We start from the raw sequence: 72,089 nt of genomic DNA on the forward strand, positions 1-72,089 counted from the left end.
CACAGTTCCCTGGGGCTAGCAATTAAGGAGGGTGATTTGACTAAAGTGCGGGCTGCCAGGAAAATGTATAAGAAAGCCCAGGAGATTGCAAAGAAATATTAGGATGAGAGCTGATGGCAGGATCTCAAATCTGCCTGTGAAAGTAAAAATCCAAAACAATTCTGGGACGAAGTCAGGTGGTGTAGAGATGGTTGACCGGTAGAGCCGATAAACCATGTAGGCCAAGATCAATGGGTAACACACTTTCAATCCCAATTTGCCTGCAGTATAGATGAGAAGGATGCATTTGAGTGTGTATACACTTACTATGAAGGTCCGGCTTTCAGTGAAGAGGATGTAAACATTACTTTGGGCTCCCTCGTGGCAGGTAAAGCACCAGGCCCGATGGGATTCCCGCTGATATATTCCTTTAAAAAAAATCTAAAGGGAGCCAATATATCCTGAATTACCAGACTCATGGAAAGGTGGGAGATAATTCCTATATTTAAAAAGGGGGAAAAGTCACTGCCTGGGAATTACAGACCGATAAGCCTACTTGATGCATCACAAAGGATTATGGGACGCCTTGTGTTAAATAAAATCCAAGATTGAACTGTTGAGCAGGATGTACTATCACTTTTCCAGGCAGGTTTCTGCTCACGGACTAGCACTATTGACCAAACCTTTTGCTTCACATTGCTCTACTGGAAAACGGTGGTCTTAGAAGAAGGCAGTTTGTATGCTGCCTTTGTGGATTTAAAGTCCGCTTTTCACCTCGTTTCCCGTAGTAGACTGTGAAGAGTAATGCAAGATCTGGAGATGCTTAAAGAACTATTAACTCTCCTAGCTAGATTCCACGACGGAAACCACACAAAAATTACGCAAAAATAAGGTGGGGTACTCAGGGTCAGGTTACTTCTCCTTTCAAAGTGGAAAAAGGTGTGAGACAGGGTTGTGTGATGGCACCAACGCTGTTTTCTATTTTTATAAATGGTATTGTAAAATTTTTGGAAACAAATCCAACTGATGCTCCCACATTGGCGGGTGTAAAACTCCCAATCCTCATGTTGACAGACGATACGCTGCTAATCACTAAAACACTGAGTGGTTTACAGCGAGCCCTATCACTCTTCACTGAATTTTGTCATCTGCGGGGTTTTGAGATAAACGTGACCAAAACAATGTTTATGACATTTAATCCCCACCGATCCTACAGAGGAGTGATGGTGCTGAATAATCGACCCCTAAAGCAGGTAAAAGATTTCACGTATCTTGGGGTCATTATGCAGGGTGACCTGAGGTGGGGTAATCAATTGGATATGGCCACATTTAACTAACTCAAAACTAACTATATCTGAAGATAGCTTTTTCCATAAAATCACCAATCTACCACAAAGCAAACTGGTTCGGCCATTATTACATGATTTAGGCAGGAAGGCTTTGGCGGATAGTGCCAGACTTCGTCCTTTGTTCTTTTGGCGGAGAATCTGGTCAACACCCGAGCTGACACCTTACGCGGAGGGTTTAACCACATGGATGCTGCAGATATTCCTCTGCTGTGCTGGACAGCAATAAAACGAGTGTGGTCATGATGAGCTCAGCTCATCATGAGCACACGAGAGGTGTACCTCATGACGAGCTGAGCTCGTCATGAGCATCGAAGGGGTTAAAAGATCTAATAAGGTCAGATCATCTCAAGAAAATGAAATGGCTGCAGGAAGTTAGATCTATCCTAGCAACTATAGGCATGGTCGCCCTATGGGAAAACCCTGAAAACACTCCGTTCCCCTCTAAGGCACAGCTGAAGGAAAGATACTGGAGATGGGTGACTGATAACACCTTTAGAAATAGTGATCCTTCGACACTAACAGGTCAATTTTTAGATGTAAAACCAGTACAAAAGCTGGAACGAGATTGGGCCTCCATAACAAAGCCTCATGATAGAAAGCTCTATTTCCAACTCAGAGTGGGATTGAAAGTGTGCTACCCAAATCATTCAGAGTCTTTGGCCCACTTGTTATTTGTGTGTCCCGCTTATAAAGTTCCAAGGCATACTTGGTAGGTCTCAATTTGCAGAGCCCTAGGTACACAAAAACATGAGGTAGCTCTCAGACTAACTCTCACTGAAACATGGTTACCCCTGGCCATATCATTATCTAAATGTTTAGGTTGGGCATGGGTGATTAGATCTAAATCTATTGTTGCATTATAATGAACATGTATTATATGCCTAAATTGTTTTCTTTTCTAATTGCTTAAATGAAACAGGGGTCCATCTTTCTTATTCCCTTTAACGTTATAGGTTGTAAGCCCAAAGCAAGAGTGAGTTGCTCACAGAATTCTGTGCTTTTTCCTTGCAAAAATACTCCCTTGTATATATGCATATGCATATAACACTGAGAGGAGTTTACAAATTGTATTGCTGTTTTTATACTTTTATGGACTTTTAACTTTATGGTAAGGTTCTTTTTGTAAAAAAGTTTTAATATCTTGGTCATTTATTTTGTATTGTATTCAGCTTTTATGACTATTTGATGAATACATCTATTATGACTGACTGATAATCATAAGTTTTATTCGTATTCATTTCAAATAATCAATCTTTTAATTGATAAAGGAAAAATGATTAATTAATTGAAATGAAAGGCATTAAGCATATTCCATAAAGGAAAAGATCCCTATTCTGAGAATGGGGTGAAAGGTGTCAGTAGGAACCCATAAGGAGTTCAAATTCAAAAGAGAGTGAGATTCAGCATAAAGATCAAAATATATCCAGAAGTCAATAATTGATCAAAGCAGAAATTCCCATAAAGAGAAGTTTGTGAAACTCAGTAGAGTGTCAAATCAATAAGGGATAAGGCAGAGGGAAAGTGCAGTAGCAACCTCTAACAATGGTGAGAGTAAACATTTCTTAGTGATTGGGAAATTGGCCTAAGAGAATGCTCATGAGGCGCATAGTGTTAACCTACTCTAGAAACACGTACTATTATAATTCGTCGAAACATGATGTTGCAGTTAATGTTGCATCTTCTCCTTCTCTCACCCAATCATCATTCAGGACACTTCCCGGAAACAGGATAACTATGCTTCTTCCCACATGAATATAATGGTCTACAGACAGTAATCTTCGAGTGTGCAACTATGTTGTATTAGTCTAAACTACACATGAGGCTTTTCATTCTGAACATCCTTTCCCACGAAAGAAACCATATATCTGAAGCAAATGGTATTTTAGCTAGCAATTGGCTATGTAGAAATCTAAACATCTGCAGTAACAATTTGCACGACTTAAAAGAGTCTATATATGCAATCATTCTTCATTATTCTGCTAAACCATAAATTCTAAACATAGATTTCAAAACTTCATTGTATAAGTAGAAACAGTTGCAGGGTTAGATAAAACATTTATTGAAAACATTATCATAGAAAGGTCAATAATTGATGCAATACGAAAACTAGCCATTTCCTTGGAGGAACATGGCGGCAGGTTGACGCCTGTTGCGAGAGCTCCAGTCTGAGACGGATTTCCCCGCAGTGCAGGCAGAACTGATAGCTACTGAACAGTGAGCTGGAGCATAAGTCAGTGCTACTTTTTGCGGTCTGGAGCTAATTTTGTTTATTGTGTTATTTTCCCCTTATTTTCCACATGAAAAATGTGCCGAGGGTTATGGGTTCGATCTGTATGTGACTAGCGGTAGGACCCTGCGGGAGCCGGAGCCGCTAGCGGGCGAAAGCAACGTGTCAGATGGGAGGGGCGTTCTTCGAGATCTCCGAAGACGGCGAGGCAGGAGAGACGAGCGACGATACCGGAGGAGCGTGGGAGAGCTGTGGGGGAGCCCGGGCGAGTATCTGGCGGAGGTCGAGGCAGCTACTGGCAAGGGTCAACCTTTGCTCACCTCTTAGCCTCACCTACAATAACGCCGCACGGTCAGTTAAGGGTGTGTGGGGATGTAAGCACTGAGTTGTGGGAAGCGCTCTGAGCCTGGTGGGAGCAAAGTACTTTCGGAGGGTGTCTGGTGTAGTAAAGCCTAAAACGGAAGACATTGCCCCTATTTTTCTTAATCTGGTGCTGTATGAGGGGATGGACTCAGGCGCTAAAGGTGTTACATCTATTCCAATACAATCGAACCCTCCTTGCCCTCAAGCTGAAGGGGAAACAATCTCCATACTTGCAACTTCTGGGGGAGAATCTGTGGGGGGTAGAGATTAGGCTCTATTACCTGCACCTTCTGTACCCTATGCATTGCCAGCAGCTCAGGTGATACCTGTCAGGAATAGATATCAACTCAGGTCTAAATTAGAGTTACAAAAGACCCGGATAGGCCATCTGAGCACTCCTGGATTGGAGGTAACACCACTTACCCCAAAAGAGAGGAGGAAAGAAAAAAAAGACAAGACCGGGAGAGCAGGGGAGCCCAAGAAGCGGAAGCTGCCTAGTGTCTGTTCTTCCCAGCCAAAGCCCACAGCATCTTTAAGATCATATTTGAAAATTATGGAGCAGGTTGTAGACCCCAAGGGGGGGAAATCTCCCACACTATCCCCTACCCCAACCTAGATCTCACTGTCAGCACCCCAGGCACTCAACCAGTAGCACAATCTACTGTGTCCCAATCGGTGAATTTAGACAACAGATATACGGTGTTAGCAGACACAGAGGACATAGAGGATCAGATGTTATCCGAAGAAGGACAACTCACCCCAAACCCTCTCAAGTAGCTCAAGCTGTGCCATCTCCAGTATCCACTTTAGGGGTTACGGCAACCGTTGGAATAGGAGGCAAGATAGTACCGGTAATGCCAGATGGCGGTCTTTTACAAGTAGAGTCTCTCCTTTTTAAACTGAGAGGAGATTTACTGTGCAAATTTGATATTTCAGAGGCAATCCAAAGAAGTATTCAAGAGCAATGCTCTATTTTGGAGGCCAAGCTTGATGACGTTTGTAAACGGACTGGCATTTTGGAGGAAGAAGTCACCTTGCTTACAGGGGTCTCAGAAAGGCACGAAAGAGATATTGAGACCCTCAGAACTCAGAATAGGGCCCTCCAGATGGATGTAGAGAGACTTGAAATCCACTCTAGGAGAAATAATTTGAAATTCCTAAAGGTCCCGGAGGGGGCAGAGAATGGGGATGTTAAGGGACTCATATGTAAGCTTCTCAGAAAGGGAGTCCTTAAAGATCGCCCAGATATAGACTTAGAGGCATAGATCCAGAGAGCACATAGAGATCCCTTCAGGCGCCATGCTGGAAGGAAAACCCCCAGGAAGATTCTGGTAAACTTCCACACATACTCCATAAAAGAGTTGATTTTGAGTAGGGCTTTGTCTGATACAACACTTCGGATAGATTCTGCTAATTATCTTATTCGCTCAGATGTGGAGAAGGTAACTGCACAGCGACAATGGGAATTGGGGAATAGGATTCCAGCCCTGAGGAGTATGGGTGCACAGGTGCAGATGAAATTTCCAGCCTCCCTTAAAGTGGTATGGAGGAATAAAACCCATCATTTTTCATCACCTCAAGAAGTGGACACTTTCCTGACCTTAATGCGAGAGAGCCCTCATTAGAGCTTGGTTAGTTCTCTCACACTTGCCACTTTGATAACATGATTTCATGATATTACAAAGCATGTATATAAGCATATAAATAAGTGTGGTTTTGACACATTAAACGTAGGAAATAATATAAGGATATGTGTTAGCACTTTAGAGATAGGGGGAACCTGTGTCAGTAAATTAAAGGGAAATAAACAAAAACACATATATATATATATAAGAAATTGGAAAAAAATCAATAAAGATAAATAACAAAAATATATATATATATATATATATATATATATACACACACAAAAAAAATGGAAAAAAATCTTTGCATAATAAGGTTTAATAAGGTTTATGTATAAATATCAGAGATCACTTTTCGGTGCCTACTTGCTGTTTATTTAAGGGGAATACCCGATCCGACGTCAGAGAGCTCTCAACTGGCGATAAGATCGCCAAAACAGGTATGGGGGGGGTTCCTCATGGGAGGTGGGTAGTTAGTTGGGTGGCAGGGGTAAAAAAGGGAGAAAACAATCCTCATATACTTAAAGAGATATATTATATTTTAGTTGGGAGCTGGATAGCGAGCTTTGCGGTTGAAGGACGGTCTACATGGTCAATATGGCACATAAAATAAAATGTATCAGCTGGAATGTGAATGGTTTAAGGGATAGGAGGAAGGTACATAGGGTAAACGATTATTTATACAATGCAGGAGCACAGGTTTCCCTGCTTGAAGAGACACACTTAGAGAAGGAAGAATGCAAGTCCGCATTTAAAAAATGTGAGTGGATACAGGATATTCTCTGATCAGAGCAAAGTGGCAGTACAAGAGGTGTAGCTATACTAATCAGAGTCAATGCCGGGATTAGGCTAGTGAAATCTGAGACAGATTGTTCTGGGAGGTGGTTGGTGGCTTCCCTAATGACTGGGCAGACTCCCTTCACATATGCAGTATACTATGGGCCCAATCAAGATATGGGCCCAATCAAGACCCTCCAGGGTCCCGCACGAAACTCAAAACTAGCCTTGTGGAGACTGTCGGACCAGAGTAAGATTTATTCCACCCCAAAAATCCAGATCGGAGCTCAAGAATATTATGAAGAATTTTAATCTTATAGATATTTGGAGAGTTAAAAATATAGGGAAGAGGGACTATTCGTTTTATAGTAGAAGACACGGTCACCACTCTAGAATAGACTTCTTCTTATTGGACAAAGCACTCTTCTCAGTAGTAGATTCCATATCCTATATTCCAGCTATTTTATCCGATCATTCAGTAGTTGAGATGGTAATCCAGCTCAAACAAAAGGAACAGCAGAGGAGGTGGACTTTAGACAGAACATTGTTACTACAAGAGGCGGTTAGGCTGGATCTAATAACACAGTCGGAGGAGTTTTTCAGGCTTGACAATGAGGCAACAAATAAACAGATGGTATGGGAAACATTAAAGTCCTTTATTAGAGGTTCATTGAGCACCCTGACTATTAGGAGGAACAAATTGACGAAGGAGAAGAGGGAAGAACGCCTCTCGATACTTAAATTAAAAGAACAGGAGCTTCAGAGAGCATCAATTGACCAGTCAGAAACTAGACATAGTTTACAAAAAGAATTAGACACCCTACGAGCAGAATATCAAGCAGATCTTGATAAAGTTTTGAAAGACAAATGGGAGGCTAGTAAGCTCCAGCATTTCTCATATGGGGAGAAATGCGGCCCCTACTGGCGTGGAAGGCTCGAGCCAATAAATCTAGAAATCAGATCAATAGTCTATCTCGAGCCAGTACAGGGTAAATAACATATGATGACGAGCTCATTAGAGAAGAGGCTAAAACTTATATGCAAAATCTATATAGAGCTAACTCATCCCAGAGTAGACAGCAGGTGGAAAGTTGGTTAGGCAAGATACAGGTCCCTGATCTGTCAGAGGAGGATAGATCCTTCCTCAGTTCTGAGATAAGGGAAGGAGAGGTAAGGGCTCAAATCTTGAAGATGGTTAAAGGGAAAGCAGCAAGCCCCGATGGGCTCCCTGTGGAACTATATAGGACAGTCTTAGATCAAATAGTTCTGGACCTAACGTTATTGTTTAATGGAATTTTACTACGAGGGGAGCAGGCACCAAATAAATTCTGGGCTGAGCCACGTTCACTTTATTATTGAAGCCAAATAAAGACCCAGCAAAGATAGAGTCTTATAGACCGATTTCGTTATTAAATGTAGATTATAAAATCTTTGCGGGAATATTAGCGATGAGACTAGCTAAGGCAGTCAGATCAATTGTTCATTGCGATCAGAGGGGTTTTATCCCGGACAGGCAACTTAATGAACTAACTTTTCAAGTTATTGGTGCAATAGACGTAGCTACAGAAAAAAACTTGCCCCTGACTCTTGTAGCGGTCGATGCCGCTAAGGCATTTGACCAGGTAGACTGGGTATATTTATGGACGGCCTTGGCCAATTTCGGCCTCCCGAAAAATTTTATAACAGCTATTAAATCCCTATATTGTGCACTGTGTGTTAAAATCTTAGTAAATGAATTTCTTACATATCAGATACCTATCGCCCGTGGAACTAGGCAGGGCTGCCCACTATTGCTTTTTTTGTTTAATTTATATATCGAACCTTTTGTACGCCTGCTCAGATCAGATCCTTTAATTAAACCATTCAAGATTGCTGATTTAGAATTAAAAATTGTGTTCTAGGCGGATGATTTGCTGATGTACACCTCAAATCCCAAAGAAGCTCTTCCTAGATTAATATATTTAGCAGAGAGCTTTGGAGAGATATCTGGGTATACAATTAATAAAGATAAAACAGAGATTATGGAGTGGAATCAGGAGATTGGGACGGCGGGAAATAAAACAAGAATGAGATATCTGGGAATTCATTTGGTTAAAAAAATCGAAGATATTACAAAAGTCAATCTGGATAGAGTTATGAAAGATATCAGTGCCCTACTTCTTCGGTGGTCATCTCTCCCTTTAAATATCTTCGGGAGAGTGAACTTAATTAAAATGATTATCCTTCCAAAAGTCACGTTTTTATTTAATTCTATACCCTTATCTTTTCCTCTATCGACAATTAAAAACTTACAAGGGAAACTGGGCTCTTTCATCTGGAACTCAAAAGCTCCACGAATTGCCTGGAAAAAGCTTAGGAGAAATTTAAGAACAGGAGGGCTGGCTTTCCCAGACCTATTCGTTTACTGCCATGCTTTCCATTTTAAACATTTTAGGTTATTGGCTGGTAAAACTGACCAAACATCTTTGGGGGTATTATTTTCAGCATTATTGCAGGACATTCCACAGGGACAAGATTTTTTTCTCTTTAAGTTTGGGGACCCGAATTTCTTTTTAAAAGTAAGGCTCAAGATTTTGGGGACAGCTTTAAGAAATTGGGCATTTGCTAGGAAAAAGCTTAACATCCCATATTATGCAGTGCAGGCCCCGATATGGGATTCTCCAGGGACTCCAGCGTGTCTGGACGACCAATTGTCCCGACCATTGAAGTTAGCAGGGTTGGAACGCTGGGGGGGACCTACAAGAAGACGCACAACTTTTAAGCTGGGAAGTGCTCTCTAACTTGACTGGGGGAACACTTACCAGGTTCAAATATTACCAATTATCTGGATGGTGGTCAACTAGATCTCGGGACAATAAAAATCTGAGCATTAAATTCGATGCAGGGACCAGGAGCAGACGGTGGAAGGGCCAAATCGCATATTGGTATTCAGCTTTTCTCGAGGGTGAGGACCTGACGGAATCTGAGCTAAGAAAACTTTGGAATAATGTTGTAATCTCTGATAGTGGAACTATCAGGGACTTGTGGTTTGATTCTTTTACCATTCTACAATCAGTAGTCAAACGTGCGACACTAAAAAGAAACCACCTGTATACTATGTACAGGGCTTATATAACCCCAAAGAAATTAGCGAAATTTACCAACCTGGAATACTATTGTCCGAGATGTAGCTTCCCCGATGCAGATGATGTCCACATGTTCGTTGATTGCCCTGAAATAAAGGACTACTGGAGAAAGATTAGCGACTTCTTGGAAGGGGTCCTTTCAGTGCCCTTGGTAATAACCTCAAATACTATACTTTCGGAGCTATGTATGGACTATAACGTAAATGATCCTCTTACTAAATTTGTCTTCTATGTCATGCTCCTTGCAAGGCATGAAATCTGTAGAGCTTGGAAGGATCCAATCCCCCCCACTTTTCCGAATTGCTTACGGCATATTATTTTTACCAGTAAATCCGACATGGCATGTGATCCCACAAGTTTGGTTAAAGTATGGGCTGCCCTAGTGGCATGGCAAGATGGATGATTGGTTTTCCAATGATTTATCTGGGGCCTTGCTGGTTTCTCTTGACTCCAAAGTAGCACGGGGTGCCAACTAGAGTGTGAAATGGAGTATTGCTGAGAAAGTAATGGCTACTTGAGGGACCAGGCTCACCACCTCGCTATTGGCCGAACAAAAAACCAGGGTTGGATCAGGAAGACCAAATCGCGTTAAGGTTGCCAGTTTCCCATCAGACTTCCAATAATGGTATATGAGGATTACCAAAAAAAAAAAGGTAAAAAAAAAAGAAAGGTCAATAATTAAAGATTTAATGTACCTTCCTACACATTTTGTCAAACTACTTGCTAAGCAATTATGCTTTAAACAGTTTTTGAGGCCTAGTTTGAATAATTATAGCTATGTGCTACAATTTTGCACATTTTTAAACGCGTTTGACTTATTTAAGTCTGTACATTAATATGGCACATATATTTCAATTATATTGTTTTGCGTTTTGCTAAAATTCCCCTATCAATATAAACAACCTAAGGTCCAAACAAGAGTGCATATTAACCGTAACAGACACTAAAAGTAACAGTTGTAAATGTGAAGTCTAACAATTAAATAAAAAATATATATATATATATTTTTGCTATAGTTAATTCTCCTGAAAGCTTATTTGAAGAAGACACCACTTTCTTTCCACGTGAATTATTTGTGCTAGGCAAGGAGCACTGAGCAGACCAGACTGCGAGTTCCTATGGTGGACATAGAAAAAAAGGCAAACTTTATCTTAACCCTTTAAGTGAAATCCAGATCAAAATGCCACAAAGCAGGGGCTAATCACACGTAATGGCTGTGTCAGGTTTCACAGCCTCGGGTCAGTTGTTGGTGAAGAGCTGTTGTCACAGTGAGAAAGCTACAGACAGGAGACGACTTCTTTGACAACTGATGCTACATGCAATGTTGTTTTTTAAATGCTGGTATTGAACTGGTCATATTACTTAATTCATAGTTTTAAGAGACCAATTTTCCTCCCTCATAGACAGAGGTTTAAAAATATGTCTGGCAAGAGTGCCAGGGAATCATATAATTTGGGAAAACCCGTAGCCCCTGCAGGACTGTTGTATCGTCAGATCCTGGAATGGGTCTGGCTACAGGTAGCATTTCACTACCTACGCTCACACTGCTTTTATTTGATGTGCTGAAATAGATTTGGAGTGCACACCAGAAAAGAGCAGAAAACAATGACTGAATCAAGAAGGGAGAGGGCATGTTATTTTAGTGAAAAAGGGGGATTGTTCTTCAGAGATTCAGATCCAGATTTGTCATGCACCGTCAATAGAGACTTTCAGCTCCTGGACTGAAACCTGATCTAATTTTATCAACTGAAACTTGCAGATCCTGGACTGAAACTTGGTATCATCTTATCAGTTGAAACTTTCAGCTCCTGGCCTGAAACTTGGTCTCAGCTAATCAACTGTGGTTTTCATTTTATGAAGGGCAATTTAAAGTTTTCAAGTAGGTGAGACCCATATTGATTGGCATGGCTTGAAACCGAGCAAAACACACTAATGTAGCAACACCAAATCAGGAGAGAAATGACTGTGCATCGCACATCGTATTGTTTTATACATAAAAACATTTTTCACTTTATAGGCATATGACTAACACATTGAAGCTAACACATACCAGCATAGGTGCTGCTCATTGTTAATAGTAAGTTAGAACAAGCAATATGATACCAAAGGTTAAGAACAGGGTACAACCACTTCAATGATTTCTACTGAGCACTTCTGATGGATTAGGAAGTGCTCAGAACATATTTTGTGATGGTCTTTTCTAGGAACAGAGCTTCTTGATATTTGCAAAATACAAACTTAGCATTTGGATATTAGTGTAATAAAAATAGAAACCAGAGCGAACTGCCCTTGTATTCTTGGCAATGATTTTGCCAGCTCTGAGGCCATGGGTTATAAAGGCAGTGCCTGGGTTTACTAAGGGCAAGCCAGGGGTCACAGCTTTGAGTAATGGCGACCCCTAAATGACACTCATGATTTTGTTTTTTTTTAAAACAGATTTTATTCGGTTTTAGAAAAGGCTTTTGACCACATGGCCACAAAGTACATACAGGATGTTGAAATGAATACACCCAAAATAAAAAGCAACAACATAATGTGCACAGTGACACCCACTCACCCCACCCTAATACCATATGACATCATACATGTCTAGCAACATAGTAACCATTAGTTCTACACAACATTCCCTTGTTTTGTGGCACCGTATCTCTGAATTTCCTCTTCGAGGAAGGAATCAGCAGAGCGTACAGGATCTAAAACAATTCCCTTGTAATTGGCTCACTTCTGCCAGAATTTGAATTTAGGGTGTGTTGGCGGGCACTCCCTCGCCTGACACACTGAGATTTTCAGTCTCATACAGCGGTCCATCTCCTTTTTCCACATCGCAAGATTTGGAGGCACATTAGCTTTCCATGACCTGGCTATATCGCTTTTCGGCAGGGCAATACCCAGGAACAAAAGCAGTCATTAGTATCTAGTCCCTCCTATGTCATCTGTGCTATGGAAAATAATACATTTTGGGTCTAGTGGAATTTCCCAAGAGAGGACCCCCCCAGGCACAATGTCACCCTTGCAAAAAACCATCCAGCGCCACACAGCTCTACATGGTATGCATAAAAGTACCCTCATCTGCCCTGCAGGGGAGGAACATCGGGGAATCGATGAGCCCCATGTGCCATAAACGGTGTCTCATGTACTATACTATGTGGAGGTATTTTAATTAGATCACCCGGAGGCAGAATGAAATCGCTGATTTACGAGGTATTCCCAAGTCCTCGATCCAGTCATCGTCATCAAGTGTATCGAGATGGGCCTCCCAAGTCGCTCTGAGCGCAGGAAATGTGTTTGAACTATTCGTGAGTAAGGACTGACAAATCTTCGCTATTTTGTGATTCCCAGATCCCCTATGAGGAGCTTACCTTCCAGTGGATAAAACTCCGGAAGAGCCAAGAGGTCCTTAATGTATGGAGTAAGAGCGTGACGGAGCTGCAAATAGTGATGGAATTGGCTAGAATGCATTTGGTAATCGGTCTGCAACTTCTGAAATGATTTCAGGACTGTGCCATTCATCACATCGCTGAAGGTGGAGATTTTGATATTATCCCACATCCGAAAGCCCTCGAGCAGAATGACCTGTTTGAACATACCACCCTGCCACAAAGGTGTCTCCTTAGTCAGTTTCCCCCACCATCCCATCCGTCGCAGGGAGTGCCTCAAGATAAACAGGCCCACCTGTGTCGCCAGTGGAAGAGACCCAACCCCTTTCCCCCATGTAAGTAATCTAACAGGGAGGTGTCACCAATCACGCATTTCTCAACTGCATATGTTGGATCACACTGCCGACCGTACCACCAATCGTTGATGATTAGGAGATGAGACGTGGAATAATATGAAAGTACATTGGCAGTAGCAATGCCCCTGCAATATGTGGATTGGAAGCATGTTTTAAGGGCGATACGGGCAGCCCCCAATGCCCACAGTGAATCCTCAGAGAATGGTGTTTATCTGTGGAAACCATGACTGGGATAGCATTTGGGTAATTCTTCAGTCGGTACAACAAGTGGGGCAGGTAGACCAGCTTGAAGATTGCCACTTACCCGTCATTGACAGCAGCAGGAGTGGCCAAACCACACCTCTTCCTTTACTCGTGCTAGTGCAGACGCCAGATTGTGAGACCACGACAATGCAGCTTCAGGGAGATATACAAAGCCAAATATTTGAAGCAACTATCGACCAACGTCAGCCCTGATGCCCAATCTGCCTTCCTTATGGCCACCCACCGGAAACCGTACCGTCGCCGAAAGATCAGTATATAGTAGCCGGATATAGGAAAGAAATCTGGGGCCCAGATTTAGTCTCTGAAGAAGGACAAACAAATAATCCCAACTGACAGAATCAAATGCTTTATCTATGTCGGATCACTGAAATAATATCGAGGGACAAAATATCGACTTGCCAAAATATCGTGGACAAAATATCGACAGTCAAAATATCGAGTTTGTATCTACAAACAGGTAAGTACAAAAATATCGAGTACAAAATATCGTTAACAATAATATAGATGTAAAAAATATCGACTTTATTAAAAACAGTGTTAAATTAAATTAATATTAAATTTTAATTACTAAAATATACTTAAAAATACTTAAATTAAATTATAATAATTAAATAATAAATGAAAATAATAAAAATAATTTTTTACAATCTTATTTGTTGACCCTGAACCCTAAAAATACCCCTTTACCCAAAAACCCAAAACTGACCCTGAACCCTAAAAATACCACTTTACCCAAAAACTGAAAACTGACCCTGAACCCTAAAAATGCCCCTTTACCCAAAAACTGAAAACTGACCCTGAACCCTAAAAATACCCCTTTACCCAAGAACTGAAAACTGACCCTGAACCCTAAAAATACCCCTTTACCCATGAACTGAAAACTGACCCTGAACCCTAAAAATACCCCTTTACCCAAGAACTGAAAACTGACCCTGAACCCTAAAAATAACCCTTTACCCATGAACTGAAAACTGACCCTGAACCCTAAAAATACCCCTTTACCCATGAACTGAAAACTGACCCTGAACCCTAAAAATACCCCTTTACCCTAAAACTGAAAACTGACCCTGAACCCTAAAAATGCCCCTTTACCCAAAAACTGAAAACTGACCCTGAACCCTAAAAATGCTCCTTTACCCAAAATTTATCAATATTATTTAATTACCAATTAATTATTAATTAACAATAACAATAAAGTAAATATATTAGCACATTAGCTGTAATTATTTTAATAATTAATATTATTTTTCCCAATTAATTACTTAAAAATAACACAAAATTATATATATTAAAAATTTACTCTAATTAATGTAATTAACTAATTACAATTAATTAATTACCAATTAATTACTAATACAAAATATGTTCAAAATTATATTAATTAATTAACTAATTAATATTAATTAATTATCAATTAATTATTAATTAAAAATATTAACAAACATATATTAATTAATTAATTATTATTAAATTACTTCCCACCCTATTCCCCTAAAAACCCACAACCCGCTACAGAATTACATTACGCAAATATTATAAAAACAAAATTCATTTAATAAAATATTTTATAACATTAATACACACTTTTCACACATATTATTACATAAAAATACACTATAAAATATTATATATTATTAAAAATTCGATATTTTTGCTATCTATATTTTATACAGTCGATATTACTTCACTTACCTGAAAAACGATATTTTTGTAGTCGATATTATGTCCAGTCGATATTTTGTCCAGTCTATATTTAAAACTCGATATTATGTCCAGTCGATATTTTGAAGTCGATATTTTGTCTGTATACCATCTATGTCCACCAGAAGCATGGCCGCGGGCCTTCCCAGGTGCTTCGCAAGAGCCAAGGCTTTGTAGACTTGTCTAATGTTATGGCATGTGTCTCGATGCGGCATGAAACCCACCTGGTCAGGCTGGACAAGATATGGCATAAATTTCACATGGCTATTGGCCAAGGTCTTGGCGAGGTGTTTCCTCTCAATGTTCAGGCGGGAAATAGGGCCACATGATGATTTTTCCCATTGGGTGACCGGGCTTATGGAGAACCACGAGCTAAGCGTGATGCCAGTCCAGCGGGAGTGGCATAACGGATCACGCCTAAGAGGTGTTTCCCCAGGTTAGGCATGTATGCCTTTAAGAATTCACACGAGAACCGATGTAGGCCAGGAGCCTTCCTGGTCTGCATCCCACCAGGGAGAGTTCCTCCTCCATAATTACTTCCTTCAATCGAGCCCAAGCAGAATCCGGGAGGGTCCGAGGAGGCAAATCATCTACAAACTCTGCAATTTGGTTAAAGTCTCCTTCTGGGCATAAAAGTCCCTAACGTATGCATCAAAGCTCTGAGCCACCTTGCAGGGTCTAACATCAAATGCCCCTGCACTTCCAGAACCATCAGCATAGAGACATTATGGCGGGCGGTTTGACACAACCGATGGAGCATCTTGTTCAATTTGTCACCCCATTGGTATATCCAACTCTGCGCTGCTTGCCAAGTCCTGTTCACGACGTTTACACCCCCCAGCGCAATAACTGATGTCTATCCTCCATACCATGGGTTAACGGCCTCCCAAAAGACCACCACAGAAGTATCTGTATCTATGTTACTGGCATGGTATTTCTCAATGGACCAAGACATATGTGCTCTGTAACAAGGGGTCTGTAACTACCACAGTGAGAGCCATCAGCAAAACGCATTCCACTACATAATGCAAAGCTGCCCCATGGGGTCAGCAGATCCTATGCCTCTAATAAAGGTCTATGTGGAATGATGCTGTGCCACGGCCTATGGTTCCGGGAATGGATGTATAGTGGCAACATGCATAACAACATTAAAACTGCTCAGGAAGTAGTGCTTATTACGGAAAAGAAACTTGAAGCTAAAGAGGTAGATGAAAGTGAACCTGTGCAAATGTGGAGAGTCAATGGGACACTTACTGAAGAAACGAGGTAGAGGCGTCAAAATCAAAAACTTTTCCTCTATTGAGGGATGGCAGAACAATTTTTAAGAGAGTGTGCTAACAAACCTAAAGGGACTCCCATGGCAGTTTCCGCCAATACTGGCAGCCTGCTTGTCAGATCATGTTGGATTTGAAGAAATGGAGGCTGCACTATCCGAAGGACTACACCTGTTTATTCTCAGCTCCAGATAAAAGCAGTGACTCCAAGGGTCCTGTGGCTGATCCCCCTTGGAACCAGCTCCAGCAACACCAGGGCTGAAGAAGCCCAAACGGTCAAGTTGGTAGACCCTGGAGAACTTTTGCCGCTACCAGTATTGGATGCACAAACCGACAGATCTGAAATAGCCAAAAATTGCACACTTGTATGCCGGACCCGGTAGTGCTATCATAATCTGGATTCAACGTACTCAAGGAACACTAGCCCCACCTAATGAGTTTGCTCCAGCTGCGGTGCAAGGAGACCAGTAGCCCAGCATTTGCTGGCCCGCGACTGCAATCTAAAAGACTTTGAGGGACCCTTATTTTCTGTGGCCAAAATCACCCCTCTTCACCCATGTGCTGAGGACCACCACAAAGACACCCCCATCGATTGCACCTCAACTACAGCATCCTTGGCCTGTATCCTCAGCATCAGGACCACTCTATTATAGTCTAAGGAGGTCATCCTGTAAAGTACGGAACTTGCGTTAAAAATGCTCTGGTGGCCAGGTCTCTCTCCAAAGTATCCTCTCTGGCACCCTAGACCTACATCCAGTCAGATTTGGTCGTCCAAGCCAGGCCAGAGTTGCCGAACTAACTCTTTCAAACTTTTCAAAAATTTACAAACTTTTTGTTGAACAATGCATGTTTGCTGTTGCATTTTAAGGTATGTATATCTTCAAAAGTCTGTATCTTCAGAACCCTCTGGTGGATTTTGATCATCATGGTCTCTAATAATTCATAAAAATATGCTCTATTTTGATAAATTATTGTCGTGTCTCTTTCTTGTTGTGTGACTATATTACATTGTTTGGTGCTGTCAACTGCTTTTACACTAAGTTCCTTTGTCAAGCCTTGCTGCTTAAAGCCACGGTTACCTAGGGTTGAGCAAAGGTGATACAAATGAGCCTGACTGGACCCAAGTCACTTTTTTGCAAGTGTATTACACGATAAGGCCCCATATATACACCCAAATCCTCACACCTTTCTGTTAATTCTATCTTTACTGAATTAAGTTAACCATTTGCTGTAAATTGGATTTAAGGGGCACTTATCATCTTGTGCACATCCAGGGGGTGAAGAGTGGAAGACCTCTTTTAGAACTAAGTTTGGCCTTTGAGTACCTTGTTACTCCCTTCAAATTGTGCAATGCGCAAGCTGTCTTTCAATGCTTCATAAATAAAGTATTGCATGAGTTCATTGATATTAGTGCAGTGGTCTATTTCGATGAAATATTCATTTACTCAAACTCTATCAGGTAAACATAGGCCATGTAAGATCTTTGTTTCAGTAATTATGAGATAGCCATCTTTGAGAAATATATATATATATCATGTAGTAGTGTAAAGTTTTTGGGATTTAGCATTACCCTTGAAGGTATTCAAATGGAAAGAGAGAAGGTAGAAGCCATTGAGAGATGGAAATCGCCTCAATTTGTGAAAGAGGTGCAGTGATTCTTAGGGTTTGTTAAATTTTATCAACAGTTGTCTGGTATATTGTTTCTTCCATCACGCTTTTGTTGAAGAAAGCGGTAAAATGTAAGCGTGGGCGTAATACTTTTCGTTTGCGGAATTTGTGGATTTTTGGCAAATTTGCGGTCCGCGAATCGCGCGAATTTGCTCAAAAATCCGCAAATTCGAAAGCTGCGGATTTTTTGGCTTGGTTGCGCTTGAAAAATACAATATCGCGCGCGCTGCGTTAACTTACTATGACTCTGTGTTCGCCGAGTTGTTTCTCTCTCGGTTTGGGTGTGCTGCGCCATTTTGGATCGCGCAAGAGTTTTTCGACCGCGATTACATCATCGCGGCCCGCCATCTTGCACAGCGAGAGTTTGGCAACGCAAGTACGTCATAAGGGCCCGCGATCACGCATCGCAGGAGTAAACAATGCCGAACACGTAATTTCCCGAAATTGCAAAAATTGCAATTCTGCGCAAGAAATCCACCGCAGCCAGCATAAAACTTCTGAAAATAATGATTTTGATCTGAATAACTCCTCAGATTGACATGTGGCTGCACTTTTTGGTGCAAGGAGTCCATTTTGGGGGGGGGGAGGGAGGAAGTGCCCCAGAGTCTCCAACTTCCTGTTCCTGTCCAGCAGACTCCCCCCAGTGCTTTGTCCATGTCCTGGTCACTTTTGATTTGGATCTGGAGCTGGAAGGATTACTTTTTGTGGCTGCTGCTGGATATTTGTATTTGAGGACTTTTTGGATTTTGGAGTTTGGATCACTTTTGGACTTGAGATTTTACAAGTAAGTTGGTGTTGTTTGTTTGGGGCATTGCAGTTGCTGCAACTACAGTTTTAAAACTTTTTTCACAACTTTAAAAAATATATATTGTGGGAAGCCACAGTATCCAGTAGGCCCAGGGTTAGTCATGGGTGCATGATACAACTGTTTCTGTGATTTTTTTTAACTTAATTCTCATTTATGTCATGGAATTTTAGCTCACTGTTATATGTTGATTTCATTTTTTAAATTTTGGGGTACCTGTAAAGCCTCACTAGCCAGTAGGACCAGGGGTAGTGAGTGGTGCATGGACCAAGTCTTTCTGTGGGGTGTCTATAATTGACATCATTGAGGGCATGGATGGCATTGGATTGTGGTGATTTTTATGTGTTTTTTGACTTTTTGGGGTGTTGTTGGGGCCTGGCCATGTGGGTGGGGGCCATTTTGAGGCCTGGTCCAGGCAGGACCTGGCCATGTGGTGGGGGTCAAGGCTCAAGAGGCCATTTTGGAGCCAGGCAGTGTGCTCAGGTCTGCACCCAGTTTGCCTTGCTTTCATCCATTATGCCCAGGGGTACTCAGTGGTGCATGGACCAAGTCTTTCTGTGGGGTGTCTTGAATTTAAACATCATTGAGGGCATGGATGGCATTGGATTGTGGTGATTTTTGTGTGTTTTTCAACTTTTTGGGGTGTTGTTGGGGCATGGCCATGTAGGTGGGGGCCATTTTGAGGCCTGGTATAGGCAGGGCCTGGCCATGTGGTGGGGGTCAAGGGGCCATTTTGAAGCCAGGCAGTGTGCTCAGGCCTGCACCCAGTTTGCCTTGCTTTCAACTATTATGCCCAGGGGTACTCAGTGGTGCATGGACCTAGTCTTTCGGTGGGGTGTCTTGGATTTAAACATCATTGAGGGCATGGATGGCATTGGATTGTGGTGATTTTTGTGTGTTTTTCAACTTTTTGGGGTGTTGTTGGGGCATGGCCATGTAGGTGGGGGCCATTTTGAGACCTGGTCCAGGCAGGGCCTGTCCATGTGGTTGGGGGACAAGGGGCCATTTTGAAGCCAGGCAGTGTGCTTTGAGCCATAGGCCTGCACCCAGCCTGCCCTGCTTTCACCCATTATGCCCAGGGGTAGTGAGTGGTACATGGACCAATGCTTTGTGTGGGGCCTCTTGAATTTAAACATAATTGAGGGCATGGATGGCATTGGATTGTGTTGATTTTTGTGTGTTTTTCGACTTCTTGGGGTGTTGTTGGGGCATGGCCATGTAGGTGGGGGCCATTTTGAGGCCTGGTATAGGCAGGGCCTGGCCATGTGGTGGGGGTCAGGGGGCCATTTTGAAGCCAGGCAGTGTGCTCAGGCCTGCACCCAGTTTGCCTTGCTTTCAACTATTATGCCCAGGGGTACTCAGTGGTGCATGGACCTAGTCTTTCGGTGGGGTGTCTTGGATTTAAACATCATTGAGGGCATGGATGGCATTGGATTGTGGTGATTTTTGTGTGTTTTTCGAATTTTTGGCTGCTGTTGGGGCCTGGCCATGTGGGTGGGGGCCATTTTGAGGCCTTGTCCAGGCAGGGCCTGGCCATGTGGTGGGGGTCAAGGGGCCATTTTGAAGCCAGGCAGTGTGCTCAGGGCTGCACCCAGTTTGCCTTGATTTCAACCATTATGCCCAGGGGTACTCAGTGGTGCATGGACCTAGTCTTTCTGTGGGGTGTCTTGAATTTAAACATCATTGAGGGCATGGATGGCATTAGATTGTGGTGATTTCTGTGTGTTTTTCGACTTTGTGGGGTGTTGTTGGGACCTGGCCATGTGGGTGGGGGCCATTTTGAGACCTGGTCCAGGCAGGGCCTGTCCATGTGGTTGGGGGACAAGGGGCCATTTTGAAGCCAGGCAGTGTGCTTTGAGCCATAGGCCTGCACCCAGCCTGCCCTGCTTTCACCCATTATGCCCAGGGGTAGTGAGTGGTACATGGACCAATGCTTTGTGTGGGGCCTCTTGAATTTAAACATAATTGAGGGCATGGATGGCATTGGATTGTGTTGATTTTTGTGTGTTTTTCGACTTCTTGGGGTGTTGTTGGGGCCTGGCCATGTGGGTGGGGGCCATTTTGAGGCCTGGCCCAGGCAGGGCCTGGCCATGTGGCTGGGGGACAAGGGGCCATTTTGAAGCCAGGTAGTGTGCTTTGAGCCATAGGCCTGCACCCAGCCTTTCCTGCTTTCACCCATTATGCCCAGGGGTATTTAGTGGTGCGTCGACCTATGCTTTATGTGGGGCCTCTTGAATTTAAACATCATTGAGGGCATGGATGGCATTGGATTGTGTTGATTTTTGTGTGTTTTCCGACTTCTTGGGGTGTTGTTGTTGGGTCCTGGCCATGTGGGTGGGGGACATTTTGAGGCCTGGTCCAGTCAGGGCCTGGCCATGTGGCTGGGGGACAAGGGGCCATTTTGAAGCCAGGCAGTGTGCTTTGAGCCATATGCCTCCACCCAGCCTGCCCTGCTTTCACCCATTATGCCCAGGGGTAGTGAGTGGTGCATGGACCAATGCTTTGTGTGGGGCCTCTTGAATTTAAGCATCATTGAGGGCATGGATGGCATTGGATTGTGTTGATTTCTGTGTGTTTTTCGACTTTTTGGGTTGTTTAACTGATGTTCCTCTGGCTTCCTTTGCTTTTAGGTGCACAAGGGAACCAACAGTGCCAGGAAGAAGTCCTGCAGCGGTGTGGGCAGCACAAGATCACGTCACGTCACGTGTGGCCACAGGCAACTCGTGCAACTGTGGCCTGCTGTTCTGACATCTGTAGAAGATGCGCCCAAAAAAAGGTGGCCGTAGCTCCTCTACAAAGAAAGTTGCCACTGCCAGTAAGAAGGAGCAGAAGAAGCAAGTGGTGCCACTTACCAAGGAGACTGGTGTGCCCACAGACACTTTTTTCAGGAAAAAAACAACGCCTGCAGCAGCGTGGTCCGCCGGGGACCAAGCTGGGAGCAGCACCTCCGCTTCATTGGATCAGTGCCACCAGACCAAGATAGGTCCAAGTCCATGAGTGCTGCAGAGGCAGCCACTTTGGTTGTTCAATCACCATCGACCAGTGATGTTGGCTCATCGCAAGAAAGTAGCACCCAATCAACGCAGGATGTAACTCAGCTGACGAGTGTTCAACAACCACAGGTGCAACAACAACCACATGTGCAACTAGTACAAGCGCAAGTACATGCGCAAGGAGAGAGGTGCAAGTACATGCGCAAGGAGAGGCACAAGGAGAGGCGCAAGGAGAGGCGCAAGGAGAGGCGCAAGGAGAGGGGCAAGGAGAGGGGCAAGTAGAGGCACAAGTAGAGGCGCAAGGAGAGGGGCAAGTAGAGGCGCAAGGAGAGGCGCAAGGAGAGGCGCAACTAGAGGAGCATGGAGCGGCACAACTGCCCACAATGCTTGTTCCTCCAGAAGTAGGGGCACATCAGGAAATTGAGATTCAAGCGGAGGTATCATCCGAGGAAGCCACTCCTCCTGAGGATGATCCATTGTCTTCCAGATCCCCAGCAAGAAAAAGGTCAAGGAGGTCCACTACAAGTTCTTCTTCAAGCCCCCTTCCTTCTGATGACCTTGATCTTGACTGTAACCCAGCAATGCAGTCTGAGAGGGAGGCAATCCACGAGCCGACAAAGGTAGTTAAGCCTAAAAGGAAGGTTCCCGCAAGGCTTTCACTTATGGCTGATGATGAGGATGAGCAAGAAGTGGTGTATGCTGCTGATGAACAGTCTGACGACGACCCAGTCATCACAGACGTCACTCCAGCCCTAGCGGGCATGCAGCAGACAGACATTTTACCCTATCCCGAATTGCTGCTGAGCGGGATGTGGGTGGCGTGGCGCTGGTACCACCACCAACGCATTTAACTACTACACCAACACGACCTACTGCTTCCATATTTCCTCTTCAGAAGGGCCAGCAGGGACCTCCATCCAGCTCGACCTCCATTACCTTAAGTAGTGGTGCTGTAAGTGCACAACAGAGTCGAATTCAGCCACGCCTATCCTCCACTTCATCTGGCATTGAAACTGAAAGTAGCTCCTCCACCACCAGCAGACATTTCCAGTCCCCAGTTTGGGACTTCTTTAGTGTTAGCCAAAAGGCAGAAAACATGGTCGTTTGTTCGATTTGTAGAACTGTAGTTAGTCGGGGTAAGCTTGGTACCAACTATGGTACCAGAGGCCAGAGAGGTCATCTCCAAAAACACCACACTCTCCTTTGGGAGGCGCACCTAAGGAAGATCTAGGAGCCAAAAGTACAACAAATTCAAATGCATCCATTCATATTGCATCTGATGATGACGAGGGGCTGATCATGCAGGGGGGAAGTGAAGAAGCGACAGACATTTTTTCTGGTACACCCAGTACCCCTGGCAGCAGCACTGTAGTGGTAGCGCCCACACCCTCTACCACTGCAATATGTATGAGGCACACTAAGAGTCTGGGAGAGACATCAATATGAAAAAGTACAACAATGAGCCTAACTGGTTTGAAGAAGTCTGCATCATCATCATCAAGTAAAACGGTCCAGACCACCATTAGCAGAATGTTTTGGTCGGATGCGCCATTTGAACGCAGCCACCCAACGGTACGTCTGTATAACGCAAAGCTGGCTACAATGCTAGCGCTAGACCTTCTCCTTTTTTCTTTTGTGGAAGTGGTGGGTTTTCTAGAATTTGTGGCAACAGTCTGCCCTAAATGGAAGGTTCCTAGCCGGTCCTATTTTGCCAGGGTTGCTGTTCCAGCACTACATCAAGATGTGCTGGAGGTGATTGGTGCAGCTATTCAGAAGAGTGCTGTTCACACTATCCACCTGACAACAGACATGTGGACCAGTTGCAAGCCCTTGATTACATGTGCATCACTGCACACTGGGTCTCCTTTGCAGGGGTTAAAGACAAGTTAAAAGTATGTGTTGACACAGACACAGTTTCTCAAGCTACTCGGAAACATGCAACAATAGCCATGTTTGCCATGGAGAAAACTCATACTGCACCTAACCTTTTGGAGGAGTTTGATAGGAATGTCAATGAATGGCTGCCTCCTAGAAATCGCATAATTGGTTATGTTTCCACGGATAATGGCAGTAATATAGTTAAGGCCATGCAAGATGGTAACTACTTCAGAGTGCCGTGTTTGGCGCACAGTATTAACATCATGGTGCAAGATTTCTTGAAAAATAAAACACAGTCAGCAAGTTACTGACCACCTGCCGAAGAATCTGCACACATTTCCGCCATTCTTTTAAGGCCCGGAAGCAGCTGAGGAGCATTCAACATGAACGTAGACTGCCAGTCAAAGGACTCATCTAGGAGGTGGCAGCACGTTGGAACTCAACCTTTTACATGCTTGAGCATCTGTCTGAGCAGTGGGGGGTAATAAATGAGTATGTCTATAAACTGGGTTCTACTATGAAAGACATGAGGCTAGAGTTTGAGGAATGGAAGCTAGTTGCAAGCCTGACAGACATGCTTTGTCCTTTTGAGGTCTTCATGCGTGAAGTCAGCAGGGAGGACTGTTCTTTGGGCAAAGCTATCTCATTGTTGCACATGCTAGAGCACCAATGGAAGGCGGTGTCTTCAACGTTCCGAGATGATGCTGAAAAGCAAGACGCATATCAGTTGGCGGAGAGGTTATTAAGCTGCCTAGTTGCCAATGAAAGGCTTCAAAACATACATATAGAACAACATTACATTTGTGCAACTATTCTGGATCCATGGTACAAAAAGGCAGTGGCCAGCAAAGCATTCATTCCTTTTGATGAAGCAGATGCTTCAGCTACTCGGTTCGAAAAAGAGCGGCAGAAAATTGAAGGAGACGGCAGAAGTACAACTGAATTAGCAGGCCATCCGGCATCAAGTTCCACTTCTGAATCTGTGGCCGAAGGGAGTCACTTTCCCTCACAGCCGTTAGAGACACCAGCAACCGTATCATCATCCTCAGCTGCACCAGGCCCAGCCATAATATTGTCGCAAGCGGATTGGCTAACTCATCAAGGGTTTGCTCGTTCCAGTGATGCAAAGGCCACAGATGGTACGCAAAGTGGAGCAACCCTGGAGAACCTTCAGTCGATGGTGCAGTCCTATCTGGATGACCCAACAGAAGTCTTTGTTATTCAGAACCCATTGCTGTATTGGTATCCGAAAAGGCCTCATTGGCGACTGATCATTAACCTGGCTCCAAATTATTTGTCTTGCCCACTCGCAAGCGTGTCTTCTGAACTTGTTTTCAGTGCTGCTGGTGCCATTGTAACTTCAAAAAGGATCCGCCTCTCACCCAAAAATGTGGAGAGGTTAACACTGATCAAGATGAATTAGGACTTCATACCACGAGATAACAAAATACTTGAATGCATGCAGGAAGAAGAGGACACTGACTTAGGTGACGGAAGTTCTTCTCTGTTAGCTTACCTACTCCCTTCTCAATTCATAGAGTTTGAGGACGAGCTCTACTTCCCTGACACCGAGGCCTGAAAATGGCTTCCTTTTTTTTCGTCCTTATTCACTTTTATTCCTGTGTGTCTTTCTTTGTTTTGCAACTTTTACCACAACAAAACTCTAATCACCTAATCACAACAAGTCCATCAGCAGCACTGTCTTCATCTTCTTTCCTTATTGATTTGAAGGTGCCGCAGTCTGCATTCCTGAGGTTCACAAGTTCACAACTCAATCATGCTCCTCTATCCTCCTCCTCCAGATTCCCCCTATCCATTTCCCTCAAGGCAGATAGCTGGATTACGCAGAATAAAGAAACTTTGTCTTCGTTCTCGTAGACGAGTCCCCTCAAGTGGGACTGGAATTACTGACTACATGCTTTCTGATTGCTGACAGTTACTTCTGAAATTGATTGACAGGAGAGGCTGCCCTGTGGTCCCGCACTTTCAGAAGAAGATGCGGACAAAAAGTGGAACAGGTAATGAATAATGAGAAGAAGATGGCATGCTGTGGACATCAACGGCTGTCTAGCTCTGATGAAAGCAATTGCTGTTTGTTTGTTGAGCATGAAATGAATCCTATGTCTTCTGTTATTATTTCATCTTTTACACACTAAATGTAACTCATGTCTACTCTGCTTTTTTTTAGCATGTTTAATTCAAATTGTACTTCAACTGCAGGGGCCACTACGTTGCATTTTCCAATATGCAAAATGTCCTTGGACTTACTGTGGCTTGCTGCATACAATTAGATATGCTTTGTCTGTCTGTGTCAAAGAGCCTAGGTATACTACAACAGGTTGCTTCACTCAGTGGTGCCTGCCTTGACCGTCTGCATGGCCCTGCCGCAGAGCGCGTTTAGAGTGATTTTCAGGTAGGCCTCTGTAGATTTTATAAGTGTGGCATTTTCCATTTTTGCTTTTGGCCTGTTTGGGGGTGTTCTACTTTTTTGGGGATGGGTTGAGGAGTCTGGGGGTACTGCTGGGAAGGTCTAATATTGGATGCAAGTGGTTTGGAGAAAATCCATGGTTAAAAAGTTTTTCTTTTTTAGCTCACTTGCGTGTTTTTGGGGGGCTGTTTGGGGGGGTTCTAGGTTTTTGGGGGTGGGTTGGGGGGCTGGGAGCACTGCTGGGAAGGTCTTATTTTGATTGCAAGTGGTTTGAAGAAAATCCATGGTGGAAAAGGGGGGTTAGGGCCTAGCTGCAGAGCGCGTTTGGAACGATTTTCAGGTAGGCCTCTAGATTTTCTGTGTGGCATTTTCCATTTTTGCTTTTGGCCTGTTTGGGGGTGTTCTACTTTTTTGGGGATGGGTTGAGGAGTCTGGGGGCACTGCTGGGAAGGTCTAATATTGGATGCAAGTGGTTTGGAGAAAATCCATGGTTAAAAAGTTTTTCTTTTTTAGCTCACTTGCGTGTTTTTGGGGGGCTGTTTGGGGGTTCTAGGTTTTTGGGGGTGGGGTGGGGGGCTGGGAGCACTGCTGGGAAGGTCTTATTTTGATTGCAAGTGGTTTGAAGAAAATCCATGGTGGAAAAGGGGGGTTAGGGCCGAGCTGCAGAGCGCGTTTGGAACGATTTTCAGGTAGGCCTCTAGATTTTCTGTGTGGCATTTTACATTTTTGCTTTTGGCCTGTTTAGGGATTTTTTTATTTTTTTGGGGGTGGGTTGAGGGGTCTGGGGGCACTGCTGGTAAGGTCTAATATCGCATTCAAGTGGTTTGGAGAAAATCCATGGTGAAAAAAGTTTTTCTTTTTTAGCTCACTTGCGTGTTTTTGGGGGGCTGTTTGGGGGGGTTCTAGGTTTTTGGGGGTGGGGTGGGGGGCTGGGAGCACTGCTGGTAAGGTCTAATTTTGATTGCAAATGGTTTGAAGAAAATCCATGGTGGAAAAAGGGGGTTAGGTCCTAGCTGCAGAGCGCGTTTGGAGTGATTTTCAGGTAGGCCTCTGTAGATTTTCTAAGTGTGGCATTTTCCATTTTTGCTTTTGGCCTGTTTGGGGGTGTTCTACTTTTTTGGGGATGGGTTGAGGAGTCTGGGGGCACTGCTGGGAAGCTCTAATATTGGATGCAAGTGGTTTGGAGAAAATCCATGGTTAAAATGTTTTTCTTTTTTAGCTCACTTGCGTGTTTTTGGGGGGCTGTTTGGGGGGGTTCTAGGTTTTTGGGGGTGGGGTGGGGGGCTGGGAGCACTGCTGGGAAGGTCTTATTTTGATTGCAAGTGGTTTGAAGAAAATCCATGGTGGAAAAGGGGGGTTAGGGCCTAGCTGCAGAGCGCGTTTGGAACGATTTTCAGGTAGGCCTCTAGATTTTCTGTGTGGCATTTTACATTTTTGCTTTTGGCCTGTTTAGGGATGTTTTACTTTTTTGGGGGTGGGTTGAGGGGTCTGGGGGCACTGCTGGGAAGGTCTAATATCGGATGCAAGTGGTTTGGAGAAAATCCATGGTGAAAAAAGTTTTTCTTTTTTAGCTCACTTGCGTGTTTTTGGGGGGCTGTTTGGGGGGGTTCTATGTTTTTGGGGGTGGGGTGGGGGGCTGGGAGCACTGCTGGGAAGGTCTTATTTTGATTGCAAGTGGTTTGAAGAAAATCCATGGTGGAAAAGGGGGGTTAGGGCATAGCTGCAGAGTGCGTTTGGAACGCTTTTCAGGTAGGCCTCTAGATTTTCTGTGTGGCATTTTACATTTTTGCTTTTGGCCTGTTTAGGGATGTTTTACTTTTTTGGGGGTGGGTTGAGGGGCCTGGGGGCACTGCTGGGAAGGTCTAATATCGGATGCAAGTGGTTTGGAGAAAATCCATGGTGAAAAAAGTTTTTCTTTTTTAGCTCACTTGCGTGTTTTTGGGGGGTTGTTTGGGGGGGTTCTAGGTTTGTGGGGGTGGGGTGGGGGGCTGGGAGCACTGCTGGGAAGGTCTAATTTTGATTGCAAGTGGTTTGAAGAAAATCCATGGTGGAAAAGGGGGATTAGGGCCTAGCTGCAGAGCGCGTTTGGAGCGATTTTCAGGTAGGCCTCTGTAGATTTTCTAAGTGTGGCATTTTCCATTTTTTGCTTTTGGCTTGTTTGGGGGTGTTCTACTTTTTTGGGGGTGGGTTGAGGGGTCTGGGGCACTGCTGGGAAGGTCTAATATTGGATGCTAGTGGTTTGGAGAAAATCCATGGTGAAAAAGTTTTTCTTTTTTAGCTCACTTGCGTGTTTTTGGGGGGCTGTTTGAGGGGGTTCTAGGTTTTTGGGGGTGGGCTGGGGGCTGGGAGCACTGCTGGGAAGGTCTCATTTGATTGCAAGTGGTTTGAAGAAAATCCATAGTGGAAAAGGGGGGTTAGGGCCTAGCTGCAGAGCGCATTTGGAGCGGTTTAAAGGTAGGCCTCCCTGAGGATAGCACTCCTGCGTGTTTTGGGGGGGCTGTTTGGAGGTGTTCTCCATTTCTGGGGGTGGGTTGAGGGGTCTGGGAGCACTGCTGGGAAGGTCTAATTTTGATTGCAAGTGGTTTGAAGAAAATCCATGGTGGAAAAGGGGGGTAAGGGCCTAGCTGCAGAGTGCGTTTGGAGCAATTTTCAGGTAGCCCTCTGTAGATTTTCTAAGTGTGGCATTTTCCATTTTTGCTTTTGGCCTGTTTGGGGGTGTTCTACTTTTTGGGGGTTGGTTGAGAGGTCTGGGGGCACTACTGGGAAGGTCTAATTTTGTTCTAAAATCGCAGTTTACACTTTATACCTAGCTTGAGGGGAAAGATCTGTAAATTTCGCCCATACTTATTTATCCTTGAAAAGGAGACTCAGAGTACGCACTTTCGAAATGATGCTTGTATGTATTGTAATACTGTCAACTCTGAAACTGAAAGTGTTATTTTGCACTACACAGCGTACCTTATATTGTTTTCTCCGTGGTGTTTTAATATCACTTCCTGTTTTTCCATCAACAATTACAGGCCGGCTTTTAAGGATGAACTCAGGATTACCATTAGCGAGCCGCAATTCAGCATCCGCCAGGCAGGCAGTGTACAAGGTGTCTTCTGGTCCCCAACATTGATCGACAGAGCGTCAGATGGAATGGAGGAGTACCGCAAAAAAGAGGAATGGCTGGATGCAAGAAACTTCCCAAATTCAACAGGACAACTACAACAACATACAGTTAAAGTATCCATCTTCATTTCTACTTATCTTTTAAGTAATGTTATTGCTTTGAACTTCTATGAGTGTTACTCTGTGCATTTGTTTGCTCTCTGCTTCAATTCATCCCCCCAGCCATTGTATACTTTTTTCTTTGCTATTTTTTAAACTAATTTAATGTACTAAGTGGTTCTTCTCTCTGAGGGCAGATAGGCAAGTGAAATTGCGTAATTACTGCAGCCCTGTACTGTTACATTGTTTCTTCATAGTTAGTACATTGTAGAAAGTACTACTTATTTTTCAGTATCCTATCCATTTAGCAAACAACTTCATGCATGCAGTTGTGCATGCACTTCCTTTATGTCCCTTAAAAGATTTAAAAATAGCTTTGTATCCAAAGATTTGTTTATCTCATTTGTTGTTTGTCCTTGCTGTTTTTTTTCCACAAAACTTTCCCAACAAACCCCATTCCCATCCAGGTTTCAAACCCTAACCCTCTTCCCCCGGGCTGTGTGGTTTTCATTGAGGTGTGAGTAAATTACAACAATAATTCCACACACTTGCTGGGGAGGATAAGGTGCAAGCAACCTCCTCAAATCAATTTTAAGGCAGCTAGATGAATCCTAGGATATTGTAATTCTGGTTAAAAAAAACAACAATGAGTATTTTTAAATAAATTCTGAATTTCATGCCCACCATCGATTGGATCCATCATCAACATCATCCCCCTACATGTCAAGAAGACTTGTTGTTACGCTGCTGTGTCACTGTTCTTGTTGTAGCCATAATCATCCATGCAAATATTTTTTCCCCATACTCATCTTCAGCATTGCTTAGGCTACTGTTCCTTCTAATACTCCTCTCAGACCATTCAATGTCTCATTTTTTTACTTTGTTTTTCATATGCTGCTACTGCTAGTGTGGTACCACTCTTACTAACACCACAACAACGGAATTTCGGTCCGGGGTGGCGTAATCGCCATTTGCCATGCAGCCAGCGCTGTGCCTAGCTCTATTCTCAAACATGAATCACAGGTAAGATAAGCATTTTGGGGAGGTAGAATAATGGGCTAGGACTCAGAGGAGAGACTGACAGTAGTACTAGTAAAGTACTAGTAGGCCAATTGAATTCACTAACTCTGTTAGTGGCACTTTTGAACATTTTTTGACGTTTTAGATAATTCATGCTGTTAAGTTTGAGGAAACCAAACGTGCCTTGACCCCCGCCCACCACCCCACAAAATAACATCAACGCATACACTAGGTTGAAGTATGTAAAATAAATAATTATATATTTACCCTAACAAAAATAAACTAGTCCCACCCCTTCCTAACCCAAACAATTGTCCTTTTCAAATAGTCCTCTGAAAAGTCCCAAATAATCCCCAACTCCCGATTCCCACCCCCCCCCCAACAGTCTTTAAAAAAGGGGCAAGGGACACAGTCACTTCCGGCGGTGTCGGGAGAGGCGGTCCCGACGCTCCTTGCGGAGGTCCCGGAGCTGTTCTCAACAATGTCCACCTTGCGCTCCAGGTAGTCCACTCTTAGGCATAGGCGGCGCATGCGTGCCATCCAGGCTCTGGGGGGGCCAGCTGCTGGTGTTCTTGCAGCTGAGCGGCGGCGGGAGGCTGTCTGAGCACGGCGCCATGCTGGAGGCTGCTGGCTGGTGGACACGGGGCAGTGCTGGGGGAGGTTGTTGATGTTGACGCCCCTTCCTCCAATTCCCGAGCACTACATTTTAACCAATCACGGAGAAGACAGTCACCCTTGACTTAGCAATAGCATTAGCGGTGGTAGTTCTCGAGTAAGCAATGGCCCATTCTATTTGACTTCAAATCAGCTGGGAAACTTTTATCGTGAAGCCAAGTAATATCAGATGAACTTGAGGGATGTGATGAACGAAAAGGGAATGATACGTGTTTTTGAATGCAGGCAGAGGTGGCTGATAGGAAGGAATCAGATGCATGGCTGCTTGAAGCAAGGATGGTTGGAGGGGAAAGAAAAAATGACTGCCTGTGTGGGTGAATCAGAAAATTCATGTGTGGTGTGCACTGCAATATATCATTTGGGTGAAACTCAAATGCAAGTCAAGACGGTGGTTGACCAAACAAAATGAAAAGGATGTTTTTTGGTTGTTGAGAAAAAGTAAAGTTGTTACAGTTGAGACATTAAGAAGAATGATAGACGTTTACTTTGGAAGCCTGGATGGTATCTTCTTCCTCATACATAGCAGAGGTGTATGTAGAGCAGACGCTCAGTGCATGAAGAGTGTTACTTGGTTCGAACAGCATGTCCGTGTCAGAGTAGCAAAGCAGAGGAAATCCAAATACTACAAGTTGTGATTGTTCAGAAACTCTCCCTTGCCTAAAGTAACAGTACAGTAGTTTACTTTGCAAGCACAGCATATATTGTGTATGTATTGTATAGTTGACAATTATATCAAGTCAAGTCCCTTCCTCCGGCAATTATGGTTACCACACTCACTCCCTATGTTCATAATTTTCTATCTGCTGTGTTAATCATGGGTGGACTATCGCTGTTGTTCACTCAATCTATCACAACAAAGCACCTAAAGTCATCCGTCATATAAGCAAAGAGATCATGTGATCGGCTGGATACATGATCAGAACTGAATAATCTTCATTTTCCTTTTGTAGTACTGAAGGCCCAGGGCGGGGCAGTGCGAAATATAAATTACATTGAGCAGTAGCCCTTGATGTAACCGAGTATGGCCAGTGCCACCCCTATACAAAAGTAAGAGCTTCCCTATCCCCACCTGCATGTACTGCTTAAAGTAATGCATGCAAGTCTGCGTCATCATGGCTTCTGTCTCTTTTTCTTGGGTGCAAGCTGACTGAGCTGGCATTATGCTGGCTAACACAAGTTCACGTACAAGTAATTTCTTTCGCAAAACTAGAGAAAAAAAGAAGAATACTGGTGTACTCTCTGACTCTCTGACTATGTATTGAGTCCATAGTGCTGCCTGGTAGTAGAATTCCTGAAACTCCCACTGTTACAGACCTACAAAGACGGCGGAAAGATACATGCCAAAATGTTATACTGTGCTTGCAAATTGCTAGTGTTACTGTGAGACAACTTTCTGTTGAATTATTTTGTGTTATTGTTAAAGAGTATTGGTTACATTATTTCTCTTTCTTTCTTCATATAGATGCTCCCAAAAAGCTCACCAGACAGGAGATAGCAGTCCGGGCACGCACCGTCCCTGAACACCTTGAGGAAAGCTCTCAAGACCTGGCTCTTCGGCTAATCAGAACTGCTGTCCCCCCCTCCCCCAGCGCCTTGAGACCCTCACAGATGAGTAGCGTGCTTAAAACCCCCTTGATTGATTGACTGATAAACATTGGAATAATCATAGAAAAGAAGGTTTTGGTGGTAATGCCTACTGGCTTAAAAAACACAGGCTTCAGGGAACCTAAGTCAAAGTCAAAGGAAGCTGATAAAATCAGTGGTGGAATTCCGGTTCGAAAGTGAGCCTGGCATTTAGGGAAAAAGCAGGAGAATAAACACAGAAACCAATACCAGATTGTAATCCAGAGGCAAGTCAGAGTTCAGGCAACTGTTCAGCAAACATAATCAAATCGTAATCCAGAGGCAAGTCATAAGTAACACCATCGCTGCTGCAGCAATTCCCCTCCTGTGCTGCATGATCTCTATTCCCATTGTTCATGACGAGCTCAGCTCGTCATCAGCACAGCTCAACCGTGCCTCATGACGAGCTCAGCTCGTCATGAGCATCGAAGGGGGTAATAACAATATCATAATTTCTCCCCAAAAAATTAACCCACATGTGCCCAACTTAGTTATCTAGCAGAAAGGGTGTGATCCAATGTTAAATACTCCAGATTATGGTGCTCAATCAAAATAGTTAAAGTATTTTGAGCGCCCTGGAGGTAATGATGACATTCTTCAAACACTGCTTTTAAGGTCAGTAATTCTCAATCTACAACTGTATAGTTTGGATCAGCTGGACTTAATTTATGGGGAAAATAGTTAACTGGATGTTTCTGTTCAGTAGACGGATCACTCTGCGACAATACTCCCCCAAAAGCACTAATCAGGTTTCATGTTGAAAGGACAGACTAAGTTTGTATGACTAAGTCCTGGGGTTGTGACAAATCTTTCTTTTAAGACTTGCAAACCTTCTCAGCTTAAGAATCCCACTGCCATTTTACTAAGTATGGGTGAAGTGCGCGAATTCGCGATCCGCAAAATCCGCGAATTCGTGCACCCCATTCTACCTAATGGCCCAGAGAGCTGGCTCCAACAAACATCTGTGTTACATAGACCAGCTTCTTGCTGTACCATCCATCCTGGAACCAGCACTTCTACAGTCCAGCAGTGAGGTTTTCAGGATGTGCATGGGTCACAGAGACCAACCCCCCGTCAGCCATAGAGAAAAGTTGTCCCTAACATCAGGCCGTGTATTGGTGAAGGACCTCACTGCAGTCTCACCATGCTGGTAGTTCAAATCTCTTGTGTTACAGATGGGATGGTGGTGGTCACTGGGAAAGTCCTCTGAAGGAGAACTAGCGGGGGTTGAGTTAGACCCATGGCTTCCTACATGCAGAATATGTGATTCTGAGCTTTGCACTACCTGTGTGAAGGAAGGTCTCCATGCTAATTTGCTGGCTTAGCTTAGCTTTCAACTGGGACACCGACAGACCATGGTAATCAGAGCTTCACCAGTCAACCAGGAAATTGTTTCACAGCATAAGACTAAGTAGCAGCCTTGGTTTTCACCACAGCATGCCTGGATGATCAGTTCTGCAGCTGCTTGGTCATGATTAAAGAGGTTGCCAAATAGCATCTAAGTATGGTATGGGGCCAATGCAGAAACCGAATTATGTGATGCGCCCTTCCAGTACTCCCTCTAAGGTTTGAGAACTCCTTACCAAAAAGGTTAAAACTTAGGCCACAACCAAACCAGTGTGTCAGGGGTCAAGTAGCTCCATGCTCCATGAAGAACTGGAGCCGTGAATGAACACTGGAAAGCTACGCAGCACACAAGAACGCCTCCCGCAGACACCACCACCTCATCAGATCCGCCAAATGGGCCTCCTTCAAAGACCGCCTAGACAACAACGCACATCGTGAATGAACTCTCCAACTCCAGCTCCAACACCAACGACATCCCACCATCACAAGACCTGTGCATCTCGCTGGCCACCTTCTTCCACCGCAAGATCGCAGACATTCGCGACAGCCTCAACACCGCGACGGCCCTGGCAACCACTGAGACCTCCGCCCACACAAAACGCCCTCTCTCCTGGAACAACATCAACGACGACGACACCATCAAAATCATGAACACCATCCACTCTGGATCCCCGTCAGACCCATATCCGAACCACATCTTTAACAAAGCCAGCACCATCATCGTACCCCATCTCCGGAAGGCCATCAACATCTCCTTCGAGACAGCAACCTTCCCGGAGAGCTGGAAACACGCCGAGATCAACGCCTTAATCAAGAAACCCAAGGCGGACCGCAAGGACCTCAAGAACTTCCGACCCATCTCCCTTCTCCCGTTCCCAGAAAAGGTCATCGAGAAGGCCTTCACAAACAACTGACCACCTTCCTCGAGGAGAACAGCATCCTAGACCTGTCCCAGTCTGGGTTCTGCAGCAACCACCGCACCGAAACTGCCCTCATCGTCGCCACCGATGACATCATGGCCCTGCTAGACAACAGAGAAACCGCGGCCCTCATCCTCCTGGACCTGTCAGCCGCCTTCGACACTGTCTGCCACCGCACACTACGAACACACCTCCACGACGCCGCAATCCTAGAGAAGGCCGCTGACAAGACCACTTCCTTCCTCTCCGGCAGAACACAGTGCGTCCGCCTCCCCCCTTCTGCTCCGAAGCCACTGAGATAATCTGCGGCGTACCCCAGGGCTCATCCCTCAGCCCAACGCTGTTCAACATCTACATGGCACCGCTCGCCCACATCGCCTGACTGCACGACCTCAACATCATATCTTACGCCGATGACACCCAGCTGATTCTCTCCCTCACCATGGACCCCCACACAGCCAAAACCAACCTCCACAAAGGAATGAAGGCCGTTGCCGACTTGATGAAGAACAGCAGACTGAAGCTGAACTCGGACAAGACGGAGGGCCTCATCCTCGGATCCACCCCTCAGCCTGGGACAATTCCTGGCAGTCAACTGCGCTAGGAACAGCTTGGACATCCACCCACCGCGCTCGCAACCTAGGGGTCATCCTCGAATCAACCCTCTCCATGATGAAACAAGTCAACGCCGTCTCCTCCTCCTGCATCAACACCCTCCGCATGCTCCGCAGGATCTACAAGTGGATCCCCACAGAAATGAGAAGGGTGGTCACCCAGGCCCTTGTCAGCAGCAGACTGGACTACGGAAACGCCCACTACGCAGGAGCCTCGGTCAAACTCTTGAAGCGACTCCAACGCATCCAGAACGCCTCCGCACACCTGATTCTCGACATCCCTCCCCGCAACCACATCACACCCCACCTGAGAAACTTGCATTGGCTCCCTCTCGACAAGAGTATAACTTTCAAGCTCCTAACCAACGCACACAAGGCACACTGGACCAGCGTACCTCAGCAGCCTACTCAGCTTCTACACCCCCACAGGCCTGCTCCGCTCCGCCAACCACGCACTCGCCGCTGTCCCCCGCATCTGAATAGTGACCGCCGGCAGCAGATCATTCTCCCACCTTGCCGCCAAGATATGGAACACCCTCCCCATCCGCCTAGAGCAGATCCAAGACCTACTGACCTTCAGAAGACTCCTCAAGACCTGGCTCTTCAAACAGTAGCTGCATCCCCCTCCTTAGTGCCTTGAGACCCTCATGGGTATGTTTGATTGATGCTTCATTTGCAGCTAGCCCTGTGGTTCCCTCCTAAATAATGTCAGTCCCTTAGCCAATTCCTTGAAAACCGCTGGTCCCCATAATCCCTTTCCGTCCCTGTTCCCGAGGGTTTCTTCGAGTTAGTACACCTAAGCATCTGTGATGCGTATTGCTTTCTCCAACTGTGATGCTTAGGGGCCCCTTGTGTCTGTACTGTGCTTCATTTAGAACTGACATTCATTGCATTGCCTGTACTCAAATAATCAGGTTGCTGTTGACTGGGACTCCTATTCAACCACTCAGCAACGATCGGTATGTGGATCATTATGTTATAGTCAGAGCAGCCTGTTTGTTTCTGTGTAATCATTATTGTTTCTTTGTAAGCAGTCTGGACTGTTTTAATATTTTAGAATTGAAGCATGTTCTGCACATACGTGCTGCACTGTTGCTTTAATAAGTAGCGACTCCGATACTTCACGAGCACTCACACTGTGCTTTTGAATGCCTGTATTCTGATGCACAACACAAGACCCAGCGGCCATGATTGGTTCGGTAGATACAAAATCCATTCCCACAAGCAACGGCTCAATGCTTGGCTGTGAGAATCCTGCTGGAGCGGTGATTCTTTCCCTGTGCTTCCTGATATTTCATGTGTGACCCCGCCCTCACCCTTCTCGACACCTCAGCGACGTGCATGCTCTCTGCTCTAGTCGCTGACCTTCAGCCGATGTCATCAAGGTTATCATGCCAGACAATTCTATCCAGAAAACATACGTATAATTCAGACTTATTTGCACACTCACACCTTCGTGCCTGCTAGACCAGGCAAGTCCGTTTAATGACACAGTCTCCCAAGCACACCCTCAGGCTTGCAGCCCTTATTGAGCCAGTGTTACGGGCAATATTGTTTGCAAATAGGCTGGGACACACGAAGTGGACTGTGAGACAACAGGTCTATTTTATGAACAAACTGTATGACTTTATTGGTATAATTGTTTGTAGAGTATTTGGTGAAGAAACAACTGCTCTTGTTCATGGTACACACCTATACATTGTATTGTATTACAACTGTAATAATTGTATGACAGGGATTGTTCATGCTTATAACTTCACTGTCTGTTCCTAGGCCACTCAGTACCCCAAGCCCAATGCTTAGCATCTATATCCACATAAGTGTAGGCAATACACCAACAGAAGGTTCCCCTGCAGGCACTTAGCAGAGATGCAAAAATCTGAGGCTGCAGTGTTCCTTTCCCTCTCCTCCCATATTCCCCCTTCCCTCTTGGGACACCTGCCAGGGCTCCCTGTTGTCAATGGGAGTGCTGAGAGGTATTTTACTAGGTCAGGAGGTCTGGCATCACCCCTGCAGAATACCTGACTTTCAAGGGAGCAGTCGCAACAAAAACCCAAAGCCACAAAAACTATCTTCTGCCTGGGGAATGGATCCCAAGTCCTTCAAAGGGCTTGCCCAGGCCCTAGACATCAAGGAACCTTGCCATATTGAGTATGCAGCATCAAGTCCAGATGTTAAAGCAAGAAAGGCTAGAGTTGCATAATGAGCTTCAAACATGTCGGCCACACACCACCCCTTGGGATAGTAGCAAAAATGAAAAAGTGACGACCAAGAATCCTGTACTTCAACCTACTCATTTTGGGTTCTCGCAAGAGAAAGAGGCTGCAAGTTCTTCACCCCTAACTGCATCCAGAGTTCCCCTGCCTTTTAATCTCAAAGTGACCATGACTAACCCGGTACCCTTGGCTCACCCATCAGACTTTTTTGGTGATAGCACAAAATACAACATCAATGGCCTTCCCCTATAAGGCTGTGAAAGTAGCCTTTTTTATCCAAATGTATTGAGTCAGATGGATAAGGCTACAGGTACAGTGCATGAGAGCCCAATATTTCTATCCAACATACAGATTTCATTGTCCCCTCTACAAATTGTTTGCACTTGTCCACCACAGCTCAACGCTGTGCTCCTGAACTGACGTTCTGTGCCACATACTTTGCAGGTAGTCCTACCCATCATCACTCAGCATGCATATGGCACTTAGTGCTGTTTTCGTCTGAAGGAGCAACCTTCCGTGAGCCTCGCCTTCCCCCCCTATGGACTGACTAAGAACCGTAGAACAGCCCACACACAGTACCACCATTATTTTCATGACTAAATACAGTCGTGATTTTGTAGCAACCTGGACACTTCACATCCATGGAGTAAGAGTTTGGACTCTGAACCAGACACTTCTTCTTGTGTTTCCTCTTCTCCTCCACGGGAGATAAATGCAAGAGACCTTTTGCGAGAGGCATGTTTGTGCAGACACGCCCGCTGCAAGAAAGGCTTTAAAGGGGCTGGAAAAAAGGCTTTAAAAAGGCTGAAAGTAGACTTTCTGATGTCGTATTTGGGGGGCAATCCTGCCACTTGGTCGACACCCTTTGTTGAAAGAAATGATCCACTTCTTAATGATTTCAACAGCTTTAAGGAAACAATGTAAAAATTGTTTGCTAAGCATTTTTTCATCCATGCTAATGACACTGAGTTGCTAAATTTACTGTAGGGTGGGAAAGATCTAATAACCATGTAAGCGCAGTTGTTCGATTGGTTGTAGAAACGAATTGACTGGAAGATAAATGTACGTCTCTGTTTTATTGAGGGTTGAGGGATGACTTCAAGGATGTTTTGGCCAAGACAGTAGAACCGTCTGAGGACTGAGGACTATAGATCTAGTGGTTAAACTGGACAACTGCTTAGGAGAAAGGAAAGGAGAGCATTTTTGAGGAGACACTAGGGTCGTTCTTGTACAAACATAACAGAAAGCCCCACCTACTCAAGACAAATCTGAACTTATGCAGTTTGGGGGACTTTGGGTGCCTCCTATCCAAAGATGAGAAGGACAGGCAGAGGAGCAAAACCTATACCTCTATTGTGGCAAGTCTGGGCATTTTGCCTGGGAGTGCCCGAACAAACCAAGCACCATCAAAAAGGTGGTCGGATCGTTGACATCGAGACAAATGTGTTGGAAAACTTCGATGCTCAGTAAACTCCGAAACCAATGTATTGAGCCAAGAGAAATATGTGGTCTCACAATATCTGGCAAACACCAACAGACACCTCCCTATCATTATGACACAAATTCTTTGTGAGCAAGTAAGGAAGGAAGGTTATTCCATCCTGTTAGACTCAGGCACTATAGGTAACTTTCTAGACATTGGTTAGTGTTAGACCTGGCATCATTGGCGCTGGTCTCACTTCCTCCCTTCCTCTTTTCCTTCCTATCTTTTATGTTGCTGGATTTAGATCCTCTGGGTGCTGTGCCACTACTAATCAGTGCCACAGCGTGAATGCTCCCTGTGTAAAAATGACTGTGGGAATTGGGATAACCATAATGCCTAGGTCTGTGTGGCATGTTCTAATAGCGAGTTACCCTCCATTTCACTGATTACTATTATGAGAATGGGCAGGCTGAGGATTACCTTCCATAACCCTATCTGACCCCAGGAACCTGATAGGAAACATGAATTTGATATGTTTAAGCTCAGGATAGTGAGATACACCTTTTAGTAGGACCAATTATCAATATCCCGTGTTCGAAAATGCCTCTTCTGGAAACAAGGTATTTTCTTGCCTAAGCTTTCCTGTAGGCGTTGCTAGTATGTGTATTGGCCATCTGGTTTTGGAGCAGCAGGGCCAGCTGGGTCAGACCTGGCTGAGGAGAGAGATCGGCATGCAGAGCATGGGTAGGGCTGACTCTTTGATCTGACCAGAGCCGTGCCTGGCAAGGTTAATGATGGCTCTACCTCCCACTGGGCATCTGATAGCAGTCCCCCTCATTCTGAAAGGGCAGGATGTCGCCTTGTAAACCAAGTGCTCGCCGACCCCACCGAACTGGTTCTGGCTGGATTCAGTGATTTGTGACTTTAGAGAACAAAGACTTTTTAGGTATAAAACGCTGCGCTGAAACCTTTTTCAAATGTGTTCCTTCTGGATGTCAAGACGAAACTCTGTCCGAGTGAACAGAGGAAAGGACTTTGAAACTTTCACCAAGCTTGCTGAAGAAACTACCTGAGGGCCTGAATCGAAAGCGCCTCCTGCTGAAGTCTCAGGGACATTAGACTTCACCCCGTCAGCCGTCGGAATTCCTGTGCGAGGAATCCTACTTGCAGGTGAGGCCTCCGTCGAGTAATCCGGAGCCGCTAGTTCTACTGTGAGGAACGCAGACTGGTAACCCTGCACTGAATCTGTGTGGGCCGCTGCAGCTGAGAGAGAGCTGCTACTGCTGAGAGCCTGCCTTAATTTGAACCTTCTAAACTTTTTCTAAATCTGCGTGGTCCGCTGCAGCTAAGAGAGAGCTGCCGCCGCTGAGAGGCCGCCTTAATTTGAACCTTCAGAACCTTCACTAAATCTGTGTGGGCCGCCACAGCTAGGAGAGAGCTGTGGCCGCCGAGTGCCCACCGTTGTGCCAGCATGGTCGAGATCATCCTTTGTCCTGTGGGCCGCCACATCTAAGAGAGAACTGCTGATGCTGAGTGCCCACACCTTTGCTGACTTTGCAGCATCATGATTTGTCCTGTGGGCAGCCGCAGCTAAGAGGCAGCTGCTGCCGCTGAGTGCCTGTACCCTTGCCAACTTTGCATCATCGTGGACCGCCACAGCTAAGAGAGAGCTGCTGCCGCTGAGTGCCCGCACCCTTGCCGACTTTGCATCATCGTAATTTGTCCTGTGGCCCGCCGCAGCTAAGAGAGCGCTGCTACGGCTGTGTGGCCGCATCTTGTTCACCATCGTCGAGGATTGTCGCTATTGTATTGTGGGCCACTGCAGCTAAAAGAAAGCTGCTGCCACTGTGAGCCCACCTTGGACCTGCATGACGACAGTCATTGCCATCACCAGCCCGGGCTGCCGCGTGCTGCTGCCACTGAGAGCCTGCCTCTCCCCGAGTGCTCAAATCACTGTGGGTGCGCGATGCGGACCACTGCAGCCAAGACTTTTGGTCGCTGGGAGTCCGCCTGTCACTGTCGCTGTTTCTTCGAGAAAATGCGTGCTGTGTCCCCTTCCAACTGCAAAAGCAACAGTTGATGGACAGAATGCAGAACAATGTCATACATTCACCCCAGTACAGAGATCTGGGCCTGAATCCATAGTTTCTTTGCTCACCATGCCATTCCAGTTTGAACCCAAACATATGCAAATCAGTCTTGACCTTGGCCCCATGGGAACAGTCCAGCCCGAACTGCCAAGCCAGGTGCTCCCTGGACTGGAAACAAGCATCCTAGGACCGGTTTCGGGCTTTCAGCCCTCATCAGCCAGGATAGCTTGATTCCAGTGGCATGGAGAGCACAGGACTCACGTCTGAGTAAACTCGTCCCACTCGGGGTGACAAATGCAAAAACACAAGTTGATGGACAGAATGCAGAACAATGTCATACATTCACCCCAGTACAGAGATCTGGGCCTAAATCCATCGTGTTTTTTGCTCACCATGCCATTCCAGTTTGAACCCAGCCATATGCAAATCAGTCTTGACCCTCTGCCCCATGGGAACAGTCCAGCCCGATCTGCCAAGCCAGGTGCTCCCTGGACTGGAAACAAGCCTCCTAGGACCGGTTTCGGGCTTTCAACCCTCATCAGCCAGGATAGCTTGATTCCAGTGGCATGGAGAGCACGGGACTCACGTCTGAGCAAACCCGTCCCACTCGGGGTGACAAATGCAAAAACAACAGTTGATGGACAGAATGCAGAACAATGTCATACGTTCACCCCAGTACAGAGATCTGGGCCTAAATCCATAGTTTTTTTGCTCACCATGCCATTACAGTTTGAACACAAACATATGCAAATCAGTCTTGACCCTGTGCCCCATGGGAACAGTCCAGCCTGAACTGCCAAGCCGAGTGGGACGGGTATGCTCAGACGTGAGTCCCGTGCTCTCCACACCACTGGAGTCAAACTATCCTGCCTGATGACGGCTGATAGCCAGAAACCGGTCCTAGGATGCTTGATTCCGGTCCAGGGAAGACATGGCTTAGCAGTTCGGGCTGGACTGTTCACATGAGGCACAGGGTCAAGGCTGATTTGCATATGGCCATGTCTGAACTGGGGTGGTGTGGAGTGCAAAAAAACGATGGATTTAGGCCCAGATCTCTGTACTGAGGTGAATGTATGACATTGTTCGGCATTCTGTCCATCAACTGTTGTTTTTGCATTTGTCACCCCGAGTGGGACGGGTATGCTCAGATGAGTCCCGTGCTCTCCACACCACTGGAGTCAAACAGTCCTGGCTGATGACGGCTTATAGCCAGAAACCGTTCCTAGGATGCTTGATTCCAGTCCAGGGAAGATATGGCTTGGCAGTTCGGGCTGGACTGTTCCCATGAGGCACAGGGTCAAGGCTGATTTGCATATGGCCATGTCTGAAATGGGGTGGTGTGGAGTGCAAAAAAACGATGGATTTAGGCCCAGATCTCTGTACTGGGGTGAATGTATGACATTGTTCTGCATTCTGTCCATCAACTGTTGTTTTTGAATGTGTCCCCTTCCAACGGCAGGTACCTGGTGCGCAACGGGTCGCGTAGGCCTCGGCCTTGAACTTCAGTCAGTGCCACGTTCTGGTAAATACGTTATTGCATTCTTAAGTCCCTACTAATGTACGTGCATTGTGGCTTGTTAAAACGCTTTGAGAGTCTTTAGTTAAACCTTAGATGAAGATACTATTTTTCTGCACCTACTTGAGTTGTGTCCTTTTGTGGTGTCGTTACTGCCTTATTGTGCATGGTCATAAATGCTTCATACACTGCCTCTGAGATAGGCCTAACTGCTTGTGCTACGTTACCACAGGGTTGAGCAGGGGTTATCAAAGGGGGTAGCCCTCTGGCCCTGACTTAGGAAGGAGGGTCTCTATTTGGACATTGGGGCCAGCCATTGACAACCAGAGACCCTCCATTTCTAACAGTTTGGAAAACAAATATTGGTTTCCCCAAGGTATAAAAGGAGGAGCCTGAACCAGTGCAAGCTGTTGATGGCTCTGAACTCTCTTCTGGACTTATTACATATCAAACCACCCCTCTCACTATGGTTTGCGCTAACGGACATACCAAACAGATAGTGTTTGAAGTGATTGACACTCCTGTTTTGGGTGCAATCCTGGGGGTTCCCTAGTGGCAGAGACACAAACCCAAAATAGATTGGGTTCTACCTAAGGTTACCCTCAATTCTAATTTTTGCTGGCATTCTTGCTACTAGGAAGCACCTAATCTGATTACTTCCTTGAGTTGTAGCTCTACACAGTTAGGAGAGGACCCTGCTCTACCAGATCTGTATCACAGTTTCCATGACATCTTCGGTGAGCAGAAGGCTACTCAGTTGCCACCCCAGAGAGCCTACGATTGTCACATAGATCTGATTCCAGGGGCACCCTTGCTTTACAACTGAGTGAATGCACTCTCCAAACCAGAAAAAATATATCTGCATTAATATCTGTTCGACGTTTTGGCTAAAGGGTACATTCACCTCTCCACCTATCCAGTGTCATCACCGTTGTTCTTTATCCCTGTGTGGGCTAGTGGTTCGGGCGGACCGGAATAACAGGCATGGAGGCCGGATATAGTGAGCTATGACGTAGCTTAGTTTATTGTTTTTCTCAAAGTCAGGGGTTTGGAAGGTAAAGAAGCAGAGGGTTGGGATGAAGGGAATGTTCCTTGGAGTAGAGTCGTCGGGATGTCGGGGGGGGGAACGGTCCGTGAAGGACTCCCCTAGGCTGGAAGTCTCTGGAGTAGATCCTTATTTTCCAGGTAGGTCCCGGTGGTCCTCAGAGGTATATAAAGGAGAGAGAAATAACAGGGCGATTAGTCCTCGAATGTAGGACTGCCTGAATACTGTCACCAACACCAGGGGGGTGTGGAGGGTAAAGCGAGCGTGAGGGACGGGACGGTAAGGTAAGGGTAGGAATTGGAATATGAAAGAGCGGGAAGGAAGAGGGTGGAAGTGGTGAGGGGTAGGTGTGGAGTTTTCTATACTACCGGGTTCGTGACGTGGTTATACAATATATACAGTGCGAATAGTGCTCTACAAAGTGAGGTAACACTCTATGTACACCAATATACAAATCAACCTGGGAGCCAGGAAACAGGGTACTCACATGCCCCGCCGCAACTCTCCCGCGAGTTGCGGATGCTCTCCAGCCTCCTCCTGGGGACTCCACCAGTCTTCGGTCCAGATATCCTCGTCTTCGCCTCCGGTCTTCTCTTCTCCTTCGAACACGCTACCTCCGCTCTCCGCCTCAGGTTCTCCACACGCTGTCTCCTGCCACGAGTCCGCCGCCTTGAACGCTCTTCTCTCGCATCTGTCGGCTTTTCCGGGTTCCGGGTCGGTATCGAGGGAGGGACTTCCGGGGTCGCAACAAGGTGCTTCCGGTCTTTCGTTTGCTTCCATAGGTTCCTGCAAGGGAGGAGAAAGGGGTGGAGTCCGTGTTGCCAGGGACGCAGTACGGTCGGGTTCAGAGATCAGGGAGCTCATGCTATGACTTCGCTCAAAGGAGGTAGGGGACTATTCCGTTCCACACCCTGATAATAACAAGCATTGGCAATGCAATAGGTCTCCCATTAACATTATTTTGAGCTATTGAAATTGTAAATGACAATGTTTTTTGTTGTTTTTATTGTTTAAAACATAAATAAAAGGCATTGTCATTTACAATTCCAATAGCTTAAACTCTTGTAAATGCCAGACGTATTGCATTGCATTGATACGTTTTTGAGCTATTGGCATTGTAATAGTTCGGTAAGTATAACATTAAAGCAAATGGCATCCATATCAAACATGGCAAAAAGATAAAATTATGTGGCATCACTCTTGCAAGACATTATCAATGGAAGGAGTTAAAAAGGTATTCTTCACCAAGGGAGTGTTCTCGCTGCCGCTGCTGGCGGCCCGGTGTTATGGGTGTGCCCGGTCGGCCATTGTAGTTAACTTGCACTGATCTTTTACTGCACAGTCACAGCAAAGGCCTCATTGGAAATGCACAGCCCCTGTTTGGGGGCAGGCGGGGGGACCAAAAGTGTAAACAAAACATATACCAATACCCGTAATCTGAGCATTCCCCGAGTATCGTTGCCCCACCACCACCCAGCATCATGCAACTACTCATGCCTTCTGCTCCGACCCGACCCAGCCCTTCCCTTCCCTTCCGAGCCCCCTCCATCCCCGCCCTGCCCACTCTTCTCTGCTGTCCCGTCCGGATCGCCTGCTAAAGAAACAAGATGTTGAGTTTGAAAGTCGGCAGCCCTGGTTGTAACACCATATCCGTTCTCTATGCTCTGTTATTGAACGTCTTTATGGCATACCATTTTAGGGACCTTATCTAGAGGTCCTCTTTCGTGCAAAACAATCTATGGGCACCCACACACACACGAAGAGTTAGACACACACACTCCGCCATACACATACTACAATATCACGCACATCAGCTCTGGCCCTGATGCATGTTACTCTGCTGCATGCTAGGCTCCCTTGCCTCTGACGGTTTGCAGCACGGCATGCGATACCAGGCTCTGCTATTATTATTATTATTATTATTATTATTGCATTTATTGAGCGCACAGCTACCCGGAGGTTTTCCAGCGCTTGCCTTGGGAACCCGTCCTGGCTTTTCCCTGTGAGATAGCCCCTACAGGGCATCCCCAAGGTGAAAGCCAGGCATCCCGCCGCAGGGGGCCGTTGTGGAGATTAAGCAAGCTTAATGCCCAGAGTTGCAGAGTGAGAACCCATGATTAGAGCAGGCACCGAAGCGAGAATTATCGAGTCCGTGGACATGTGAGCTCAAGACCCTGCCGCGTCGGGAATTGAACCCTGGTCCCGGGTCTGACCTCAGCTTCCGGGTCTGCCTGCTCTACACCGTAAGCCACACTTCTCCACATGTGACTTACAGAGGCTGAAAGAGCAGTATCAGGCCTGGCGTCGCACTCCGTGCTCTAGTCCTTTAGAGGGAAGACAGCCTGCTATGCCCCAGAGATAAGAAGCCTGTTATATTACATGGCTCAGTTGTGGCACAGCTGAGCTGCGTGTTTTTTTCTTTGAGGTTTCATCTAGCACGAACTTGACCAAAAGGTTTCCGAGCGATTTACTTGAGCCACGCACCACCAGTTGCATTACATACAGAAATGTTCAGTTTTAGGCACAGATTCAAAGGATGTTGAGCCTCCTGCCGAGATTCAAACCTGGTTCCCCAGCTTTAAAGCTAACCGCTCTGGTTGTTACGCCACATCCTCTCTCCTTGTACATGCTATGCTTAGGCCTACGCCTCGAATAAAAAACAAGTCACGCTAGTGAAGCTGTACTGAATAACCTGATGGAGAGCGGATGAGCAGAAAAGGACCGAGCGCTGAGCAAGGGGACAGGCACAGAAATGAGACAAGGATGAAACGAACCGGACCCTGGAGGGGGGGGGGGGGGGGGGTGCTGCTCCTCAGAAGGGGTTCCTGGGTTTTTCACTGCTCAGTGCCCAGCAGCCGGCCTGATTCTTCCTCTGTGCCGATGCCTCGCTCCTACCTCAGACTCAGCCTCCCCCTGACCAGCTTCACAGACAAAGGGATATCAACATGCTGCCAAAGATCACACAATCACACAAAACCTGCTTTTCCAGACAAAAAGAGAACTAACCGATCTGCTTTTAACCATATTCCCCGGGACGTGTCAAGTCGGCATACTTTCAATTCTTTCTCAGCCGGAGGGGCCTGCCTGCACAAACAACCAATGGAATATTTCCGCCTTTAAGAGACTTCTGCGCAGTCATGAGCATTTGTTTAAAATAGGTTTCGGAAACAAGAAAGCATTCAGCCTCAGGTCTAAAGTAAACCAAGAGTATTTAGCTCTCGAGCAAAAGCCAGGGCGACAAGACGCAAATTCAAAATTTTTAGACAAATGCTTAACATTCACTGAAAGAAGCCCTAACATAAAAGAAATCACAGGAAAACACTGTACAATGCAATATTAAACCAGCACCGCCTCTCCTCTACCTCCTCCACTGCCGAGGAACGCGCAGGAATGACTGCGAAAAGGCAACAAACAAAAAAACATCACCAGAAACGCGAGAATGAATCCCGCCCCACCCGGACTGGTGACCTGACTCATGGTTGCCATGGCGATATTTTATAGAATACGCTTGCGGCACCGTAAGTCATGTCACCCAGTTCTCGAGAGGCAGGATTACAGCCGGACAAATCACCCAAACTTGGGCATTGTCCAGTGGCAGGCCTCCGTTCCGTGAGGCCGGCCAATGGAAGAAGGGGCGTGGTTTCATGCCCCTTCTTGTTTACAAGAACTCTCGCCTGCAGCAGCGCATGCACTGCAATGCAGGCTTTGACCTAAAAAAGGGGGAACTATGAAGTTGTATTGATTACTGCGCCGTCAATACAGCAACTGTCAAGAATCGCTACCCCTTGCCATTGATTCCCAACCTATTGGATCAGATTCACCTGTCCACTATTTTCACCAAACTAGACCTACAGTGGGCCTATCATTTAATCAGGATCAGGAGTGGTGTTGAGTGGAAGATAGCCTTCCAGACCAAGGTTTCATTTTTTTTATATATGGTAATGCCTTTTGAGTTGTGCAGTGCCCCAGCAGCCTTCTAATCTTTTATCACTGATGTATTACAGGAAATTTTGGACATATGTGTAGTCGTCTGCATATCCTTATTTACTCATCCAGTGAGGAAGAATATGTTGGGCATGTACGAGTGGTTCTACAATGGTTTCACAAACACCAGCTGTTCACATTTCATGTGCAATCCATAGACTTTCTAGTGTATGTTATCTCCAAAACTGGCATTAGCATGGCTAAGTCTAAGTTGAAGTCCATTCTAGATTGGAACCCCCCAAATCAGTGAAAGAAGTCCAACTTTTACTGTCGGTTTATCCCACACTTTTCTAACATGTTAGCTCCTATCAAATGATTATTTTAAAAAGGAGCTGTTTTTTCCTGCACCAATGAAGCAGACAAAGCATTCTGACAGCTTAAGAAGTGTTATGCAGAGGCGCCCGTGTTGTACCATCAAGACCCATCGCACCCCAACTTTGTTGAGGTGGACGCCTCGCAGGTAGCCATAGGTGATGTTTTATCACAACGAGACCCAGTCTCTGGCCACTTCCACTCAGTAGGCTATTTCTCTAAGAAGCTTTTGCCCGAGGATCAAAATTACACTGTGGCTCAGTGGGAGCTTTTGGCTATTAAACTAGTGTTCCTAAAGTGGCATCACCATTTATTGGAGGCTGACATATCATTACCATATACACTGATTACAGGAACCTACAGTTCTTTCAGTTGACAAAGGCTCTCACCCCTAGATGTCTATGGTGGCTCCTATTCTTCAACAAGTTTGGCTTCATAATTACTTATTGAACAAGGGCCTCCCACCCCACAGCAGATACACTTTTACATCTAGGGTTTGCACCCCAAGAAGAGGACACTAAACCCTCATAGACTATCATCCCACATGATAAAAGTATTGACATTTGCACTTCTGAAGAGTACCTACATAGGCTCAGAATAGTGAACCTGGATTCAATGCCACCCACAGGGAGATATAAGCAAAACAGGTTTTCTTATCATGATGACAAATTATTGAAAGAATTATGGGATGACATCCTACACTGCTGCCATAACGCCCCTCTGGCAGAGCACCCAGGAGAAAAGAAAAGTACTGAGTTATGTAAGTGGCGATTTTGGTGGCTCACATTATTAGAGGATGTCAAAACTACATCCAGACCTGTTCTACCTGCATTCACTCTTATTTTCAACCCAGCCCCTCAGCTGATTTATAACGCCATCTGCCCATTCCGCCTACACCAGGGCATACTCTAAACATGGTCTATGTCACAGATCATTCGGTCTTGAAAGGATTCTCTGTGGTGTGGGTCATTGTCGATTATCTAACCAAGATAGCACATTTTGTGCCCCTCCAGAAGATACTGAAGGTTCTGTTCCTCCCTTAGGACTAAGGTTCCCTTAAAACCTGCTTACCACCCACGAACAGATGGACAAACGTAGTGAGACAGTCAGATTTTAAGGTGCTTACTGTCCACATGTAATTCAAAAAGGGGGGGGGAGATAGAGGTCAGCCTTCTTTATTCAATCAAACAATCAAGGAGAGTCCCACTGTGCTGGAATTGACTATCTTTCCATTTTTCCCTACAGTTTAGGAAAACAGAAAGTTTTCTTAAAATAACCCTCACTCACCAAGATGTCCCATGGTGTTATGCCTCAACATAGGGTTCTTCTCGTCCCACTGCAGGAAGGGGCAGAGCGTGCTGCTACTGACTACTTTACAGGAAAAAAATACATGTCTTAGTAGGAACTAAATATTCATTCAATCCTCTTGCTGGCGTTGTTAAAAATGGGGAAGGGAGATTGACACGTCTATGTGTATGTATCTCATGGTTAACATGTTTCAAGCCATTACCCCAAGGCTTTTCTTCAGGACCATACCACTGATCCCTAGTACCACTCCTATAAGTGATACCACATAAGTCTTCTTAATAAATGCGCCGCTAGTTTCGGGCGCTGAACTCACTTTGGGCGCCATCTTGGGTAGGGGAAGGATCGCGGTCTAGATGATCGACGATCCCACCCTCCTCACGCCCCCTATAGTGGATATAAACATCAGAATCGCCCGTCCGCGCAGCGGGCGGGTGCAGCGGGCGCGCCGAAGGCGCGCCGAAGGCGCGCCAAAGGCAAGCCCGTCTGCGCCCGTCCGCGACCGGACGGGACCAGGGGCCACCCCCCCTGTGCAGACGGACCAGAATGTAGCAGATCGACATGGTATGACTCTACCACTTTAAAAAACTTAATGCCTCCAATTAATGATACCTGTCGGCATTCTATCCATCCCGACTCTTCTTCTGGGATCTGCTCTCACTGTAAATTCTCACTTTCCAGCTATCAAGGTAAACCGTACTCTGTCAAAACCTACAAAATGTTTCTTTTAAATTGTCGATCACTGACCAAACATGCTGCGCAAATGTCTCTCCTGCTAGAGGAGAATGAGCCAGATGTAATATTTCTGACAGAGACGTGGTTAAAAGACGCATCTGACCCTGATATTACTTCAATCTTGCAAATGGGATACACTTTGCAGAGGTTAGATAGATTAGAAGGTAGAGGAGGTGGCTTAGGCATCCTTCTTAAAAATCACTACCTCTGTAGGACCTCATCGGCCGCTATCTCTAACTGTGAGAGTATGCTCTTTACACTTGAATTCTCACCTACAGACTCATTTTCTGGTGCTCTTATCTACCGCCCCCCTAATCAAGTGGGAGATTTTATTGATTCACTTCAATCTAAGATAGCTGACTTAGTGGTTAGTAGATCCTATTTCTCAATATTAGGAGATATAAATATCCACTTAGATGACCCCAACAACTCTACGGCTAGTGCATTTTTGGACAGTATGGCAGCTCTCCAGATCATACAGAAAGGCTTTGAGCCTACACACGAAAAGGGTAATCTTCTTGATGGGGTACTCAGTAATGATCATAGACTGGAAGTAGGGACCCCACTGCCTCTTACTTGGACAGACCACTATTTAATACCCATACAGTGGACTCCAGCTATGTCACTATAGCCCCCTCCTCGCACTACCCTACTTGGGAGAGACTGGTCCAAAATCTCCCCAGTTCAATGGGCTAACCTGCTCTCCGTGGCCCCCCCCCAAAATGTGACAGACCCGGCACTGCAGTATGAGAACTACATCAATTGGCTGTGCACAGCCCTGGACTCTATTGCACCTATTAAAGCCCTCAAAGAAAAAAACTAAATCTAAGGACTCGCCCTGGTATACTCCCCAACTTAAAGAACTAAAAAGGGTGTGCAGAAGACTTGAAAGAAATTGGAGGATTTCCCGTAGTAAGATAGATAAAACCACTCATCTTGAAGCCATCAAAAAATATAAAACAGAAATTAGACGTACTAAAACCTTATACTTCGAGGAAATTTTTTTAACTGTCTCCAACTCTTCTAGAGAAATCTTTCGGATAGCCAAATTCCTGATTGACATCCCCCCGGTTCCTACTGATCCGAGTAAAGCTCAGGCTCGCTGTGATAGTCAAGCTGAGTACTTTCATAGCAAAATACAGAAAATTGCCTCTGCTTTTAAACCACCTAATCTATCCCAGGATATGGGAACCACCTCACTAAACGCCATGACTCCAAAATTAGATGAGTTTCCACTGTTGGATGAGAACTCACTTGGGGCTATCATGTTGAAAATCAAATCAGGATCTCCTACGGACCCTGCCCCTCCCTGCCAACTAGTAAAAATTGAGAATACCATCAAACCTGTTATTCTTAACATTTTAAATACTTCTATTACTACAGGCTCAGTACCCACTGCGTGGAAATGTGCACAAGTTAAGGCTTTGCTGAAGAAACCCACCCTGGACCCGGAAAATATGGCCAACTATCGGCCTATCTCCCTCCTTCCGTGGATCAGTAAACTCTTAGAAAAACACATCAACACGTCTATTACTCAATTTTCAGAGAATCATCATCTTCTCCACGACTCCCAAGCTGGTTTTCGTCCCAAATTGGGAACTGAGGCGGCCCTCTTGGCGGTAACTGAGCTGGCCAGGAAACAAATGGATCAAGGCGGCACCACAGCAATTATGCTACTCGATCTTAGTGCCGCCTTCGACACTGTTAACACCAGCATTCTCCTTCACCGCCTTTATCAAATGGGAATTTCTGGGAAGGCCATGCACTGGCTTCAGTCTTTTCTGGAGAACCGCTCCTTTAAGGTTGTTGAGGGCACGACCTACTCAAAAATCTGGCCCTTGGATCAAGGTGTGCCCCAGGGCTCTGCTTTGAGCCCTACTCTTTTTAATATTTATATGCAGCCTTTAGCTGATATAGTGCGCTCATTTGGCCTTGATATAGTGACCTATGCCGATGATACGCAATTAGTCGTATCTATGAATCAGGCAGACTCTTCCTCTTCCAATCTAAGTAACTGTCTGGTAGCGGTGGCTCAGTGGATGGCTACCTCGCATTTAAAATTAAATGGCGAGAAAACTGAGCTCATGATGTTAGGCAACTCAGCCATTTCCAGTCCTTTGTTAGACTGGCCACCGTGTATGGGCCCTACGCCCCAACCAAAGTCCCATATATAGAGCCTAGGTATTTGGTTGGACTCCAACCTTAGCTTCATGCAGCAAGCTACTACTCTCTCCGCCATATGCTTCGGGCTCATGCGTATGCTGAGAAAGGTGTTGCCTCTTCTCCCCTTTGAAGCTCGCAGAATAATGGTTCAAGCCATTATTTTGTCCCGTTTGGATTATGGGAACTCCCTATACTTAGGAGCTCCCTCCTTTACAATAAAAAAGTTGCAGGTGACACAAAACGCCGCAGCCCGCCTCCTATTAGGCCTCAACAAACGAGAATCAGCTACCATGGCCCTGAGGAAACTGCACTGGCTTCCTATTAAGGCCAGAGTGTTGTTTAAATCTCTATGTATCATGCATAAAGCCATGTGGAAGAATGCCCCCACTATGATCTGCTCCCTGGCAAAACCCTACCTTCCTCGCAGATCTCTGCGATCTAGTACTGCTTTCCTGGCTACTGTCAACAAGATCAGACGTACCAGATGGGGTGGACGTTCCTTCTCCTGGAATGCCGCAAAGGAATGGAACTCTCTGCCCACTCTCCTTCGCAGCGAACCAAGCCTTCTAAAATTTCGGAAGGATCTGAAAACCTATCTGTTCATCTAACTTCTTCCCTTTTTTAATAGTATGACGGTACTCAGCGCTACGAGGCCTCCGGGTTGTTTGCGCTCTATAAAACCCGAATAATAATAATAATAATAATAAATATTAAGGGAAATATAGATTTAATACAATACCCAATCAGTAGTTGTTCTCTTTAGATCTGGAAAGATAGGACATAAAAGTTATTATATTCATTTCAATAAAGAAAAGCGGTTGGGTAGCTCCGTACATCATTTGCGGCTTACCTCGTGGTTCCCTCCTAAATCATTTCAGTACCGTAGTCAATCCTGTGGAAACCCCTGGGGCCTGTAATCACTTGCTCTCGTTAGAAGATGATTCTGTTTTCCATCCCTGTTCCTGTGGGTATTGTGGAGTTAGTGGCTATGCCACTGTGATGCAAATTGCCACCTCAAACTGCGATGCTCCTAGTTCCCTTGTCTCTTTGCTGTGCTCCTTTTAGAACAGACATTCATTGTATTGCCTGTACTCAAATAATCAGGTTGCTGTTGATAGGGACTCCTGTTCAACCATTCAGCAATGATCGGTATGCAGATCATGATTTTATAGGCAGATCATCATGTTTGTTCCTGTCTAATAGTTTTTTAAATTGTAACCATTTCGGACTGTGTAATCATTTTTTAATTGAAGCATGTTCTGAACATACAAGCAACACTTTTACTTTAATAAATGCCAACTCCAGGACTTCTCGAGCCATTGCAGTTTGATTTCAAGGGCTTGCGTTCTGACGCACAACATGTGACCATGCAGCCATGATTGGCTCTGCGGTTACAAATGCAATGCCCAAGTCACTGCCCGATGCTTAGCTATGACAAGTTTGCCGGAGCAGTGATTCTTTCCTCGCGCTTCCAGATTTTTTTCCTGTGCGACCCTATCCTCTGCGAATCATCAGCAACGACTAAGGCTCTCTGCACCAGTCCAGGGCCTTCAGCCAATGTCATCAAGGTTATTAAACCAGATCATTCTATCCAGAAAACAAGCATATGTACTTCAGACTTATTTGCGCATTCGTGCCTTCATGCCCAATGGACCCGGCGAGTCTGTTTCACGGCGCAGTCTCCCAAGCACACGCTCAGGCTTACAGTGCTTATTGAGCTAGCGTTACTGACAATATTTTTTGCAACTAGGCTGGGACACACGTAGCAGACTGTGAGACAACAGTTGTCTTTTATGAACAAACTGAATGACTTTATTTGTATAATTGTTTGAAGAGTATTCTGTGAAGAAAACAACGGCTCTTGCTCAAGGTACACACCTATAAACCTTTTTGTGTTAGAACTGTAATAGGTATATGACATAGGGATTGTTCATGATTATAACTTCACTGTCTGTTTTTTTAGGTCACTCAATACCTCAATTCCTATGCTTAGCATGTACCTCCAGAGAAGTGAAGACATAACACCAACAGAAGTTTTCTTAGGCGGGAGTTTAGCAGAGAAGCAAAAAACCTGAGGCCACAGTTTTTTCCCCTCTTTTCCCATACTCCCCTTTCCCTCTTGGGACATCTGAGGACTCCCTGTTCTGAGTGGGAGTGTTGAGAGGTGTTTTAGGAAGTTGGGAAGTCTGGCATCCCCCTGCAGAATAACTGACTTTCAGGTAAGTGTTGCAACACAGTGTATAAAATCACATCTCAGTCTCAGGAGTGTTCCTGCACAAAGCACCTGAGTCTCTTTTCTGTGAGGTGTACCCTGCCTAGAAATTTAAATGGAATCATGCGATACTGGGTTGCAATAGCCATCAAATGTGGGACTGTTTGGTTGGTTTGTCATTCTACATGCTTGATTGACCTTAAGTCTGTCGTCCATGTCTGCCTAAGATCAGGGAGCATGTCTGGTGTGTTAATCACTAGTGAACAACAGTAGAGAAATTAGATTTTATGACTGTCCTGCAGGTCATGTACCTGACCCAGCATAGCACAGATTCACAGTGGAGCTTACTTTGTAGGTCTCTTCAGAAGTGGTCAGTCTGACTGCAGGATTATGATGCATGCATCCTGTACTACGATCTACTGCTGAAAGACTGTAGACTCAGATAGCCTTCCTCTAGCTGCCGATATTGTGGTTGGTGAAAAACAGCATCCATAGTACAGGGATGTCCGACCATCATCTGGATTTCGATGTGTGTTTCCGATTACCCGACCATGGCTGTCTGACCGCCTGCCTCGAGTCATCGTAAACAATGGATTTGGGGTGTATACTCTCCCAAATCAGCTTCTCCAGTTCCTCCCTACACCACAGCATCTGAACCCCCGAAGACTACATCCCTGTGAGCGCCGCAATGCAGGTAAGTCCGTGGGTGGCATGCATCGCCATTGACTGGATTGTGCACAGATCACCTACCTCCAGCAATGGGGTACATGGTTCACAAGGGGATGCAGCCATTACAACACAGTTTTTACCATGCGTTACTATTACATTGCATGTGTAAGAATGCATGCGTTGTTACAACGCATGGTAAAAACCACGCACACCATTACATCGCATGCGCTTTTACAACGCAAGCGATGTAATGTGTAATGGAGGCTATCCAAGTCATTGTGAGGAAACTGAGGCTGTTTCCTCACAACGACGTGCAGCTCCCCTCGGGGAAACAGGAAGGAGGAAGCAGGAACCAGAAGCAGAGACAGCAACGCTGGAGAGGAGAGAGGTAAGGGGGTTTGCGCTTGGGGTGCGGGTTACTTTTGTAGGGTTTAGGGTAGTGTAAAAGTAGTGTTTTAATGTTTGTGTTGTGTGTTTTTTTTACATTTTAATGCGCAGAGCCTATTGGGAATATAGGAAGTACACTACATGGCGCCCAGCGGTTTAGTAAGGCACTTATTTAACGCTAGATACTAAAATAACTCAGTTGTGCTTTTCTCAGAGACCCCTTCTCCCATAATACTCCAATAGATGTCTGGAGTGGGTAAGGGATAATATCCGCCATAGCTGAGTAGGACGAAAAATCCTATGTATTAGCTTTTTGGTTTGTTCAACGTTGAAGAATACAGTGTTCCAAAATATTGTGCACCTTATCTTTGTTCCATTGAAACTTGCTTTGCAAACCTTCAGACAAAAAAATGGCAGACGATGATAATCCTGGGGCCAGTGGGGCCACAGGCGAAAACGCTGATACAGCTTTTAACTTTACAGGTTTCCAAGAATCCAATGCGAATGCTGTTATAATTCCTCAAAATTTAAGGAAAGCCATCACTATAAAACTTATAAAACATGGCCTTTCATCAAGAGGTGGTAGGGCAGTTTTTGTGATAGAGGCACATGAATATCACCAGACAGAGGTATTCTACTCATGGATAGTCTTCCCAGAAGCAAATCCAGTAACACGTATTTTTCACTTCTACAAAAAAGATGATCCACCAGAGGAATATATGCCTTTCAAGGTAATTGAAATTCCACTCACTTACCAGGAACATGAGCTCTGGTTTAATGGCGCCCTGAAACATTTAAATCACATTACCAGGCGCGGTCCACTAGGTAGACCAGGAGCAACATGGATAGCCTTAGCCGGCTACACACCTGACCATGACATTGAATCAATGTCGGACCAGGAATTACTTAGTAATATACAAAGATTAATAGAATTAACAGTGAAACTCCAACTGTCTGAAAGTCCTGAAAAGGTCTTTACCTAAAATACTACTACCCTTTCTAAAAAAAAAGTGGGAGAATAGCAAACAAACTTCTAAAGAGAAGCGTTGTCATTCCAGAGGTAGGTCTCCTCAAAAGGAGCCCTCTGAAAGGAGGTACAATCTCAGGAATAGGCATAACTTGAAAAAACCTGATAGATATCAAGACACTGATACACTTTTCTCTCATACCTTTCAGACTTCATCACAGAAATCCAAAGGAAGAGGACGGTCAGAGAACAAGGAAGAACGCGTGAAGTCCAAAGACGATCAACACATTCAGAAGAATAAAAAACCTTAATTCACCAAAAAGAAGGTAGCAGGTATAAAAATTAGACATGCCGAGGATCTTGAGGACACAACTCAAGAACGGAGAATGGGCTCAGATAATGTTGGGCAGCACAGCAGAAGTCAAAATAGCTTGCCAGAACCTGAAGGGTCTTCTGGAGACAGTGGACTTGAAGGAAGACATTCACGTTGAAACTGCAGATACCAGGGTTAGTTCTCCACATAGGTTATATGAAATAACACTCCGGATAGAGGGAGACATACCAAGAAAAGTTAAAGCACTCTTTTGGGAGCAAATTTCTAAAGGTCATGACATTCTTCTAGCTGAACAAGACTTGCCACCAGAATTTATCAGGGAGTGCTCACATGCCGAAGATATCATTATGTCAGCCTTCTCTAACCATATTCCAATACATTTAAAATATACGTATGCCAGGAAATGGGCAGTCGCCCAAGCCCCAGCATTATGCAAAAATCATGTAGGATGGGATGAGGATTCCCCTCACCATAAAATCCAGTTAAAAAATCAACCAACTGCACAAAGGCAGTACCTAGTTAAGCAAGAAGCTAAAAAACAGGTCAGGGAGATCTTAGATCAACTTGAATACCAAGGGGTGATTGAAACATGCACCTCATCAATGAACAATCCTTTGTTTCCTGTCTCCAAACCAGACAATACATATCGTCTAGTATTGGATTACAGACATCTAAACTCTTGTTGCAAAACATTTGCAGTGCAAAATGTACACAGCACAGCATTAATGAATAACACTGTGCGTAAAAAATATAAAACCATATTAGATATTTCTTACAGTTGCTTTTGTCAAAACATTGCACCAGAAAATAGGTATTTAACCACTTTCTCAATAATGGGGATACAGCGTCACTTCTGTTGTCTCCCTTAAAGGATTCAAGAATAGTCCTGGTTTATTCTCAGCAAGGGTAACAGAGTTACAACAAACTTATGATGATAAGGCATTGTCATATGCCGATGACATATATCTGACAGACGATGACTTGGATAGGCACTTGAACAGGGTGAACACCATTTTACTGGGCTTCGCCTTTGAAGGGTGCAAATTCAATTTTAAGAAATCAAGAATTGCCCACCTCAACGTCCTTTTCCTAGGATATGAGTTATCAAGTGAAGGTAAAAACCTGGCAGCCAACTTTTTAGAAAAGTGTGCGCTGCTCCAACCTCCAAAAATGCTGAAAAACTTACAGTCAATTCTAGGATCCCTGAATTTCGGAAGCACTTACATTCTAAATTAGGCAGAAAGGGTAAAACCTCTCTACAAATTAATCAAACCTGATTTTAAAACAGTAAATTAGACACAATGTCACGATTCGGGCTCCCTAGACCTTCGAACTACATGTCCTAGAGTGCCTGCTGCGTGGTCTGTTGTCTATGTCTAGCTTTCTCTGTTCTGTCTACTTCCTATATCTGCTCCTCCCTCCCTCTGCTCAGTGCTTGTCACCTGAAATCGACCACAGTTCCTGACCGGAGTGGATTTTGGCTTGCCGAAACTACATTGCCCTTCGAGAGCCTTGGGGGAGTTGAGACTTTGTTTCACAGAACGCACGCAACGGATACACTGTTTCAGCCCGTGGTGAAACCATTCAGTTTCTGCGCATCGTGCTGTGCGCATCTGAGTCAGTCAATCAATTCCCGGCTCTGGACTCGCCGCGCAAGCCGCGCTATGACCGAATAGTGATCCAGGTCCCAGTAAGACGCTAGTGAAGTAACTAGCACCGGAAACCGAACACGTGTTTCTTTCGTTGTTTGTACTGTCGGCCTGAGCCCCCGGAATCTGCGGCTTCTTTCATGCATTCACGGAGCTGTTGAGAGGCTCGGACGCTTACACTTCTGAAGGCACTGGGCGCCTGGAAGAAGAGGATATATTTTTTCTTTTGTGTGATTGCTAACAGCTACTGCATTAAGTTTCGGGACACCTCTTCTGCGGATAAGTAGACTCTTTCTTATCTACTGCAAGGCGTTCAAATGATGCATTAACCTGCCGAAGCTGAACTACCAGTGCCTTCTTGTCTTTGTTTCTTTTATGGTTTATTTTTCCATTTTTGTGCCTTTCTTACAAAACTGTTTTTGGCAGCCTACTTCAGTGAGTGTCTAATTATAGATCTCTTGATATAATACCTGTGTTTAGGGGTAAGGGGGAAGATTGATGTGTGTTCCTTGTGTCTTCCTGCAGGAAACAGAATACAGCCACCCCAAGTAATCGCCTACCTGATCAACCCTTGCTGTAGATGGTTTCTGGCTGCCAAGCCGTTTTATTTACTTTCTCCACTTTTTCCCCTTCCCTGTGGGTGGTCCTCTTTGTGGAGTGTGTACAGATATGACTCCTCAGGGACACCGCTAATAGGGAAGGGAGAAGCTAACATCATCATCGCTCCTGCTGTACTCGACTACGCAAGGTTAGTCAAGCTGCCTTTGTTTCTGACACACAAAAACACACAGTAATTTTGCGTTCACTCCAAACAGACATGTTAGCAACTAAACATTTGCAAACACGTGTAAACGTAGGCAACTTAGTGATCAGGATTATTCCGGGTCAGTGCAGATTCACCTACTTAACTTTTAATGAAGGTGAAAAACTACCAATTGCATACAAATCACATTTGTACACACAAGCAGAAATGAAATTCACTTCTACAGAAAAAATTCTGACAGCTGTTCAAATCGCTGTAGCAAAAGAAAGAGGATAGCGCAGGGAAAACGCATTATGGTCGTGACCCCTGTACCTGCCTTAGAAGCAGTGACAAAAGTGAGCATTCCGAATGCTCTTACATCCGAGATAGATACAAGGGGTTAATTCTCTTGCAGCAACTGATGTTGAATACGTTTTTGATCCTTATTTGAAAACACAAGCATTTCTGCAATACGAACAAGAATGTCCTCTGCCTACTGAAATACTGAATGTATCATTTATACTGACGGATCAGCACAACCCACTACGGGGGGTAAACAAGCTTACAGTGCTGCATGCGCGATCATTAAAGGTCGTATGCGCGATGGCAAATTCCGACCTATGGTCACAAAAACTCAATCTCTAGGAGATTGTACAGCTCAGTGAGCTGAACTACAAGCATTCAAAATGGCACTGGAAAATACGTATTGCAAATTCCCTACACTCATAATGTGCGATTCTTTCTATTGTGTCCAATCCTACAATGAATATTTACGGTTTCAAAGATGCAAAAGGTGGCACAATGAAAATGCTTTGGGAACAAGTAGTTCAGTTCCGAGAAGGACTACAAAACACTCATTTGATACACATGCTGAGTCATCAACGTGATGGCGTTCATATTGAAGAGAATTCATTGGCTGATGAAGCTGCGAAGGCAGCTGTGCAAACGGCTCTGTAGCTGCAATCACTCTTTCAAAAATGAAAATAGACAGCGAAAAAATTCTGGCTGTCAATGCAACATGCAAAGGCAGCGGGGCAGTGTTACCTAAAGGGTTTCCACTCAAATACTCATATATAATTGATGCAAACAGTGTTCCGTTTGCTCGAATCCCTGGAGTGGGGGAGAGAATAATTCCAAACAGGGAACATAGAGTAGCTTTGATACACGAAGCACATTTGGGAGAGGGTCTCTAAAACGATAATAACTGTAAAAGAGATGTACTGGTGGCCAGGAATGAATGCTCACATTCATATGTTTGTCGTTTACTGCATAGACTGCAATAGAGATCGCAGCACAGAATGCCGCCAGATACCTGACTATAGCATAGCCAGCCTAGTACAGACACCATTGTTAGACAGCATTAGACTTTCTACATGCAGACGTCCCTGTGGACAAATGCGGTCTCACAAATATTAAGACAAGGTTCATTTGGATGTGGCCTCAGCGCTCGGCTGACGCTCGAACTGTTATAAAAGATTTGCGAGTCTTTATCGGTACATACGCAATAGGCATGCTACATTCTGACCAGGGCCCTGGGTATAGCTCTCGAGCTTACAAAGAGGCCATGGCCAGTTTCGGCATTGCATTGCGGTATTCCAGTCCATTCCATCCTGAGGGAAATTTGGTTGTGGAGAAAAAAACTGGGGCATAAAGCAATCTATAACGGCTAGGGTATTAGGTTCGAGTGACGGGTGGGTCAAACATCTAATACGTGTCCAACGTAGTCTTAATAACTTGCCAAGAAGTTCTCTAGGGAGTATTTTGGGACACAAATGTTGGTCACGGACCTTGATTGTCACACATCAGTGGTGGAACAAAAAACATTTGATATCAAAGATCGTTTGGCTGTTTTACAGGACTTAAATGAACTAAGAACGAAGCAAAGCAACGGGTTCCTGAAGCCAACCACCACTGGGGAAAGACCAACCATCCCAGCAAGGCCTGTCTGGATCCCAAAGCTTGATGATCTAGTCAGAGAAAAGATCGCGGACAAGAAGGAATTTGGGCCTTCTTACAGACAACCAGTACCTGTCCTAGCAATCCGTGGATCAAGAACAGTATTACTGTTGCCACTTGCTGGTAAAAAGGAGAACAGATTTGTGTCCATCGACCTGATCAATCCTCACTATGTGGCCGATACTAGGCAGTAGGCCAAGTGGACTCCGCCAATGTAGCAGATGCACTCATCTAGCTACAATCCAAGAGGTTCAAACTGAGAGACTCATCACCTTTGAGGAATCTGCAGTGCGAAAAGAAGGACTATGCAACAAAGCTATGGAACTTGTACCTCTTGAGACCCAAATAACAGTTTGTCATGAAACACCTGTCTACAATGAAGCAGCACCTGTCTACAATGAAGTAACAAGTGATCAAGTGGTTCCAGCAATTTCAGCGAATCCTGATGCAATCCCAACAATTGACAGAACTGCCTCTGGCTATTTAATAACTTTGATACATTTTCTGAGGATCCCAGCGAACCAGAAACAACTCCAGCAAAAAGAACTTTCAAAGATCAAGTGAATTACCTTTTTCATCACCTGGAAAAAATTTATTTGGTTTCACCATGGATTGAGCTATGGATTGTGTTGGGAATATTTTTCCTTCTACTTCGGTTGACTCTGGTTATAACTCTGGGAATGCTGATAAATGGAAGATATGTCAAAATGGACACAGCAAGTAAGAACGTCAACTTACTCCTAAAGCCACACAAATCATCGCATCGTGAACAAAGAGACTTGTCGTCAGTGAACATCACAGCCGTTCCTATACCTGATGGTATAGCTTGGGACAAAACAGAATATGCCATTTTTGGCCCGTCAGAGCTTTTGAAGAATACACCCCTATTCAAGATTTCGTTAAGTGACTTTGTTTCATCTAGTACCTTTTCTGATGATTGGGACTTCAAGACTGTTAATAATATGATGTCAGATCTGGAAGTGTCTGCAGTATTCACAAATCATGAATATTTAGAAGGGTCATCAGACTATGAACAAATGTATTGTTATAATCATTATGGTTATCATTTCTTGCACAAATCTGTAAATCCTACAAATGTATTAATGTACAACCAATGGGAACATTGTCCTACGCCACCAAAGGGTAGCGGAAACACATTTGCTATGAAATTTCCATACTTCTCAGGGTTCAATGTATCCAATGCAGAATCGTTTTACTTTAAAAATGTAAACAAAACAGGAACGAAAAGTATGTTAACAAATACCAAACAGATTTATTTTGCAGCCTTTTATGCTCAACTGCCTAAACTAGGTTTAGACTTTTGGAAAGACAACATTGAGACAAAAACTGTCTGGGATACAAAATATTGGCAGGTGCAGGGTGTAGAAGCTATGTTTAGAGCCTGTATCATCCCTGAGCAAATTATGTTTTTGAATGACACTGTCCAACAGACGTCTTGCCTTGGGTTAGCCAATATCAAAGACATGAACAATCCGTCCATACCTACACTCACACCTGATAGTGATAACCCTTCAGAGGGGGATGTCGACATACATACTATTTTGCATCCAGATTGGAATAAATGGTCGATCTGGCCCACAGACACAAACAATTGTCAAGATAGATTCCTGAACAAAGCACAGGGTTTCACATTTAATAGGCCAGACCCAAGATATATTCAAAGACAGCATCCTGGAATAGTAACAACATACAGTGTAGGGCAGCTCTGCCTTGATTGGCTACAAAAATGTACACTTAAGGATGTAAAGCAACACTTTTCTTTACTTAAAGTTGGCGCTGATCTTAGGGAATTCTTGCTAGGACCAAGAAAACAGCATCAAAAACGTTTTATATATGCCGGTATATATGCTGCATATAATGAAATATGGAAGATTACGCAATCAGAAACTGGAGAAAGGATACGATAAATTGATCGTATTCATTTAGAGAAATCTCTCTCTGTGGTTGACAATGGGTTAACGACTCTGTCGTCCAGGATATATTCATTAGAAAGCACAGTGTTTTCTGCCACAGACATCATGGAACAGGACTTGGTCATGTTGCAACACGGTCAGTCGCAATTATGTTCTATCATGCTATTAGGCTGGACGTTACAAAACCTTCATTCAGGCTATGTGCCTTGGCGTTTAATCAATACTACGTCACAGTTTTCAGAATTCAATCTCACTGATGTACAGATAAAACTGGCACAAAGGGGAGCAGACTATACGGTGCTGAGCATTGAAAACCTGGAAAGATTGCCATTTACGGTAGCAGAGAAAACAGCTACTGAATGGATTATACTTAGAACAATCACTCTGCCTGTTACAATTTTCCATTTTCAGTATTGCCTAAAACACATACCAGCAGGCACATATGAAAGGTCAGGTAAAGAATACATCAAAACATCCTGGGAATTACCATACACACACAGATGTTGGAGTGGGGGACGTGAAGTGTTTCTTAGCGGTTCAAACTGTGAAAACGCACTAAGCGGTTCTCTCCTTTGTCAGGGTATAAACTTATACGGGGCCTGCGTTGGTTCCTCTAACAATTTTCCATTTTCAGTATTGCCTAAAAAGCATACCAGCAAGCACATATGAAAGGTTGGGTAAAGAATACCTATGATCTACAAGTCGCAAGGACTTCTGCCGAGATACATGCCCTTTTGAATACAAACTGCCCTATACATTTCTCAGAAATGTTAAGTCGTATCTTAAACATGTCTGATACGAGCGGTTTGTAAATGTATTTAAGACTGTATTTTCTGGACTGTTAGCACCTTTTTCAAGCAGTCCTAGGAATATTTCCAAACTTTGTGCACTGTGTGTTTGGCGGATTGCCCCTCCTTTTGGGACTCGTTGCAGGGATACTATTTTTGCTCTTACTGCTCTGATATGGCAAGCCAAATCACCAGCGACACCCAGTTCTCCTTGGAGACAGCTCTATTGGTGATGAAGTGTTTTGAGCGCATCGTCCAAATTTTGGGACTACCTCGTCTACTTTAAATACCACATGGTTTCTGTCATTCAGACCAATTTGGCAAGATTGCATCTTACCTGTTCTATGCTGCCTGCTGTGCGGAGAAGAATGCGTGCTAGACACCTGTCTGACACTCCCATCAGTCATGCCAACGGATGTTGATACTTTGCTGGGCCCGGTAATGGCCCATGCTCTGTGTTGTCCCCAGCGGCTACCAATTCTGATGATGGCATTCAATGAGATCTCACAGAAGCAAATTGCAACTGCTGAGGTACAAGAGGAGTCGACAGGCGCGCAGGTACCTTCCAATACGAACTTTGCTAATGCGACGAATGCTGACGGCAATGCTTCACATCTATGTGCGGTTAATCTTCTAAAGGAGGTAATCCAACTCTCACCTACAATGGTAGATTACTTTTTGCCAACCTACATAGAAGATTTCATGTTTTCTCAAAGCCCTAACACTGACGTTTGATTTTGTCACACAGTGTTCCGTACTAACTTTGGAACTCCTTTTCCTATGATAAATTTTTTTTCTTCCAAATTTGTCTTTTTGTTTTTTTGGCACTAGTAATCTGCTTATAGTAGAACTATTCATAGAAAACAAAAATTCTTTGAAAAACTTCCAGAGACAATATATGACCTTGTCCACATACAAACAGTTTTATGTAATCTGACATGAAATGGTTACGGCACTTTTTCTTCTGTATTTAACAAGCCATTTCATAAATATATCTTTTCGTGATTCATCTAGTGAGCATTTAAAAATGTCAACATGTGCTTAGAATGAATACTTGCTTTAATGTGTACAGCACCAATGCTTTAGTTTGAATACATCATTACAATGTATTTGAAAACATGCTTTTAGCACTTCATGTATAGATATGATTTAGATATGTTTAACATGTTTAGAACTTAGTTATGCCGTACATAAGAAAGTGGAGTGGGTGTTGTGTATCGATTTAGATTCCGTATGCATTTCCCGATTCATGCCCTTATATAGGTACATTTTACATTGCCCTTATATAGGCATAGATATCCAGTCCCTATTTAGGCACAGTCCATGCTACCCAAATACAGGCATGGCTACATTCCATCCAATCATCTACGTCACAACGCGTTCTTGGAAAACCAGACTTAAGCCATTAGGGACTTCCCCTTGCTTGGACATTGATTTATCCAAGAACTCATTTATTATGCATGAACATCCATTCCTTAGGGGTTCATTCATGATGTTCATATGCTCTACTTTACGTCAATACTGGCATTCCTAAACACCTTCAAGGTATAAATATACCTTCACTTTCTATGGCAAAGCACGGTGTGGTTCGGTGCAGTTCGATTACCTACTTGCATGATGCAGCTCGCAACAGCAAGTACCGAAAGAAGCCACCTTCCCAGCTGACGCACTGTTTAGAGGCTGTCATCCTCCTTCCGAGAATCCAGCTCCAGTGTTTCTAACTCCCCTTGCGGGGTGTTGGGAAATCGAGTCCAGGGAAAGAGATACCAACCTCTCTCATTCTAAAGTATGGAGCTGATTAGAACCTAGAGAAACCTTTGGCAATTCTTGGCAAACCTAAACTATAGCTAAAACAGCACCTACTTCTTCCCTCGTACTAGACCTAGGTTAAGTACACTGGGGTAGGCGTATTTTAGAAGCACCAGATGAGTATTTTCACCTGTGTTATTTATGAATGTATTTTTATATATGTCATAGCAACAGACAAGGCTATTACAGTATTATTTTATATTATTGTTTACGCTGTACGCATTATATTTCGCATTCTGTCTATTGATTGTAGCAGTTCATATCTCTTGCATGAGAAATAAGACTGTTCATTAAACCCTTTTATTGAAACGCCCGTCTCACTATTTCTATGCAACTCTGTAGAAACGAAGCATGCACGATTGACTGAGTGAAATAGTTATCTATTGTTTCCACGACTCTGAAGATATTGTTCCGGTTTTAGTGGAAACAAAGTTGTCATGTTTATGCGGTTGTCAGAGACTAATCCCTTCCTGTTTATTCGAGAAAGTTTCTAGTGACCTCTGAGTTAATTGTCACACACATAATTAAGTTTAATATACTCGATGGAGACATACCGACTTCAGTCCTATGTCAAATCTATAGTGTATATTATTCCAATGCGCAGAGCCTATTGGGAATATAGGAACTACACTACAGTAGTGTTTGAGTAGTGTAGTGCATTAGGGTTTAGGGTAGTATTGTAGTGTGTATGTGTAGTGTAGTGCTTTAGGGTAGTGTCGGGGGTCGTACAGGGTAGTTAGTGTTATTGTAGGGAGAGGACTGGATGCGGGGGAGGGTTGTGTAGGGGTATCGGAGTCACTTACCTTGCAAACTTTCACAACAAGTGTAGCTTTACCGCGCATGCCTTTGCGTTGTAAAGGCATACTTGTGGTAAAAGTATGCGATGTAATGGCCTGTCGTTGTCATTGACATCGGGTAGTATTACTCACGTTGTAATGGCGCGCGTGGTATTAGTATGCAATGTAAATACAATTGTGCACAAGACATATCCCCTCATATGTCATGTGTTTGTGTACATATTACATGTTTCCTGTGACTTTGCAGGGACATATTCAGGGGTATGAGCACCACCGTAGATGAGACCCCTGCAGTAGCAGCGGTTGCATCATAATAGGGCAGAGGGAACTTTCCTGGTCTGTGCGGTCGGAATCAAATCGCCATTACTATCCGAGATACCTTTGCTCCAAAGAAACCTCCTTAGAAGAGAGTTGAGGTAGACAAAGAAATCTCCAAAGGGGACGAACATGGATAGTTCTGAAGCTGATACAGTAGTAATCGGAGGGGGATTAGCACTTTTTTAATAAAATGGTTAAGTGGTGGCTTTAGAGGTGTTCACATGTGACATGGATTTTTAGGTCTCAGAGTAGCTATTGTTATTTCAGATATACATCTGTAGTGTACAAAGAGTAAAAATGAAATGCAGTTCTAAAAGGATGTGGGTTTAAAGTACCAGAAGTGTGTGGGGCACACTTGGCCATGGTAACGTTGAATATCACCTCTAATACATACAATTTAAAAAATAAACATTAACATCTATTAATAATAAAGCTCCTTCGATAAAGCCACCAACATATTTCAAAAGACGTATCACAAAAATTCACTTTTTGCCAAATCGAACCGTGGAGCATGTTTCTGGGCGTCAGTATAGATTTCTTTTTATTTTGCTGTGCTTTGTCTGTTCAAGAGCATTTCCTGCTTTTAATAGGTCATTCAGTTTGCTGTTGCTTACAGCTGTATTTTCGTGTACACATGGAGTCCTTTATGTTCTAGATGACAGCTTTGTTCAAGAGAACTTCATACTACAAACTCTAAACTGACAATAGCATATTTTCCACAGTATTTTGGGGAAAATATGCTTCCTGTCTTGCATGTTATAATTGACTTGGCTATTAGAGGGTGCACCTCAGAGAACAGATCTTTGTGAAAATGTTCGTGTAGTGTTTTTTTTTAAACTATGGGGCATATTATCAAGGGGGTTTATCTCCGCTTTTTTGGCTTTAAAAGCCAAGAAAGCGGAGATTAAATTATCTCCCTATTACCTAGCTGTCGCTAACACCAGTTAGCGACAGCTAGTAGGAGATAGCGACCTTCTTGGGCCCCACTTTGCATGTCAGTGATATTTATCACTAATGACATGCAAAGTGGGCGTGCTAAGATGTTAGCGACTGAAAACAGTCGCTAACATCGCTATCTCCTATTACCAACTTTTGGAGATATTCGCGCTAAGCGCGAATATCTCCAAAAGCTAACACCTGCCCTGAGCAGTTCTTAGCCATGTTATCCAATGGGAGGTGGATAACATGGCTAAGAGCATTAGCTCGGTAATGCATGAATATCGCTGACTTTTCAGCGATATTCATGCATTGCGGCGATTTTGATCATTATGTGGTAAATTTAAATTACCTATACTTAATTTATGCGGTAAAGTTCAATAAGAATAACTCAGTCAAAAATAAGAGGCAGAGTCCGTGGCATCTGAGTTTTGTAAGGGTTTTATTCCTTAAAAAGGAATTGGTTCGAACCAGGTATCATGTTCCATCACCACAAGGGTTCAGGAAGGGAATCACATGGACATGTACAATGCTTTATTAACAGAATATCATTTATATAGTCAATACATTACAGTGGTGATAGATGCAGAAGGCGTAACAGCTGAGAGAAACGAGATAAGAACACATGTACGTAACAAAAAGGCGTGTACAAGGGCGTACACGGAGGTGTGTGCTAGAAACGTCATAGAGAAGAGTCACAGGTGGGTGGCGCCATAGGAGAATCCTGCAGAGTCAGCAGAAATACATGGCAGAGATGCGCGCGCAGCAGCATGACGTGTAATTGACGTGGAACTGGAGGGTGAAGGGGACTTGACATTTAGCCCTACATGAGGAGACAGAAGTCTAGAGTGTCAGAACAACCTAATCCCAAATCATATCTGGTATCTTGTGTTTGAGGAACTGTATTATCTGGAAGGAAAGGTCTCTCGGGCAGAGGCTATTCTATACTGACTGCTAGTGCGTGCATATGCGACTACGTGTCTATGTGTGATGCGAGGGGCCATGGGCCTACCATGGTAACAGGAGCTATGAATTACTTGCACGGAGACAGAAAGGCCGGGCCCTTTGCTCTGCAGCTGGGGAGATGTTTTCCTAAATCACCAGACAGGAATGTATTTTCGAGGAGCGGAGCTGATAACTTGAAGGCAAAATACAGTCAAGGCAGGCAAGCAGGCCGAGCCAGGCACCGCTGTCCGCACAGGGAGTAAGGCAAGGGTCACGGAAGCGGCAGTCTGCAGCCTCCAGAGATAGAAGGCAGAAAGGGCTCGATGGCAGGAATCAGGGCCTAACTCGCCAGAGCCAGGGAAACGTGAAAGTGCACCATGTAAAGACGGTGGCAAGGCATACTTAGGAACTGAATATCTGACCCATTCATGGTGGATCTGAAAGAGGACATGTTAACGTTGGACGCAAATGTATTTGCGTCTTCATAGCTGGTTGTGGAGGGAACATACATGTACTTGAAGCACGTACATGGAGCCGTTGGGGTCTACGATAGGGGACACAATTGACCATAAAAATTCATATTACCTCATTCCCTCCTTGTCCCCTACGGACCCTTCACGATATATCAATCCTCATTAATCTATCAATCTGTTCATGTAACACCATTTGCTCTTCCTTTTTCTGGCGGGATTTTGAACGCGGACTTGAATGAGGAATACATGATGTGGCGCACAAGCCGCAAATCGCTGGCCCACATTGTAGACATAGGCAGCAACTGAATACTATGAGAAGGGCAATACCGAGGAAGGATAGGACCTTCCATCCCCAGGCTGACAGCACGCTCCAGAACCAACCGGACCAAGTCCAGGTGCCTGGATTCTGGTGTATCTGACTTGCAATCTTGTGAAGACGGGTTATGGCTCTATATACTGATGGCGCGTTTTCTGGAATGAAAACACAGCAACTCGATCCGATGACTCTACAAGCTCCGCCCCTATCGGCCAGGATGACGTCAAGGACAAGACGATTTTGAAGAACAACAATCCGCATAGCAGACTGCTCCTCCGTTAAGTTGCCTAGGGCAGAAGTAGTTTCATTCACTACTGCTTCAAGGGTTCTGGTTAATTTACGTATCAGTTTACTATTAAAGACAGCACCTAAATAAGGGAAGAAACCTTTATTGAAGTCTGTGTATTGTTCCCATGCTGTTTCAGTGTAGTCGACAATCGGGAGATCTCTCTGGGGTCTATTGTGTACTAGATGAGAGTTCCTATGATAATCAGAAGGGGCTAGGAAAACAGGTGGCAGAAGGAATGCAATGTAACAGGTACCATCCCAATCTAGAGGTAAGCGTATATATGCGGTATGACCACAAATGAAATAGGAATAACGGGTAGCTTTAAATGTAGACTTGCCTTTATCACTGAATTCGATCACAGTAGTACATCTACTATGACCCAGATGTACTGAACCATTCTTTTGGACACATAATTCACCTTTGACTGGTAATACGGGCATAGCGGGCAAGACTAGTTCGGTTTCGGATTCAACATTCAGAATCATGAGGTTAAGTGTAAAATTACCTAATCCATATACTTCGTTTTCTAGGTCAGTTCCTGTCCTTTTGGGAAGACCCTCCTTGTCAGGGAAACATACTTTATGCAGAACGGTGTTCAGATTTCCCCATACCCAGTTGCCCTGGTAAACTACGGAATTGGAATCTAAGGAGTTCATTAAACTAAACCATGCACCACAGGAACCATTGTGTGTGAACGGGTACGGAAAAAGGGGCAGAACTCCCTTGTATTTCTGATAGGGAGGGAGTCGGCCACATATCCAACAATTTGTAGCGTTGCTGGTCTGATGGGACTGGTGTAACATACTAATGAATGTATTGTTGCGCAGCGCAAGTCGGTAAGATAACTCATGCGGGGGTAATTCACTAAAAGTGTGCTCGACGGTGTCATTTGCAGAAGAATGTGCACGCTTGAAAATAGGATAGTATATATGTAACAGTATACTTGCAGCAATAATCAAAAGACTCAGAAAAAACATGATCAATAGTGTCACAATACAGTGACTACGAAGTGATTTACAATATTCACGTTTCTTGAGCTGTTTCTGTCTATCTCTCTCTCCATTGGGGTCTAGGGGATACATGTCAGAGACTTGTCTAACCGATTCACCTAGGGGAGGACTTAAACAATTAAACTGTCTGACTTGCTAGACCTCAATTTTAATTTATATTCTTGAGACGAAGTTTTCTCGACCAGGGGGAGTTTTGAGTCAGTCTGTGGAGGAGGGCAGGGCTGGGAGTCTAGATCTGGCGGCAGTCCATGGTATTTCTTAATGTGACTCGAGTGAAGCCAGCCCTTGCGGCCCTCGACTTTAATCGCAGTCCTTGTGGTCAAAAGTACTAGCTTCGGCGCCTGCCAACGGGGCTCCAGCGGACTTCTCCTGTCGAAATTCCTTACGAAAACGAGGTCCCCCGGAACAACTTCATGTGGCTTCACCTCGGTGTTGTCGGGAAAGGCTGCAGCGACCTGTGAACGACATGATTGTAGTGCAGACATCAAGGAAGCAAGGTAATCTGTCAGCATGTTACAATCAACATCGGTAATTTTTCTTGGCAGGGGCGTCCCCCACATATTCGGTGGCCTACCAAAGACCACCTCGTACGGGGATAGCCCTGTTCTTGAGTGTGCGACCATTCTCATATAAAAGAGTGCAACTGGTAAAGCTACTATCCAGTCGACGCCTTTCTCTCTACAGATCTTGGCAAGACGAATTTTCAGAGTCTGATTATGACGTTCCACGAGACCTGCTGCCTCGGGATGTCGGACACAGTGGAATTTCCATTGATAGCCGAGCAGGAGAGATACCTGCTTCATAAGCTCGGACGAGAATGGCTGACCGTTATCTGAGTATACGATACGGGGCAAACCATACCTGGGGAAGAATTCACGAACCAGCTGCTTGGCAGTGGTCGGAGCAGTGTAATCTGAGACTGGATATGCTTCTGTCCAACGGGAGAGTGCACATACAACTACAAGGACATATTTGAATCCTCGACAGCGTTCCATCTGGATATAATCCATCTGGAGGACTTCAAAAGGGTGATCGGGAGGATGAAATCCACCTTGTTCTACGGGAATGCTTTTACCTGGGTTGAACTGACAACAAATCATGCAAGTACGCACTTTCTGTTTGGCTGCCGCTCGTAAATGTTTATTGAACCAAATGTTTTGAATACTGT

General features: G+C 44.6%; 1 pseudogene; it reads right to left on the reverse strand.

Annotated features, from left to right (window-relative positions):
• Positions 1-38,210: 38,210 nt before the first annotated feature.
• Positions 38,211-38,556, reverse strand: LOC147731074 (small ribosomal subunit protein eS27 pseudogene; annotated as a pseudogene).
• Between the last annotated feature and the right edge of the window lie 33,533 nt (positions 38,557-72,089).

The sequence above is a fragment of the Lissotriton vulgaris genome, chromosome 2_1, assembly GCF_964263255.1.
Source record: "Lissotriton vulgaris chromosome 2_1, aLisVul1.2, whole genome shotgun sequence".
NCBI lineage: Eukaryota > Metazoa > Chordata > Amphibia > Caudata > Salamandridae > Lissotriton > Lissotriton vulgaris.